This window comes from Urocampus carinirostris, chromosome 18, assembly GCF_059441175.1.
Source record: "Urocampus carinirostris isolate Australia breed hairy pipefish chromosome 18, RoL_Ucar_1.0, whole genome shotgun sequence".
Taxonomy (NCBI): Eukaryota; Metazoa; Chordata; class Actinopteri; order Syngnathiformes; family Syngnathidae; genus Urocampus; species Urocampus carinirostris.
In genome coordinates this window covers 7,807,524-7,879,612 of record NC_142366.1, presented here as the reverse complement: position 1 = coordinate 7,879,612, position 72,089 = coordinate 7,807,524, and the positions used below count along the sequence as shown (strand labels likewise).

General features: G+C 40.2%; 1 protein-coding gene and 1 long non-coding RNA gene across 3 annotated transcripts in view; one reads left to right on the top strand and one right to left on the bottom strand.

Moving 5' to 3' along the window:
* Positions 1–12,407: 12,407 nt before the first annotated feature.
* LOC148348261 (cadherin-10-like) lies at positions 12,408–60,732 on the top strand. Of its 2 annotated transcripts, none has more exons than XM_088321920.1 (12): positions 12,408–12,572; positions 26,102–26,411; positions 39,652–39,946; positions 45,542–45,661; positions 45,737–45,904; positions 47,282–47,463; positions 50,864–51,117; positions 51,192–51,328; positions 52,898–53,019; positions 54,096–54,204; positions 55,558–55,809; positions 58,003–60,732. In XM_088321920.1, exons 2-12 carry the CDS (start codon positions 26,214–26,216, stop codon positions 58,491–58,493), a joined length of 2,328 nt encoding a protein of 775 aa, XP_088178046.1. In that variant the 5' UTR covers positions 12,408–12,572; positions 26,102–26,213; the 3' UTR covers positions 58,494–60,732. The 2 variants fall into 2 exon arrangements, with proteins under 2 accessions (XP_088178046.1, XP_088178047.1); XM_088321921.1 differs by lacking the exon at positions 12,408–12,572 and adding an exon at positions 24,331–24,510.
* A 6,177-nt stretch (positions 60,733–66,909) lies between these two features.
* The window catches only part of LOC148348260 (uncharacterized), a 5,480-nt gene continuing 300 nt past the window's right edge, over positions 66,910–72,089 (bottom strand). The window contains exon 2 of the long non-coding RNA XR_015847766.1: positions 66,910–67,243. This is a non-coding gene — a long non-coding RNA (uncharacterized LOC148348260). The remainder of the gene's footprint in view (positions 67,244–72,089) is intronic.

Sequence of the window (72,089 nt, the reverse complement as noted above, 5' to 3'; positions counted from 1 at the left end):
GATGGTTGTACCGCTGAATGCTTGAAAAAAGGGGGCACGGCTATGATTAACTGGTTAGTATGCTTGTTGAATGTATGCTTTTTAAGTGGTATGGTTCCTGTTGATTGTTTTAGTGCATGTCTGGTGACATTGTATAAGGGTAAAGGGGATACGTATGTAGCAATTCGAGAGGTATCAGTTTGTTGTCTATGATCCCTTAGTCCAAACTCTAGGCTCATTCAAACTTACCTTGACTGTTGATAACTGGTTTGAAAATCCAACCTTTTTTAAAAACTATCCTTTGTAATATCCAGTCAGGTGTTCATAAAACCCTCCCCAAGTTTGTCACCTTACCCCCGAGCATAATTGAGTAGCTTGAAATCTTACTTGGTTCATAACGGGTTTGAAAACTTAAACCTTATTTGAACCATTCTAGTGTTCTTGATCTAAAATGTTCATTCTAGAACATTAACCCATGTTTAAAACCTCAATCTTATGTATAACACTGGATTTTACAAGATGACAGTTTTTGCCTTTTTTCTCCTTTTTTTCCCATTTAATTTGCACCGTTATATACTTCATGCATTTTTGTGCCATACTTTTAACCATGCAGTTTTTTTGTGGCTTACCTGTTTCATTGCAACTTTTTTATCCATTGTATGTGTTTTCAACATGCCTTTTATTTTTGCATTTTTTTTCTCATCTTGCCCATAAAACTCTACACCAGTGTTTTAGAAGCAATGAAAAACTGGTCCAGCTGAAAAGTATCTGGGAAGGAGCCTGCATTTGCATTCTAGCAACTCAGCGCTTCAGCGAGGTCGAAACGTTGCAAACGACGAAGGCGCTCTATCAAACGCTCGCCGCCATCATTAATTCACACAGACTCATTGGCTCACAATTCTTAGACCGAAGACCCGAGTCCCAGTGCTGCTTTCAGACAAATAAGACCCAAAATCCCAAACGAGAAAAACTGCTGCCTTGGCTTTTTGGATCAAAGTTTTCGTTTCTTTTTTCAGAGCTTGCCAAAAAACACATCAAAAGTCGGCCTTTCTTTGTCCAAAGAGGGTTTTTTTGTGATAGCAGTGCATGGATTTATTATTCATGTGAAAATCAAGTCAATCTTTGTCCTTGTTAACGTTATGCTAGAGGCCATTTCAAAAAGAGGCTTACTAAAAAATAAGTTAAAAAAAATAAGTAAGGCACAAAAACAAAAGTGAAGAATAAAACATGGGGAGATTAAAAAGAAAGTTACAAAATAATGACATAAATTGCGTTATAGAGAACAAAAAAGTTGCAACGAAATATGTAGTCCACAAAAAAAGCATGGTGAAAAGTAAAGCATAAAAAAATCCATGAAGTATACTAGGACCAAGAAAATGGAAAAATAGGGCAAAAGCTGGGTCATGTACAAACCTGCAAAAAAGAAGTTGAAAAAAAATAATTGGTTCTTGAAAATGGTGAAAAGAGCAAACACATGGAACAAAAGTGCAAGACAATCAGTAAAGCTGAAAAACAAAAAAACAAATGAAGGGCAAACGTGTAAAAATGTCCCCAAAAACTATTTTCTTGTTAATCTCTGCAATTAAGGCGCAAGAAAATAAATAAGGCCCATAAAACAATAAAAACGTCATGATGAAAATTCAAGCACAACAAAATGGCGTGACAAAAAGTAAGGCACGAAAAAATGAAAAAAAAAACGTTGTGATGAAAGGATAAAATAACCTGCAAAAACAATATAAATATAAGTAAACTACAGAAAAATGACATGATAAAAAAAATGATAGACAAAAAAAGAACATAAGGCACACAAAAAACACACACAAAAAACACACACAAAAAGACACAAAAAACACACACAAAAAACACACACAAAAAACACGCACAAAAAACACGCACAAAAAACACGCACAAAAAACACACACAAAAAGCACACACAAAAACACACAAAAAACACACACAAAAAACACACACAAAAAACCTGAAGAGAAACCAGAAGAAAGGCACAAAAACAAGGGCACAAAAAGCGAGAAAAAAAGGCAAGATGGAAGGCGAAAAAAATGCAAAAAAGCCGTAAAATATATATAACCCACAAAAAAATGCTGCGATAAAAAGTAAGGCGAAAAATGTGAGTATGATGACAAAAAAGGGCGAAAAGGCACCACAGGAAAGCACAACAAACAAGCCAAAAAAGAAACAACAAGAAAAAGAGTCAGGCACAAAACATAAAGTAAAGCACAAAAAGAGTAAAAAAAACAAAAAAACAACAAACAATATAACAGCATGACAAAAAGTAAGGCGCAAAAATCAGCTTGACAAAAAAATTAGACACAAAAAAAATGAAAAAAAAAAATGTCTTCATGAAAATAAAACAAAAATTGTCACGGTCGCCATGACGACCAGTATGCCACGCCCCCGAACTCAAGCTGAAGCAGATCAGCTGATTGCTGTTCTGCTATTTAAGGCTGGATTTTGGGTTTGGCGGGTGCTGGTTCATTACTCATTATACACAATCCCGGTCTGTTATGCCTTGTCCTGTTTTAGTCTGTTATGCCTTGTCCTGTTTTAGTCTGTTATGCCTTGTCCTGTTGAGTTCGTGCCGGAGGAACTCTGTATTGTTCTGTTTTGCCCCGGAGTATTGGGCGACTTTTATTTTATTAAATAAAACCTATGGATCGTCAACGCATTTGAGTTCTCCCTTCATGCCTCCTGCCTCCGTTCTGGTCCGGTCCCCTTCCACGCCACCACGCACTCGTGACAGAATGAACCCGCCAACAAATAGAACTCAGCGAACGATCCCAGCGCGACTTGGGGAGAGCTGGAAAGCGCAGTTCGGCAGGCGCCTACTGAGTTGGCCTTCCCTGCCCGTTCGAACCACGGCCCCGCCCGTCGTGGCCCTTGCTGTGCCTCGAATGGGGTCCCAGGAAGAATTGACGCCTGCCTGCCCGACTCCCGTGCCGATTGCCTGCTATTCCCTCTCCCCTGCGTGCAAGTCCGACTCCGCTGCCCGTCGGGCCAACTCCGACTCCGCTGCCCGTCGGGCCGACTCCGACTCCCAAGCCTGCCTGTTCGACTCCCAAGCCTGCCTGTTCGACTCCCATGCCTGCCTGTTCGACTCCCATGCCTGCCTGTTCGACTCCCATGCCTGCCTGTTCGACTCCCAAGCCTGCCTGTTCGACTCCCAAGCCTGCCTGTTCGACTCCCAAGCCTGCCTGTTCGACTCCCATGCCTGCCTGTTCGACTCCCATGCCTGCCTGTTCGACTCCCATGCCCGCCTGTTCGACTCCCATGCCTGCCTTGAGTCTCCCTGTACTGATTTTGTTCAGTCTTTCCTGTCCTGTCTTGTCTGTTCTGAATCTGATCCCCCCTGAGTCTGACTCTTCTGAACCTGATCCCCCCCCTGATTCTGACTCTTCTGAACCTGATCCCCCCCTGATTCTGACTCTTCTGAACCTGAACCCCCAGAGTGCGACTCTTCTGAACCTGAACCCCCAGAGTGCGACTCTTATGAACCTGAACCCCCAGAGTGCGACTCTTCTGAACCTGAACCCCCAGAGTGCGACTCTTCTGAACCTGAACCCCCAGAGTGCGACTCTTCTGAACCTGAACCCCCAGAGTGCGACTCTTCTGAACCTGAACCCCCAGAGTGCGACTCTTCTGCATCGGCCTGACCTGAGTGCGACTCTTCTGCATCGGCCTGACATGAGTGCGACTCTTCTGCATCGGCCTGACCTGAGTGCGACTCTTCGGTAGAGGCCTGTCCTGTTTACCTGTTCTGATTCTGCCCTGATTTTGCCTGTCCTGTTCTCGTCGGTTCTGCCTGTCTGTTATCCCCTGTCCAGCTTGCCCGCCGGACCCCCCCCTGCCGAGCGCCGATTCCGATCCGCCCGACGCAGATGGCGCCTGCCTCTCCCCGTTCCTGCGTGTTCGGAGGAGGGAGCGGGGTTGCCCCAATCGTGAGCGTCGAACCATTCCGGGGCGTGAGGTTGTAATTTTTTCTTTTTTGGGACCTCGGGAGCTGTCCCTTAAGAGGGGGGCTCTGTCACGGTCGCCTTGGTGACCAGTCTGCCCCGCCCCCTGGGCAACAGCTGAAAGCAGTTCCACTAATGGTGGGTCTGTATTTAAGGCTGCATGGTGGGCTCTGCGGTTGCGGGTTCATTAATACTCATTATTCACAATCCCGGTCTGTTATGCCTTGTCCTGTTTTAGTCTGTTATGCCTTGTCCTGTTGAGTTCGTGCCGGAGGAACTCTGTATTGTTCTGTTTTGCCCCGGAGTATTGGGCGACTTTTATTTTATTAAAAAAAACCTATGGATCGTCAACGCATTTGAGTTCTCCCTTCATGCCTCCTGCCTCCGTTCTGGTCCGGTCCCCTTCCACGCCACCACGCACTCGTGACAAAAATGACCAGAGGGAGAAGATAAAAACAGCAAATAAAAGCATCAAAATAAGTAAAATGCGAAAGAAATACACAATAGATAATAAGTAAGGCCAACATTCGGCTTAAGAACAATTTACGCACATAAAAATGGAATTTTAAAAAGCGTATAAAATGGCAAAAAAGTGCAAAAAAAAAAACTAATGTCCAAAAAACACCGTTTCCCTTAAAAAGCCGACTTGATAAAAAATAAGGCACGAAAAATTCAAAAACAGCAAGATGTATCACACAAAAATCACAGAAAATACCAATAGAAAAAAAAGCCCCGAAACAGAACAACAACAACAACAAAAAGGCCTTATAAAAGGCAGGGTGCAAAAAACTCCTTGAAGAGAAGTAGAGCACAAAAATGTCAAAAACAACATGTATCCCACAAAAATCGCAAAAGAACATAAAAATGAAAAAGGGAACCCAAAAACTGTAAATAACACCCCCTCCTAAAAATAAATAACTAAATAAAATGAATGCCTTAATAAAAGGTATGGTGCAAAAAAAAAAACTCATGACAAAAAATAAGGCACAAACAATGTCAAAAAGAGCAATTTATCTTCACCCGAAAAGCAAAAAAAGAAAAGAAAATAAGGACCCAAAGACAGCATTGTTATTGTGTTCATAGTTAATATTGTCAATAAAATCATACTTAATATCGCCACACGTATTCAACATTGCTTAGTTTAATCAGGAAAAAAATGAAATAACATTGTATACTGATTTTGAACCAAAAATTTGGAGTTTGTGTTATACAAGACTATATAAGAGACCTCATTCCCTGCCAATGACTTCTATCACCGTCATCCGCATCAACTCATCTGTTGCTTCAAGCCATCAATTGGCGTCTCTGGCATTGAAATGTTTGCTGACGGCACGTCTCCGCCGTTGTTTACTTTGTGATCATTCCCGATTGAGATTGTTGATTTCCCTGCCGAGAGTCAGACAAAAATTCAACGTGATCAATTATCTAGCAGCTGTTGTGCCGTCGATTGCTTCGTGATAGCGATGTCTCGTTCCAGAACGAAGCGGTTTTAGTAGTCAGCTTTAGAAACCGGCTCCTTTCAAGATAGTGTGTTGTTTGCAAACGTAAAGGCTCTCAGTGAACCTGCTTTGTGGAAGTAAGCGACAGGAGCCCGATCCACACCAATCTAGCTCCTGTCAAGACAGTGATGTGTTGTTAGCAAATTTCAAGGCTCTAAGAGCTTGCTCTTGGAAGAGGGAGACGGTTCCAATCCAATCGGGAGCTGGTTCCTTTTAAGATTGTACTATGTTGATTGTACAAGTAAAGTACTCAATGAGCCAGGCTTTACTTGTGCAAACGACAGGATATGGCTCCCTACCAATTCAAGATAATGATGTGTCATTCGGAAACGTAAACGGTCTTTGAGCCAACACATGGAAGTTGATGACAAGAGCCGGGTCCCCACCAATCGAGAGTCCGCTTCTTAAGATAGCGATGTGTAATTTCCAAACATAAAGGCTCTATGAGCCAATTCTTGGAAGTAAACAACGGGAGACGGCTCCACACCAATCAGGAGCCGGTTCCTTTCAAAATTGTAGTGTCTCGATTGCAAACGTACAGGGCTTTATGAGCAGACTTACGGTAGTAAACAACAGGATTTGGCTCCTGACCAATCGAGAACCGGCTCCTTTTAAGATAGTAGTGATGTGTCATTTTCAAACTGAAAGGTTTTATGAGCTCAATTCTTGGAAGCCACGACTGGAGCCAACTCTCCACCAATTGGGAGCCTGTTCCTTTCAAAATTGTCATGTGTCGTCTGCTAACGTAAAGGGCTATATGAGCCAACTCACAGTAGTAAACGACAGGAGATAGCTCCCCGCCAATTGTGAGCTGGCTGTTTTTAAGATAGTGTTGTGTCATTTGAAAATATAAAACCAACTCTTTTCAAGATAGTGATTTGTTATCTGCTAAGTTAAAGGCCCTATGAGCCAGCTCTGGGAAGTGAATGACAGGATCCAACCCCCCACTTATCTGGAGCCGGATTCTTTCAAGATAGTGATTTGTCGTTTGCAAACGTAAAGTCTCCATGAGCCAGTTTTTGGAAGTGACTGACGAGTGGCTATTCTCCACCAATTGGGAACGAGTTTTATTCAAGATTGTTGTTTGCAAATTTAAAGTGCTTCATGAGCTTAATCACTGTAGTAAACTGCAAGATATGGCTCCCCACTAATTGCAAGTATGCTCCTTTCAAGATTGTGGTTTGTCGTTTGCCAATATAAAGGCTCTACGAGCCAGCTTTTTGAAGAGAACGACAGAAGCCAACTCCACACCAACCAGGAGCCGATCCCTTTCAATAAAGTGATGTGTCTTTTGCAAACGTAATGGCTCTATGACCCAGCTCTTGGAAATAAACGATGATATCAAACTCCCTTCAAATCAGGCGCCGGTTTCATTCAAGATAGCAATTTGTGTTTTGCAACGGTAAAGGGCTCCTTCCCTTGTCTCATTTTGTTTTTCTCCTTTATCTATCCCCCTTTTAAAAATAATTTTGTGCATTCAGGTGAATGGTAATAAATTGATTCAAGCAACAAACACAATGTGAAGAGCCGTTTGGGAACCGACAGAGAAAGTTTTTTCCAGTGAGCCAAGTTGAAAGAGGCGCTTCTCAAAAAAGATGCGGAAAACCCATCACTCTTCAGTGACCATCTGCTTTCAAATATGCTCGTGTGACAACATGAATTTGTATACAGTATAACAAACTCATATGTAACAAACAGTAACTCGCACGTAACAAACAGTAACCCGTATGTAATACAGAGTGACGCCTATGTAACAAACAGTAACTTGTATGTAAAACTCAGACACTCATATGTAACAGAGTAAATTTAATCAAACAATAACTTGTTTGTAACAAACAGTAATCCATATGTAACAAAGTGTAATTCTTATGTAACAAACAGTAACTTGTATGCAATAAACAGTAACTTGTATTTAACTAACAAAAAGGCCTAGATAACAAACAAAACGTCTAGGTAACAAAAAACGATGTAACATGTGAATTACTGTACAAGCAGCGTATGTTACAAACAATACCTTGTATGTCAGAAATAGTAACTCGCACATAAGAACTCAAGTGTGTGTAAAGAACAGTAACTTATATGTAACAAATAGTAACTCATATGCAACGCACTAATTTGTGTGTAGAAATCAGTATTTCACATTAACCAAACAGTAACTGGTATGTGACATAGTCAAGTGTATGTAACAAACAGAAACATGTCTGTAACAAACAATAGTTCATTTGTAACAATTATTATATCATATGTAACAGTTACTAATATGTAACAAAAAGATAACTCATATGTAACAGAGTAACTCATATGTAACACATAGTAACTTGTTTGAGACAAACTAAATAATGCATATTAACAGTAACATAAGTAACTAACAGTAAGTGTTTTTTAACAAAGAGTATTGTGTTTGTAACAATCTGTAACTTATATGTAACAAAGGGTAGCTTGTATGTAACAAAGAGTAACTAGTGTGTAACAAACAGTAACAATTATGTAAGAAATAGTCATTTGTATGTAACAAAAACAAAGTCTATGTAACAAACAAAAATGTCTACGGAACAAACAGAAACTTATAAGTAACAAACAGAAACTTGTATGTAACAAACAATAACTCATATATAAAAGAAAAATCACTCATATATAACAAACAGTAACTTGTATGTAAACAAATGGAATTATATGTAAGAAAAATGACTTGTATGTAACAGCAACAAATAACAAAGAATAACTTTTATGTAAAAAAAATATATAAACTTGTATGTAATAAACAGTAACCTGCATGAAACAAACAAAAATCTCCATGTAACAAACTAACTGGTGTGTAACAAACAGCAATCCACATGTAACAAACAAACTCGTATGTAAAGCATAGTAACTCATATGTAAACAACAATCACCCCTGCGTGACAAACAGTAACTTGATTGTAACAAACTAGCTCAAATGTAAAAAAAAAATAATACATTAACTCGTATGCCACTGGCGACGCCGGTGCTTGGAGGAGATTGGGGAGCTAAAGCCGGTGACACTGATGAAAGCTGACGGGCGCAATTGGGAAAGGATGAAGAGACGATGGCGTGTTAGGAGGATGTTTCTTCAGTCTGGAAAACTTTCATTTGGGTTAATAGACTCCTTGTTACGGTGTAACGGGTGGGCGGAGCATGGCAGGGGAACCACATTTACCTGCAGACAAATCAAGGGAATTGAATTTAAGGGACACTATCCCAAACACGTCTTTAAAATTCATGTGACTTGGAAATCATATTTGAGACCCAAAAACCGAGACTCAAGACCCCATTGGGAAACCCAGTGAAACTCCAATGTGGTTTTAAGTCCAACTTTTGAAAGTTAGCTCGAGACCCTATCTGGTAGCGTCTTGAAACTCCAGGGCAGTTTAAAACCCAACATCTGGTTTTAGAGGTAAGATGGATAACCAAGGTGATTTAAAATCCAACTTTTTGGGGTATGCTTTAAAGTTTCTTAGTACAAAACGGATTAAGTATGAAGAATGATTGGGCAACCCCCCTACTCGGGCAGTTTAAAATATGGGTCCTGCTTTAAGACGTTGATTCGGGACCTAATATGGAACCCCTTGAAAATCCAAAGTGATTCTAAACCCAACTCCAGTTTTTGAAAGTTAAAAACAAATATTTTGCTTTCAGAAATTACCTCGAGACCTGAGTGGGTATCCACCTTGAAACTCCAGGGTCCTGGTTTTGGAGGTTGGTTTGAGACCTGGTTGTGAAACCGCTTAAAATAAGTCAGTTTAGATAGAAATCCTGCTTCTGGAAGAAAGATATACAGTGGAACCTCGGTTCTCGACCATAATCCGTTCCAGAACCCTGTTCGAAAACCGATTTGTTCAATCACCAAAATCATTTTTCCCATTAAAAATAATGTAAATCGTTTTAATCCGTTCCAACAGCCTGAATGTTTACCTTGAATGTTCAATTTAGACATAAAGCTAACCCAGGCTAATCGTACGTTCGCACTATCGTAATCTTCAGTACGAAAGATTACGCTAACATGAACGTGTGAAAATAAAAAAATCAGGTCGTTTACATGTCATATAGCACCCGGGTCTCCACAACAAGTGGTGAGCGGTTCATTGGAAAGGGGGCTGCGTCCCAACACCCTGAATGTTGGGCTCCGTTCCAACACCCTTAATGTTTTGAATGTTTAACGTAAACATGAAGCTAACCCAGGCTAATCGTATGTTCGCGTTATCGTAATCTTCAGTACGAAAGATTACGCTGACATGAACGTGTAAAAAAAAAAAGGATAAAGAAAAGAATTATGCATAGGATTTCTTACCTTTGTGGTGGTCAGCAGAAGGTGCAGGTCGATGGTGGGGTATTCCCTAGCAAGACCAGACACTCGCACACCTCCTTCTTAAATGCAATAGTTGTACGCACTACTTTTCTTTTTTCACCCAACTTTGCTGCTTGCACTGACTTTCTTCGAAGGCATAATTAGGGGCTAAAACACTTGGTACACCTATATTAAAAGCGAAAGCAAAACGAAGCACGTCCGCACGCGATAACAGTTGGTCATGAAAAGAGCGATCTACACCCGTACGCCGCTTAGCGTCACACCCTAAAGTACGCACTAACGCATTACCGGCATTCGAACTCCGTTTTTTTGACCGAACAGCGAAGCAAGAATTTCTGGAAATTTTTGGTCGGACTCCGATTTGTTCGAACTGAGAGGCGTTCGAAAACCGAGGTTCCACTGTATATCTTATTCAGTAACCGTTGAAACGTCAAGGTGCTTTGAAACCTGAGTTCTGCTTTTCGGGGTAAATTGGAGACTTGTTTGGGCAACCCCTTGAAACTCCAGGGCAGGTTATGCCTAAATACTGCTTTTAGAATTTAGCTCGAGGAACCTTTGACTTGTTGGTTTTTGAGGGACAACAGAGACCTGATTAGGCAATCCCTTGAAATCTCTAGCGGGTTTAAAACTAAAAACCTGCTTTTGGAGGTACTATGGATACCAAGTGGGGTTACAAATCTGCGTCCTAGTTTTGGAGGTAAGATAGTGACCCAGTTGAGCAACCCTATGAATCTCTGAGGTTGTATTTAACCGTCTTATGGACGTTTTCGGGGTTTCAGCTTGCCTGGAAACTATACATGTTTGATATGTGTATGTGTTTCCCCAAACCAAATGCCGTAGTATGTTCTTGCCAGCATAAAGAACTTCCTGCGGCTATGAATTAAGGGGAAATGAAACCTAATTCTGCACAAGATCCCCGAAACATGGAGGATGGAGGTAAGCACATGGCGCACACCCGCTAAGAAGCCGCTTGATTTTGCCCCGCCTTGCTAATCTGTAAAAAATGATGAAGGCTCGCTATCAGATGATGCTCTCTCTCACATGTTAATTACTTTGGCCTGTTTGCATTTTCCATGTATCTGTTACGGCTGATAATTGCCACCAAAAACCCGACTTAGCTGGATTAGTGACGTGGTAGCCCCAACCCTTCCTGCCCAGGTGCTGAAATTCTCATTTCCTGACCTAAAAGTTTTAGCAGGGCAATTTGAATTTCTCTTTCCTTGAATGCCTTAAACTTAACCGTGGATTTTTAAACCATTTAAATTCGAATTTAAAACCTGAATTCTGGTTTAAAGCCACCACTAGAAACTCTAACCCGGCCTTATTAGAGACCTTTTTGGCAGATACATATACGAACTCAGGGTTAATTCTACTGGTATTAAGGTAACGTCAGGTCCAGGGCTAATCCACGGTGAGAGTAAGGGAGCAAGAAAACATATGTCAGGGTACAGTGAGCCACTTGTCCCAGGTATGTGCCCTTTAGAGGGAGATATTAAAACCATATCAATATATTTCAATTAGGGTAACTCCAGGAGCCAAGAAGCAAACACCAGAGCAAAATTGTGCATATTAGACACAAGTGTGCACAGTTCAGCCACTCCCCCCATGTTGCCCTTTGCTTCGTGGAGAAGGAGTGCCAAGGCCTGACAATGTTTCAGGATTTGGTTTTTATAAGGTTTATCAGATTTGAGAAGTTCCTGGAACTCAAGAAGCCAGAAAACAAGCGCCGGGGCTAAACAATGCAGATTAGATGCTGGTGTGCCCTATTTAGCCACTCCCCGTAGGTTGGCTCCCACCCGAAAGTGTGCCAGGTCATGACAATATACCAGGATTGGGCTTCAACTAAATATATTTACTTTGATAAGTTTCTGAAACTCCAGGAGCAGGAAGGCAACTCCCAGGGCAAAACATTGCAGAATAGATGCAGTTGTGAACAGTTTGATTTTATCACTAAATCAGAATTTAGTTGCAATTTGGGCAATTCCTTATGAGAAGTATAAGTAACTCCAGGATCCAGAAAGCAAGTGCCAGGGCAAAACAGTACTGATTTGATGCAGGTTTTAACAGCTTGGCCAATCCCAGTTTGGCACACTGGAGCTGGGTTCCCTGATCCTGACATTGAATTTAGAAATTCGACTTCCAGGACTAGATTTCTACGATATTTCAATTTGAAGAACCAATGATTGGTCTGTGGAACACAATTTCACTCCTACTCGTATCTCAGCCGACAAGAAGCAGCGACTTGGATGTCGTCAAGGATTTGGGGCCCAAGTGGTTATCAGGGGCCGAGGTTTATCACATTGCGGTGGAGGATGCGCCGGCAGTGACAGAAACGGCCAATTCCACAAAATCAGTTTGCCGCAGAAGGGGCCGATGAGGACCTTAACGCCATCCATGGCATGTAGGGCACTTGAATGGCCTCCTCCGGCCCCCTCCCCATTTTTGCTTTTCTTTATCGCCGACTTGTGAATGGCAGCCAATCAAGAGCGGTCTCCTGGGTGACATACAGAGCCCAAAGTGATGCGCAGTTCGTTATACACAAAGACGAAAGGAGGGGGCAAGAAAAGAAAGCGAGGGGAGGGAGATGAAGGAGGCACAAGGAGCTCTCTCTCCCTCTCCCTGTCGGTTGCACACGAACGCAATAGCCAGCGCGCGAACGCGCTAGCGCACTCACTTGCAGCAGCTGAGCCGTTGTCAGTCTCGGAATTTCGCCGCTGCCGGCGGGAGTCGGATGCTAGGCTGTTAAGCTGCACTGGCGAGTAGGACCAGCAGGACCAGCATCGCATCCGCTCGCAGGCACAAGTAAGGCTTGTACTTTGTGCTGCTGGTCCCAAGTCCTTCTTTTTTGTTGTTGTTTTTACAGCAATGCAACTTGGAAAGAGCAGTGTTGCAAGAAAACCAGATATTTTGACTATTCTTGTTCACTTCTCATTAGGCATCTTCATCTTGTCAGTGAACACTGACCAGTCAGTGGGAATCTTCCATTTGTCCCTGTCCAGCTGTTGGCTCCTTGAGATTAAAACTAAAACATTTGGTGACCTGGGACTGAATATCTGGATATGCAGGTCGCAGGTCAGGTGCTGCTGGTTCCAGCCCCTCGAGATTTAGACTTTAATATACCAAGATCTAGGACTGGATCCCTGAAATGGTTCTGGTGCACTTTACTAACTATGGTGAGGAAAGAATGGGCTGACTGTGAATTTTCGTCCATACAGATTGTAGTACAGTGTGTCCCCAAGTCATCGGGATTTGCTCCAGTAAGGCAGCATTGACTTAATGTCCAGGGGTTATTTTTTTCATATTGTTGTATAGTATGTACCTATGTAATCAAGGACCGGCTACAGCTACGGAGTATGGATTGGGTGTCCAAGGCTGTCTGTCCAATTTGTTGCACAGTCTGTACCTGAGTCGTTGAAGATTTGCATCTGTAAGGGAGCAACGTCAAAGTATCCCAGCCTGTCTCCGAGTAATTGGTTATTTGCTACAGTAAGAGAGCATGGGTTCAGTGTTGAGGTCCAAGTCTTCAGGATGCATTTGTTCTGTGTCAAGCGTTGTTTGTCCTGACTGTAGTCCAGTCCGAGCCCAAGTCGTCAGGGATCTGGTATATAAAAAAGGATTGATTCAATGTCCATGATTGTCTGTCCAATATGTAGCACTGTGGGGATGTGCTCCAGCAGGGGAGCAAGAACTCAGTGTTCCAATTTGTCCCCAGCTTTTCAGAGATCTCCTTCAGTAAGGAAGCATGGACTCAGTGTGAAGCGTCATTTGTCCATGTCATGGTCCAGTGTCCCCCCAAGTCGTCGGAAATCTGATCCAGTAAGTCACTCGTCCAGATTCTAACACAGAGTGTCCCCAAGTTATTGGCAATTTGCTCCAGTAAGGGAGCAAGGACTTAGTGTTCCAGTCCGTTCATAGTTCATTGGGGATCTCATGTAAGGAAGCATTGACTCAGTGTAAAGACTCATTTGTACAGGTGACAGTCCAGTGTGTCACCAAGCTTAAGGGAGTATGAACTAAGTCTCAAGGATCATCTGTCCAGACTGTAGTCGAGTCAGTCTCCACGTAGTCAGGGATCTGCTACAGTGAAGAGCATGGACACAGTTTTAAGAGTTATACGTCCAGATTGTAGTCTAGTGTGTCCCCAAGTTGTCAGGTAGCATAGTCTCAGATTCAAGGTGTCATCCATCCAGATCTTAGTCAAATGTGTCACCAAATGGTCGGGAATCTGCTTCAGCAGGTTAAAAACAATTGCAAATGAGAGTTGACTAACTTTGAATACTGCTCTAGTTCTGCACAGTTGTTTATCTGCGATAGTGTGATTGTAGCCCCACAAGGACTACGCTCCCTCCAACCTCCTCCAAAGTGTCCACAGATAAGACGGTGAACACAGCGTTGCGCATGTTAATATCCCGGCACCGGGCTGCCATTCATCTTGACTGAGAAAATCCTGCTCCTCGCGGATGAAAAGGGATAATAGCTCATTGCACGTGGCGCTAGCTCGGTGCACTAGGCTTTTCTCTTGTAATAAGCGCAGTGGATTTGTGTGTGTATGTCTCAACAAGCGAGCGTGCTCAGTGTCACAATATCGCTTTGGAAACGGCGGCACGGCTCAGCAAGCTCCGTCGGCACTCGGCCAATCCGCCGGTGAGGCCCGCTTCCAAGAGGCGGGGGGTTGTTGGGACCGATGCAGAAGGTCTAGGGCTCCACCAAGTGGAGGAAACGGGACGTGTCCTGCCTCTGGAATGCTTGGGTGGTCTCTAACTCACTGTACACATATTTTGCTACATTGCATGTATGCAATTACCAATGGACAGGAAGGGGTGTCCTATGACCCAGATGTTTAAGGGATCCGTGAACCGTGATATATTATGGAGGTTACATCTGTTTCCTGTGTGATAATTGACTTGATCGGTCTTACCCAAACAATACATACACTTTTAGTACCCAGTATATTATTTGTTTTTATTGTTTTCTGTTTCGTATACACAACTACCAAACAAAGAATACAGATGTAATGGCATTAAGAGAGCGTATATATATATATATATATATATATATATATATATATATATATATATATATATATATATATATATATCTCATCTCATCTCATCTCATTAGCCGTACCGCTTCTCCTCATTAGGGTCGCGGGTGGGGCTGGAGCCCATCCCAGCCATCTCCGGGCAGTGGGCAGGGGACACCCTGAACTGGTTGCCAGCCAGTCGCAGGGCACACAGGGACAGACAGCTCATTCGCTCATTCACACCTAGGGACAATTTGGACCGGCCAATTCACCTGAAATGCATGTTTTTGGAATGTGGGAGGAAACCGGAGTGCCCGGAGGAATATATATATATATATATATATATATATATATATATATATATATATATATATATATATATATGTGTGTGTGTGTGTGTGTGTGTTATCCTGGTGTGATTAATTGGCTTGATTGTTCTTCACTGAATGGGATGTATACTGACTGAGACAACCATTACATTGCTATGCTGCATATGTTGAGTTACCAAAACAAGAATGTATGCATATAAAATTTGCAACAGAGTGGGTTATATAATATATGTATATCAATTTACCAAACCAGTTATACATATATAAAGTGGCACTGTGGTATCTTAGTACATGTATTGAAATTGCAATCAGGACTAAGCTACTTTATGTGATGAACAATTAGGTTCTTAGTTTCTCTGTATCTTAGTGTGATAAACATGCTAGCGGATAACACAATATATATGTACATATACACACGAAATATACATAATCTGTTTTTGGCTACGTTGCTTGTATACAATTACCAAACAAATAATGTATATTAATTGATCTTTAAGTCATATATGTTATCCTGATGTGATTAATTGGCTTTATTGGTCTTCACTGAACTGGCTGTACAATAACTGTACACAATATTTTTTGTTTTGTTTTTTTTGCCACGTTGCATGTATACGATTACCAAACCAAGAACATATATAAAATGGTGGAAAAAGGTTGTATGAGTTGTATGGTGTGATTTATAAACTAGTTTGGTTTTCACTGAAACTGACTGTACCTACTGTGCTACGTTAGAATTTAAATTATTTAACTTTTAATTTTATTTTTTATTTCTTTGCGTTTTTGCACCTATAGAATTACCTAACCACGGACATACGCACTGCATGGTGCAGTTTTATATGTGCCATCACAATGTGATTTTTGGCTCGGTTGCTCTTAACCATGACCTGCGCTAAACTGTCACATGTTTCGACAAGGATGAGCTTTTTCCTAGATTGTTGTTTTATTAACATGCTAGTGGATGACACGCTATACATTTTTTTGTAATTTTATATTTCAACTTTTTACAGCTCCTTAGAATTATACGTAACGGAAAACAGGTGATGTCTTTTTGCCGTTTTATGATCGTACAAAGTATTTTTGTGACCGTTGTGGAGGTCAGCTACTTGCCGTTGAGCGCATGCAACATTTAGCAAGATGCACTTCAAGATTCTCGTTAAATTATTTAGCTTTCACGTACAGCGTTCAGATTTACGTGTCCTTTTTGTCTCCTGAACGCAAAATTCAACGGGTAACACGTCCACTGGCGCGCTAACACACTGCGGACGATTTATTAGCATTCATAAAGCATATAGCGCCTACTTAGCTTTCATGGCTTAATCAATTAAATAGTGCGTTAGAAGCCTGTAAAGCCCGTCTGACTTCCATGTCCATAATTCGGAATATTTAAGGCTCTGTGCTAATAATTGCGATGCTGTTTTTTAGGGCAAATTATTGCTTAATGAGGCCGTCCTTCTCTATGATAGCTAATTATACTCGATGTTTAAGCGTTTATTAAGAAAGTTATAAGCTTCTACCGAGGAGATAGTAGTGTTACTAATGTTTCATAGTCCGTGTATGTGCAATTTCTTTACAACGGGTTAGAAAGAGTTAACAGTCCAGATTTTTTTCTAAAAAATTTTTTTTAATGAGTCAAAAATAAGAGAGAAAAATGAGAACAACAAAATTATAGTGAGCCAGGGAGAAAAGAAAATTGAATAAAAAGGAGAAAAGAGAAAATGGGGAAATAAAAAAGAAAAATAAATATGAAAAAAACAAAAGGGAAATAGAGCAAAGGGAGAAATTAATTGGAAAGTAAAACGAGAGAAAAATGGTATTTGAAGAAATAAAAAGGGTAGAAGAAAGAAAAGGTTGACAAGAGAAAAAGGTGAACAAGGAAAACGGAAGAAAAAATACATGTAAAATGAGAAGAAAAACAGAAGAGGGGAAAAGAAAAAAGAGAAAAGGGAGGAAAGAAGAAAAAAAATCAAGGAAAAAAGGGACAAAAGGAATAAATGAAAAATGGGAAAAAAACAGGAGAAAAGAGAAAAAGAAAACATTAGAAAAGGGGACATGGTAAAAGAAAAGCAGAAAAAGATATAAAAGGAAAGACAAAGGCTTAATAAGAGAAGAATGAACAAGGAAAACAAAGAAAATGAAAAATGGAGAAAAAAAAGAAAAGGGGAAAATGATGAAAAGAAAAAGAAAAGAAAATATCAGAAAAAAAGAAAAATACAAAATGGTAAAATAGAACTTACCCTCCCTAAGCCTGTGGAGTAGATTTGGTGGCGATAGAAAGCATCTTCCTCTGCCTTGTTTGTTTAAGAGGAACTGAAAATTGAAAAAGATTGGTGGGTAAGTAATGGAGGTTCTTTAAGCTGGTTGGGTACATTTTAGACCGCAACGTTATTGATGCAGAGGCAGAAAAGGGGGCCAGTTTCGCCCAGGGGTTCTCAACGTCAGATTTTGGAGAGGGGGGACCGCTGGAGCTAGGGCGAGGTTGGGCCAAATCGGATTTTTCACACAAAAAAAAGTGCTGATAAAAACATCCTACTGCTCTTAAATTTTGAAAAAATTCTATACAAAATGAGATCTATAAATATAATTAAGAAGTAAAATGAAAATCAATAAATAATTAAATAATTCGATATTCGTGGACATTGTATTATTTAGTGCCTCCTATCTGTAAGAGAAAAAAAAAACATTATTGATTTATATAATAGTCAACGATACATGACTCATCAGTTTCAAGGTGACAGGCCCTGAGTTAGCGAGTCAATGGTGACCATTTTCTTAAATCAGCTTTAAAATATACTAAAAACAATAAACATCATCCTATGTATTCCCCACGTGTCTTATTTACCTTGTTGGGCTTTCTTATAGATGAAATTGGTTTTTTTTTCTTCTATTTTTGATGTGCGTCTCTGGGCCTCTCTCCTGCCTGTATCGCCCTCAATATCCATTTTGGAAAATGGCAAGATGAACTTCAAAATCTAAATTAACATTTTCGAACCTGAGCAGTCATTAGCATGAAGCGAAATTAGCATGACGCGCGTCACTAGCTGAGTAATGCTGAAAAAAAAAACGCTTAGCACGGAGGTCTTAAACTCAAATTGGGCAAAGTTGGGCCAAATATGATTTTTCATAAAAACAGCACTGATAAAAAATACATTCTCCTCATCTTAAAGGGACAGTGTTTCATATTTGTCCACTAGTTGTTGCTGTAATGTGTAGTGCAACCAAAAATGAGTGTAATGAAGACTACAATCTACGGAGACTGAAAATGAGCATAAAACGCCATTTTTAAACTATTGTTCGAAAAAGGAAATCGGGAAGAAATTAGAAAAAGAGGCAAAAAAGGAAAACGGGAATACAAAAGAAAAGTAGGGGGAAAAGAAAGCAAAAAAGAAAATTCAGAAACGGAAATAAAAGAGAAAAGACATAGAGGAAAGTAATTAATGACAAACGAGACAGAAAAATGCAATACTATTTTTTTTCATTTTCTTTTCTTTTTTTTTCTTGAGTTTTATTTTGTGTCTTTTTTTTGTTTCTCTTTTCTCTTGTTTTATTTTACTGTCTTTATTTTCCTTTTTTTATTTCTTTTTTTACTCTTTTTTAATTTCTCCTATTTTCAAAAATAACTATTTTGTATTCCCCTATTGTGCTTTTCGCACTTGTATTTGAGGTCACATTAAAATAAAGCGACATCTAGAGGTAAACTAACACACACTGTCCCTTTAACTTAAATATGAAGGTTGGGGCCCCAAACTATCATCCCTGGGGCCGCGCGTTTGAGACCCCCGGCTTAGCGTCTTTGAGCTAGCATGTTCAATTACGTGCAAATGGCGGCCAGCTAGCGCGGCCATCGAAGAGTTTCTTATTCAGCAAAAGAAGAATGAATAATTTGGCAGATTACACAAATGGAGCGGAGCCCGCTCGGCCGTTTTAGCGCCAGATTAAGGGTAAGGAGCGCCGGGACGGCTCTCATTTACTGGCCACTTTTTCGATAAAAATAGTGCCACGGCTCTCATTTGTTTACTGGCGAGTTTTTCCGTTCCAGCCGCTGACTTAATCTAGTCATAAACAAGTTTAGAATGCTCATTTGAATGTGTTAATGCGGCTTGAGTCGAGAAAATCTGGCAGGGCTTCTTCACGCCAGCTTAGCCCTTAATAAGAAAATCCCCAAGTGCATAGCTGACAAATATTGAACATTTGATTTCAGAATAGATAGAAATAATTTTGGAATACTAAGAAAATAGTTTCAAGTCGCATTTAAGAGCGTCCAAACTTTCTCTTTCAGTTATAAAAAAAAATGTGGGTATGGGGAATAAAAGAAGGAGAACAAAATAAACATAAAAAATAATGAAAATAAAAAAAGAAAATTGAAAGAGGAAAAAAGAGAGAAAATAAATAAAATGGGAGAGAAAATAGAAAAGAATAAGGAAAACAGAAATAAGGAAAAGAAAAGTAAAAAGCGAAAACAAGTAATGAATGGTGAAAAGACAGATGAAAGAGAAAAGGGGAAAGCGAGTATTCAGGAAAAATAACTGGAGAAAAAGAAAAAACAAAAGGAAATGGGACATATAAAAAAGAAGAGAAATACAGAAAGAAAAAGGGTTGAAAAGAATAAGGGAAAACAGGGAAAGGGAGAAACAAGATAAAGGAGAAAAGGGAAAAGGAAAAGAATGGAAAAAGAGGAACAAATAAGAAAATTAGGCAAAATGGGAACACAGACAAAAAATAAAAAGGAAAATAAAGGAAAATATAAACAAGAGAAACTAATGGAAAAAGAGACAGAAAAGAAAAAGGGCAGAAAAGAAAAAGAGAAAAAAGAACAGGAGCAGAAAAAAATAAATACATAAAAAAGAGAAAACCAGTGAAAAAGGGAAAAGAAAAAATAAGTAAAAAGAACACAAAAAAAAGGAGGGGAAAGCAAAAAGTGGAGGAATAGGGAAAATTGAAAAATATATAAAAATAATATAAAAGGAAAAAAAGGGGAAAATAGAAGAGAACAAAACAGAAAAAAGGAAAAAGGTGGAGAAAAGCTTTAAAAAGGAAAAATAATAAAAAACTGTTTCATAATTAAAACTTCAGACATCATTTGACAAGCAGGATTCTTCCTGGATTATTATCAAAAAAACATTCTTAGGGACCAGTTGCACTAGTCCTCAGTTTGAGCGTGGTTACAAAAGTAATCTCTCAGTGATTGCGGTTAATGGGTACCAGAACTCCCCGTGAAAAGTCAAAATCCGGAAAGTAGTGTCGCACCTTCAAAAAATCCCCTCTATCGAGATAACGTCTTTACTGCCTGAGAGTATGACTCTGTAACAAAAAAAAAATAAAATAAAAAAAAAAAAATATATATATATATATATATATATATATATATATATATATATATATATATGTGTGTGTATACAAAGCACAGAACAGCATGCAGTTGACTGGATACTCTTTATTGTTATTATACAAAAGTACACCATAATTTGGATGCTGTTTCTTTTCAGTGTAAGAGAAAGCCATTTAGAGAGTGGCTGGCTGGCTGCACCCAATATCAGGTATCTTTGCAATGATCCACGTACCCACGATGATTAAAACACAACTGTCCCAAAGCAGATGTTGTCCACAAGTTGTAGCTCCAGGTAAGCAGTTGTATGGGTCATGGATATGATAATGGTGAGATACAGGCTCGGCAGGGGTGGCTTGCGAGAGTTTTTGTGTATCCGCATCTGTAGGCTGGACATGCGCCCCCGTTTTTGCTTGATTTTCCGACGTCGCCTCAGTCTCTTCCCGGACCTGATAACAATCCACAGGGCTCCCACTGGTAATCAGCATGCCTTGCCTTCTGACTTCCTTCGGGGTCCGATTTAAATTTCAATGTAATGAGCCACTAAAATACTAGCTGTCGACATGCGTCGCGGTTTGTTTTGGTTCGGTGGACACATTGACTTGTGCGTCTGTCCATCTGTTTGACGGACATACACCAGCCTACCACAGTCGCACACACAAACAATCAAGGCAGCCCAACGCACAGCCCTCCACAACCTGCTCTGTGATAGCATTTGCTGTTTGTTGTCTGCTGCGGAACCAAATGCATCAAGAAAATCCACCAAGTGTGGAAACCGTACTACAGCAACTTGCGGTATTCAAAATGAGGGCCATCGGTTCTAATAGGCCAGTTGACTTTTGATCTCTTTCTAAAGAACTGAATTCAGGGACTAGTCGACCTTCTTTGAGTACTGAAAGCTGAGGTGAAAGGGGGACATCCTTAATGGTCCCTTTAAGAAAGAGATTTATTACAATTAACTTCCTTAAAAGACCATCAATTTTTCAAGTGCGGCCAAATGACCTATCAGGTCCAAGTCCTGGTGGGGCTTCAATATCAGGAAATACTTTTCATAAGTCGGACAGGGTGATTTGTCTCCGATTGCTTCTAGACGTCCGAAAGGAATCGAAGGGATTGACTGAAAGTAATGAAGGCGAGACCGAATTAGCTCTCGGAAATTCCGAGGCCATTAATCTGGGAGTTGCTGACAGATACTTTGAGGACCGAACTTGAGCTGCCGACGAATGAATTAGGCCCGTCGCTCCGCCGGGCTGCCGCCGGGCCAGCTTGGCACCTGGGGAGACGTTAGCGTAGCGCGCTAAGTAAATACGGAAAAAAGAATCGGCTTGATTAATGTATCCTCGCGGTTGCTTTCGACTTATCGAAGGGACGATTTGGATCGAGTTGCGGTCCGCCAGCCGTGACCATAATTAGCCTCGTTGATAAATTTACACAGGGCGGGAAATTGCAGCATTAATACGATGTCATTTCACGCGGAAATTAGTTTTTCTGTCGTGCTCGATGATATTTGCAATTCAAAAACAACAAGGCGAGCTCATTAACTGCAGGTAGCTCCCAAAGTGTTAGCAACACGATTCTCATCAACTCGATATCTTCCTAGATGAATATCACCGTTGAACAAAAAAAAGACAATTAAGAGAAGGCGGTATTTATTAGCAGAAAGCTAATATATACAAGCTCTTGTTGTGGAACAGTTTCGTCATCTGGAAAATTCCAATACCGTCAACAACACTAAATTTGGATAGTCAAGGTGTCAAGACTTCCATTGGTCAGAGAATTTTTTTCAGCACAGCATCCTTTTCCAGATGTTCCTTGCAAAGTCAGTGCATAGCTGTCTCAGTCTCTTCGCATTGCTCCCTCTCTTTGGTTGTAGTACAGTTTTGCGACGAGGAAATTCCAATCTCATCAATAAGACCACATAGGACTAATCAGGTTATGGAAAACTCAATTACAGAGCAAAGTAAATGGAAGGTGATCAAGAGGAAGGCCGCGATTGACGTGGATGGATGGTGTTATGCAGGAAAGAGGTCTAAATATAGTGAAAGCCAGAGCTCTTGTTGGTGATAGGAATGAGTGGAGAGGTGTTGTAAATGGATAGTGGGATTTTTGGACGCGTTCTAAGGGATGGGCAGGGCGCCTGTGTGATGCGGCAGGGGTAAACCAGTGAAAGCTGTCGGGCCCTGCTGTTGAACAAAATAGTGTGTTGTGTCACCCTGACCCGAGTGACATGGCCGCTTTCTTGTGTCCCGTTTCATCTGGAGGAACGAAAGCATGACCAACTTGGGTGCCGAGGTGCTTAACTTGTTTGAGTGTTTGGGCATTTGGGTTGGCCATGGTCCAAAAAAAAAAGTGTTTATGTTTTTAGCTACTTTTAGTTCTTTGTTATTGTATGTGTTTGGCTTGCTGTCAGTCACCCGTCATGAGAGATATGACCAAGGTAGATAGATGGATAGAAAACCTCAATTGGTTACACAATTTTTTAGGTTCAGTTATATAACACAACATCCCTACCAGATGTTTCTTGAAAATGTGCTAAGTTGGTTCAGTTTTTCCACTATATTCCCCCCTTTCTTGTAGTTTCATGGTTTGGCTACAAGGAATTTCAAATCTTGTCAACAACACCAAAGTTGGATAATCAGGGCTTTCATTGGGTACTCATTTTTTAAGGTCATTAATCACAGAATCTTTTCCATATAATTCCTTCGAAGGTTTCTGCATTGTTGACCATATTTCGCTACAAAATTCCCCCCTTAGTGGTTGTGCAGGTAAGTCATTAAGAGATTCCAATCATATAACTGAAAACAGATTTAGACTCTCGGGGCATATATATATGTATATATATATACATATATATATATATATATCTCATCTCATCTCATCTCATCAGCCGTACCGCTTATCCTCATTAGGGTCGCGGGGGGGCTGGAGCCCATCCCAGCCATCTCCGGGCAGTGGGCAGGGGACACCCTGAACTGGTTGCCAGCCAATCGCAGGGCACAGAGGGACAGACAACTCATTCGCTCATTCACACCTAGGGACAATTTGGACCGGCCAATTCACCTGAAATGCATGTTTTTGGAACGTGGGAGGAAACCGGAGTGCCCGGAGGAAACCCACGCAAGCACGGGGAGAACATACAAACTCCGCACAGGAAGTCTGGAGCTGGATTTGAACCCACGACAGGTTCCCATGACATGAACTGTGCCGCACAAGCGCTAACCACTGCGCCGCCGTGCTGCCCATATATATATATATATATATATATATATATATATATATAGATCTCATCTCATCTCATCTCATCAGCTGCACCGCTTATCCTCAGAAGGGTCGTGGGGGTGCTGGAGCCCATCCCAGCAATCATCAGGCAGTGGGCAGGGGACACCCTGAACTGGTTGCCAGCCAATCGCAGGGTACACGGGGACAGACAACTTACTCGCTCAGTCACACGTAGGGACAATTTGGACCGGCCAATTCACCTGAAATGCATGTCTTTGGAATGTGGGAGGAAACCGGAGTGCCCGGAGGAAACCCACGCAAGCACGGGGAGAACATACAAACTCCGCACAGTAAGGCCGGTAGCTGGATTTGAACCCACGCAGGAGGTTCCCAAGACCTCAGAACTGTGCCGCACACGCGCGTGCGCAATTGCGCACTGCCCGCCCATGCTCGGCGCACAAGAAACTCTATCTGGGGCATAAACAACATCAACATAACGTAGTAATTAATATCTAATATTAGACTTAATCTAATTAATTCGCCCAACAATATTGTATTTTTTTTGTGTTTCTCACTCAGTGAGTGACAGTGGTGTCTAGCCAATGATACGATACAGTTCACTTACCGTACAAAGCCAATGATGGCCTTGACGGTGCATGCGTCTGCGCCCCGCCTATATGCGCTGTGCAGGTTAGCTAGCGGGTTAATAAATGCTAATACAAACCCCGCATCATGGCGAAACGAACATGTAGCGACACACCCACTCACCAAGCCACAGTAAAAAATAAATGCAGTTCTTTTAAGTTGGAATGGTTGTGCAAATGGAAGAAAAAGCCGTGAAATTGGGTGAGATTTTTTCTTTTTCAAGTGAGAAAGGTCTACTCTGCAAAATATTGTATTTCGGTTTTCATATTTCCATAGCAATATTACTGCAGTATTTTAGCAGTATTTCCGTAGTAGTATTTTCGTGGGGGAATTGATGTGGTATTTTTATAGTTGTATTTTGGTCGTAATATTGTAGTTGTATTTCTGTAGTGTTACAGTAGTATTTCCATTGAAGTATTTCTGTCGTATTTTTTTAAGTATTTCTTTAGTGATTTTTCTGTCATATTTTTTTAGTGTTATTTGTGTAGTATTCTTGTAGTATTATTTCTGTAGTGTTTTGTAATGTTTCCATAGTAGTCTTTCTGTAGTATTTTTGGTAGTATTGCTTGCACAAATCATTGTGCAAAATGTGAATGTTTTAATGTGAGCAAAATGTTATGTCTGAAAGGTGCATATCTTCCAGAACAGTACCCTAGGCCAGGCCAAAGCAGGACTCTTTCCGTGGCCAAAGCAGGACTCTCACATACTGTATAACATCTACACATCCCATTTTTCAGATTTTTGTGTTTTTTTTTTAAGTGGACCAAATTAATTATTTAATAATAAAGCCTGCATTTCTGATGTTGCTCACGGTAGTCCTCAGTTTGCTCAGGGAGCTTGTGTGTTTTCTCAGATATATGAAAAATTAGAGGGAACATAGGTCTCCTGTAAAACTTCATACCAACTTAACTGTTTTTTACCACAACATATCCTCCTTTCTGTTTAACGGTTTCATTACAAAGAAATTCCAACCTCGCCAACAACACCAAATTAGGATTTTTAGGGCATCAAGTTCTCTATTGGTCACACACGTTATTCAGATCGGTTGTATGACATGGCATCCTTTTCAGATGTGTCATGCAAAAGTTCCTACCAAGTTGAGTGTTTGCTCCGAATTAAGTATGATGGTATCCTGTTTGCAGTATTTTGTGACATTTTTACAAAAAACTTTGCCCGCACCTTGTTTTGAAACCATTAGTTTTGACAAAATAAGCATCAATACTCTTAAGTAATTGCAGGAAGTTGTATGTTTATTTGGATATGGGACACAGGTGGGACATAGATTTGATTAGAACCATCAAATGTCACACAGTGAAATAAAATGTGCTGAAGAGTTAGCTTTTGTATGAAAAAGCGGGTTTGGCAGTTTTGTTAAATTTTGTCTTAAAATATATGGTATGACATTCTTTAAAAAAAAAATCTAAATATTTTTATTTATGGCTCTTTGTGTCAAAAAATGTTCCAGACCAATCATTTATTCGCAATCATCTTCCCTGGTGTCTCTTTTTCACCAACATTTAAGATAAGATATTCCGGGCGAGTTTACCATTTTCCGAAGCATGTTTTTATCTAACTACGATCAGATGCTGATGTCTATCTTGGTGAAAAACTCGGGGCTGCAAATACAAAACAATTGGGTGTCCGATTACGGCACAATCTCGGCAAGAATCTCGCGTCGAGCTGCGTAACCTTGATCAAAGTCCTTGTACAGCGAAAGCTTGATCGTGTATTCTCTTTGACTCGATAACATCGACACTTCCTTGCAACTAAATCTCCTCCCCCCCCCCCGCAGGATTCCGGTGTCCGGGACCGCCGCCAGGAATACCATGCGCCTTGTCGTCATCAAGTCAATCCGTTAGCCCGTAATCCTGATTCGTTTTCCGGAAACCGCTGCCTGGAATACCATGCTGGTCAACCAGGTGGTCCTGATTCTTTGTGCCACCTGGCCTGTGAGCGCCCTACCCTTAGGGCCCGGAAATAGCCTTTTTGGAATCCAAGAGAGCGACGGTCGGGTTCTTCACCGCTCCAAACGAGGATGGATGTGGAATCAGTTCTTTCTGATGGAGGAATACACCGGGAATGACCATCAGTATGTCGGCAAGGTAAATGAAACCGGTGGATCGGGTCGGGGCTCGGACTTGCTTAATTGGTTCTGAGAGGAATGGTTTTCAACCAGTTGCAGAATTTATATGGGTGCTTGAAATGTTTGAAAATGTTTCAATGGTATTTTTTGCTGTCAAGGATTGCAAACTACTTGAGATTTGGTTGAAGTGCTTGTGATTTCTTGAATTTTTTTCCAACAAGCCTGTTTAAAAATGACACTGCTTTCTGCTGGCTTCATCTTAACATTGCATTTCTTTTCCCTCATGATTAACGGCAGCTGGCATGAGTTTAGATGGCATTTTTCTTAATAGGGCAGGTGCATGCTACAGCTAAACGAGGCACTATGAAATGTGTCTTGGTGTAAAGATTACATAACATTTTTGGACAATTATGATGGGCCATCATAAAAATAAACGTAGCAAACTGAAATGGGAAGAACTGAAAATATTCGCTAGACAATACCTCTATTTTACACAACACCACCAGTATGTCACAAAAGTGAGAACACCTCTCGCATCTCTGAAAAGATTTCATGGTAATGTTTAATAGAACGACACTGACGAGTAATTGCTTCAACACAATGAAAAGACGTCTGTGTAAAGCTTACAGTATACAGCAGAGTGAATGTAATTTTCTCACCAAGTTCCTTTGGAGAGTGTCCTTTACTTTTAAGTTTCTGAGGAACTTGAGCCATACTTTTATGCATGAGATTTTAAAGGATTTAGTCATCCACTTCAGATCTACCCAATCCAAACCCAGTATTGAGATAAAAATCTGGAGTGCAGGTTGTTCCATTGTCTGGACTGAGCTATGGCTGTCTTAAAGAGGGGTCGCCAAACCATGGCATGTAGGCCATTTCCAGCTGACTAGACAATGCAGAGAGAAGCATGAGAAAAAAAAATGAGCTGCTTCTTGTCAAACAATGACCTGCAGTCTCAAATATGTCCGTTGTCACCCAAGACAGACAACACTCGCAAAGCACCCACTGTAACCATAATTGCTGGATATTAATCAGAGACAATAATTTTTCTGTACTTCTATCCATCCATCCAACATTTGCGCCGCTTATCCTCAGTATGGTCGCAGAGGTGTTAGAGCCCATCCCAGCTGTCTTCGGGGAGTGGGCAGGGGACACCCTAAACTGGTTGCCAGCCAGTCGCAGGGTAGACAGAGACAGACAACTCACTCGCTCATTCACACTCAGGGACAATTAAGACCAGCCAATTAAACTGACATGCATGTTTTGGGAATCCAGGGAGAACATGCAAACTCCGCATAGGAAGGCTAATTTGATCCAATGACCCCAGAACCCTGCCACAAATGCACTAATGACCGAGCCATGCAATAACACACTTCTAAAGTAGCCCTATTGCTGTCAGGTTTCCAATGCATATAGTCAAATGTACTGTAATTAGCATTTTTTTTAACCCCCACTATACGGCAAATTCCCTTTGTTATCCTTACCTCAGAATGAGTCCATGTCGCATCCCGGGAGTACTGTTTTTCCAAAACATGGTATTTATCCTTTACAAGATTGTTTACATTCTGTTGGTGGATTTGAATTATTGACGGGCAGCTTTAAGCTAATTAAAGACTTGAAAGTTGGAAGGAAGAGCAACAACGAACAAGCTCATTAATCACTTGCATCCCATCGATTTTTCCTTTTTGGGAAATAAGACTTTGTCCGGAATAAAACCCTGAAAGGCAGCTCAGGTTCAATTCACGATTCATTCGGAAATATTGTAAATCCCTGTTTATTGCTGATAAAGAACCAGAACCACCCGTAATATGCGAAAATCCAAGAAAGAGATGCGCTGTTTATTTTTAGGTGGGCAGAACATGAGAAAAGAGCCGCCAGACATGACAAAGATGTGCTTTGCCAATTCATGCTCACACAAATATGCTTGAAGACAATTGATTACAGCTGCATGAGTTCAGTTCATTTTTAGGTGGGCACGACATCAAAAAATGAGACTCCAAGCCTGACAAAAGATCATGACTGAATGAGTAGTTTTTTTAAAGGCGGAAATAACAGCAAAAACAAGCTGCAAAGCCTAACAAAAGTGTGCAGTTCAGGCCCATGCTCACAGCAGTAATCGACGGAAGTAGTGGACTGTGTCTGTACAAGTGCAGTTCATTTTACTCGGTGAAGAAAACAGCAACAAAGAGCCATCAGGCCAGAAAAAGTGTGCTCCGCTGGACTCCGCTCACAGACTTATGCATTTGGGGATAATGGATCACAACTGCACGATTGCAGGTAGTTAAAGCCAAAAATAATGGCAAAAAAGAAATGTTAAACCTGAAGTGTTCTATTCCGGCCCTAGCTCGCAGTGACACATGATTGCAGATAATAGCTCATGGCTGCACGAGTATAATTTATTTTGGTGGAAAATTATAGAGAATGAAAAAAATTTGGCAGGCCTGACAAAAGTGTGCTCTGCCGACCAACGCTTGCAGCAATATACAATCAGAGATACTGTATGAGTGCAGTTCATATTTTGGTGAACAAAGTGACAAAAAAGAGCCGCCACGCAAAAATGTGCTCTGCTGGCTCATGCTTGAAGCTCATGAGATCTGGGATAATGGATAACGGAATACTTTTCAACACGAGAATCAGTGACGCGGTGAAGTATGAAGTAGCGTAGGATTATAGTATGAGGAAGAAACACAGCTCCCGCGTTTCCTAAAAAAAATGATGATGAGCTCTGGGACGTAGCAGCTCCCGGCAGTTCAGAGAGCGAGCGCCTGTTGAGGCCGGCACAGTAAAGACAGGTGTGATGAGGAAGGGAACGCTACACTTATCAAGCGGGGCGAGGCAAATGCGGCCAAGGCCGACAGCCAATTTTCTCGGAGGAGCTCGCCTTTCATCAGGCGCCGGTAAACAAGTGCGGCGGGGGAGGTGCTCGCTCGGCGTTTCTGACAACTTCTTCTTTGCTATCGCGCCGCCAACACGCGCCCAAAGGAAAGAAAAAGAAGAAAGCGTATCAATCAGGCAGGCGGATGAAATGTGGCTGCTCGTGTTATGCGCCGGCAAAGTAAATGGCAAGAGCGAGGCAGGTTATCGTAAAATGCGGCGGCCGCCTTCATGTTCCCTGCCGTGCCGTGACAGCGCCGGATTCTTGTCCGATATCCTTCTTTAATGAGACGTCGGAGAAGAACGCGGGCCTGTAATGAGATGCTGTGGAAGGGGGGAATGACGCAAGTACTGCTAGTTCTGTCTTGAGGGTAGTCCCAGCCAAAGGGGGGCATGTTCAAAAAATATCGGATTTTTCAGACTATGAACCAAGAACATAACAAGACTGTTTTCAACCAAAGCACTAGCAGAATTATAACATTTTGAAAACTCTTTTCCCTAATAAAGGACAAGATTGGCTAAAATATGATAAAAATCACTATCTATCTGGGTGGGTGGGTCTATCCCTTAACCACTAGGATCGTAGGGGCACTATTTTCTGTGGTGTGTCTTGGGCAAGTCAAGTCAAAGTCAAGTCAAATTTATTTATATAGCCCTTAATCATAAAAAATGTCTCAAAGGACTGCACAGGATTACTTCCGAGCGCAGACTCCGTGCAGGAACATGGGGGAAATCAAATCAGAGGGATAAGAGGGTGCAAGTCCATGCACAGTACAGCATGTTGGCGCACATCCCTCTCCGGACAAATAGGCCAGTATCAAACTACCAAAGCCATACCCCCCCAGTGGGAGGTGGCCAAGAACACACTAACACACGGGGCGGGATTAGTTCGGGAGGTAGAGCACTCGTCTTGGGATCAAGATATCGCAGGTTCGATTCTCCGTGTTATATGTCGAAGTGTCCTTGGGCAAGACACGTCAAGTCAAGTCAAGTCATCTTTATTTGTATAGCCCTAAATCACGAAGAGTCTCAAAGGGCTTCACAGATTATTACACTATATTACACAGACTATTGTTCAGCCGACGAGAAGAGTAGGTTATTCATATGCTATCGAGTAGAAGTGAGTTTTAAGTTTAGATTTAAACATTTCCACTGAGGTTGCAGACCGAATCCCTAACGCCCCCAATATGCAGGTCGACAGCCTCGCATGGCTGCATGGTCGCCATTGGTGTGTGAGTGTGCGTGTGAATGGGTAAGTGTGAAGCACATTGTAAAGCGCTTTGGGATCATTGACTTGAAAAGCGCTATATAAATGCAGACCATTTACCATTTACTAACATTCACCGAAAAATAATCCCTCTTTGCTCTTCCCAACCTGACACCAAACATTAAACCCACACACAACAAGGGGTGGGTTTTTGTGCCAGGGACTGAGAGATACAATGGTTTACTCCCTCCCCATCACATGTATCGATATCAATCATTCTTAACTAGATAGATAGATAGATAGATATATACTTTATTCATCCCCGTAGGGAAATTCACACTTCCAGCAGTCTACCCCGTTGTTTATTAACAGATGAACATGATGCCCTAGGGGTGCTTGTAGCGAAGTGGATGACGTCACGCCAGTCCAAAAATTCGACATCCCTGCGGCAGATGGAAAACTTTTCTTTGTGAAAATCCAGGGATACACCACCTCGTGTTAGCAAGTCCGCCTCCTCTCCGATTCCCCCCGGCTTTCGTGTCTCTGTTTAGCGGCGTTGGAGCCGGATTGCTCCGGGTAGCTCCGGGTGGCTACACGTTAGCGTCCGGAATACTAAACGTGAGCCACGTTTCCGCAAAACACAGCAACTGCGCTCCCTGTGCGCTTAGATGTTTTCCACCAGCACTCGATGATCTTATTTGGTCGTGAGTTCGCATTTACCATGATTACGGATGGTACCGAAGACTTATAACGCCGCTAGCCGCTTCGCTAGCTCCGGCTGTTCCTCCACGATAGGCCCCTTCATCACGCCGGCACGAGAATTCTTCAGGGCAAGGAGTTGAAATTCCTTGAATACACGCATTTCTTGTGCATTAAAACCCATGTCCATAGGATAGAAGTAATCCATAGTGTAGTTGTCAAAACGGGAAGAAAAAACACCGAAGATAGGAGCAGACAATAAAACAATAGGGCAGCTGCTGGAAAAGGCAGCCGCTAGTGGCAGCGCCGCTTTGATCTATGAACTATCCTTTGCCATTCACATCGATCCCTGGCACACACTCTTGCATCCGTTAAATTTACCAAACTTATCCAGAGCATGTTTAACCCTACCCATCCACCCAAATTCAGGCCTTCCTCTCATTCTATTTCTCATCACTTCTGCACTACATACTATTTTAATCAAACGACCTTCATCCATTCGTTCTATAGGTCCAAACCATTTGAAAACCTTTTTTCATCAACCCTGTCAGCAAGGTCTCTCACCACAACAGTTTATCTCGTTACTTCCCCATTATTTAACATATCCAGTCATTCACCAAACGTTTACAACACAAACATCTCATTCCATTTAACCTATTATGCTCTTTTACTCTTAAACCCCACGCCTCTGAGTCATATATTGCTATTGGTACCTCCACACCCTCATACATTCCTTGCTTTGCAGCCTTTAGAAAATATCTACATTTGAACAATCCATTCAGCACACCCATTGCCTTGCACCCTTTACCCCCGTCATAAATCCTCAACACTTGCCACAATGCCTCCTGTTCTATCATGTCATATGCTTTCTCTAAATCCATAAATGCCCGATACACATCTGATCTTTTCACTACAAAGTTCTGATCTGAACATTCCCTTCCTCTTCTTAACCCAAACTGTTCCTCCCCAAGTACTCTTTCTGTCTTATCACTTATTTTTCCAATCAAAATCCTGCCATAAAGCTTTCCCACCACACTCAACAAACATATACCTGTTTAATTACTACACGGGAGCCTGTCACCTTTCCCTTTGTTCGATGGAACCACACATGCTCTATGCCAGACCTCTCATACCACTCCAACCACGAAACATATTCAACAACCTTAAATCGCTAGATACTGTATATATTTTCTCTTTTAAATACGTAAAACAAAACAAAAATATGAACAAAACAGCATCGGAAATACCCCGCTGCCTTAAAATAGTTCAGTCCATTTGATTCCAAGCACCGCTCTTGCCCTCCTTCCCGGTCCTCTTCCATTTGGATGGTGTCACTTGCGGCATAGCGGCAGAGTCTGTGGATGCTCAAGTGTATTACAGAAAGAAGATATTATACAGTGGTTATGTTGAACAACTATTTTACCTCCAAATACAACAACAGATATAACTCCATATTTTAGCTGAATTAAATCAAATGCAATTTGCATTCTACACTTTGAACCTAAAATTGCCACGCCCACGAGCCCCTACTTTTTATATACACACTCACACCTGGTGCTTGCTGCTTCATTCTCTGTTACTTTCTACAGGAATTGATCGGTATCACATCTTAAGATCGGGTTCTTTGGAGGAGAAAAACACGATCATAGCCGCTTGTTAACTATCCTCTGTTGGCATCTACAGGCATTTATTGGTATTGCAACAGAAAAATGGGTTAGTTAGGAAAAAATATTTATATTTGTTTGCTTGCCACGACTAGGGGATTCTACTTCATCTTTTGTTGCCATATAGAGAAAAGTACTGGAATTGCAACATAAAAAAAAGATTTGTTCATGGACAAAACATACTTGTAGCCGGTTGCTAGCCGCTACTAATCCCTGAACTTCTGAGCTGTTTAAATTTAGGCTTAAAACACACTTATACCTTAATTCAATATTCTATACTAACCATACCAGCTGCTGAACAATATTATACAGAAATAAAAGTGCCGATATTCAATAATACATCTAAAGCCTTGAGCGACCGTAAAATTAGCATTTGCTAATTTAGTGATTTGGTTGACTTATTCCTAGCCGACTTCTATTCATGACTAGTGCCTGAAGCTTGACCCCCCTCTGCTGCCATCTACGGGTATTGCAACAGAAAAATGGCTTTGTAAGTGGAGAAAAAAACATAATTACAGCAGCTTGCTAGCAGCTGGCAACGCCTGCCTCTTCATTCCCGGTTGCCATCTACAGGAATTTATTGATATTGCAATGGGTTAACTAGAGGAGAGAAACATTTATAGCTACTTGCTAGCTACTATTTGTGCCTTTTTCTTTATCTTGTGTTGTTATTTACAGGAATTTATTGGTATTGCAACAGAAAAATGGGTTTGTTACAGGAGAAAAACATGTTTATAGCCGCTTGCTAGCTGCTGCTACTAGCGCCTGGCACTTTCCCTAGCAGTGCTAGAAAAGGTAATAGCCACCCAATCCCGTTTGAAGTGACGGCTAATAAAGAAATACTTCTCAAGTCGGCAATCGCAATACAAACTTGATGCTAGCGGGTGGGGGGCGGTTAGGGGGCGCCGTGTAGCAAAATCCCATTAAGACGCTGGCACCTTCCATTGTGCCCCGCCAAATAAAACCTTCGCCTCAGAAGAATTACCACTATTTCATTTTCCATGTTTTTTTTCTATCCCACTTGGCACTTGAAAGAAAATAAAGAAAGCGGCCCACGGCGCCACCCGGCGAGGTCCGAGTTGTAATTATTGCGTTTCCATTCTGTCGGCGCTATCTACACACCGCAGCATGCGGCGACAAGCGGCGGACGAATACCGACAATTGGCCAACTGTTTGCTCTCTTTGCCGACCATTCTCTCCTGTTTGCGTGAAATTTTGTTCTTTTTGACGTACACCAATTCGCCACTGGCAGGCTCACGTTTGATTTACTCGAAGACATTCGTGTAAACATTCAAACATGTTTTTTTGGTCTTTTATGCAACTGAACCTGGCCTGTTTTTTCTCGTTACTTTGACATTTTCCATGGCCACTAGTGGTAGCTACACTCAGTAAATATCATATTATATAGACCAGGTATTTCAAAAATAGGTCCCACAGGCTGGATCCAAGCCGTCAAAAAGAGGAGCAAGTCTCTTTGGTCATTTCTATCAAAAACATTTTAAACAAATACTCTCTCCTGCCACTGCAGGGATGTGTTTAGTTTGTATAGAATGTTAAATTGGTTCAGGTGTAAAACCGTATTTGCTCAACTGTATGAATAAATTAGTTGACACGGTTATTTTTCAACCCATTAAATTAGTTAGCTTTGCCGACAATTTTTTAGTGTTTGTCTGAAGCCGTCAAGGATTGTTTTGTTTGTTGACGTACACCGATTGGCCACTGCCGTACTAGTGTTTATGTACTCTGCGATGCTTCATGTAAACTTTCAACGATGTTTATTTTCATACAACTGAACATGGCATCTTGTTTCTTCTTACTTTTACAATTTTCACGGCCACCAGTGGAGGCTACACTTAGTAAATATCATATTTTCTAGACCAGGTATGTCAAAAATACAAATTCCGGCTTGATTTATTATCTAATCCAGCCCATTATATACTTTCAAGTATGTCAAAAAGAGAAGCAAGTCTCTTAGGTCATTTCTATCACAATATTATGTTTTAAAAAAGGGTAAACCTAATAATTTCTCTGGCCACTAAAGGGCCGAGGTTAATTTGAATAGTGTGGTGAGTAGGTTCTGGTGTAAAACTTCATTCAATCAACTCTTAATATAAACCAGTTAACGTTTCTATCTTTAACCAAGCAAATTTGTTCACTTTTCAACAATTCTTAAGTGTTCGAGTAAGGCCATAAAGGTTTTTTTTTATGTTTTGACGTATGCCGATTAGCCACTACTGTGCTAATGTTTGCTATTTTTTTTCTTTTTTTCTCTTACAATCGAGCATTGCATTTCTCTTTCTCAATTTCTATTCCTTAGTTTGACCATTTTTACGACCACAAGAGGTGCCTGCGTTCAGTATTTTCTAGACGAGCTCTGTCAAGATTTAATCCATCCCACTTTACATTTCTGAGTATGCCAAGATGAGAAGCAAGTCTCTCGGCAATTGCTTTCCAAAGTTATGGTTTTATAAATAAACCCAAACCAAATACTCTCTCTGACTGATGAGGGCAGTGTTGAGTTTGTGTAGTGAGCTGAGTTTGTTGAAAGTATGAAATCTCATTCACTCAACTGTTAAAATAGGCTGGTTAACACATTTATTTATTTATTTAATTCAATTTGATTATGCAAGTAAGCCTGGCATCGTTTTTCTCAATTTCTTATCCTTGGTTCTACTACTTTAAAAGCCAACAGGGGGGTGGTAGATTCAGTATACCTAGTATTTTCCAAATGTTAAGCTTCTACTATTTTCCTGCATTTAAAGCATGGAATTTCGGGATTAAATTACTTTATTTTCGGATCCTTTCGATTTTTTTCCAGCAAAATTTCTCGCTATGCTGACAATTCGTCTGTGTTTGTGTGACGCCATCAAGGGTTTTTGATATGGTTTTAATCTACACCACTAAGATGTTAAAGAAATGATTTACATTCAAAGCATGTTTTTTGTGCAACTGAGCCCTGTTTTTTTTTTCTCAATTTCTAGTCCTTTGTTCGATGATTTTCATTTTCATAAGTTCCGGACGACCGTTCTTAAGTTGAATTTGTTCGAAAGTTGTTCAGTGCTATTTTTTGTATGCGTAAGGTTTATATAAGTACGTTTAAGACTTGAATAAGTAACCTGTATTGTTTTGGACTAAAAATTGAACAATTCAAAAAATAATATGCTCTATAAAAATAAATAAAGTGACCTTTAACTTACTTTTGGGAGATGCGCTTCAAGAGGTCCTCCTCCATGGTAAAAAGTGGCCCAAAAAAGGCATTCCGACCATTTTCTCAACCCCATCAAGCTTTCTCATTCCACTTTCGTTATAAAAGAAACTGCTCGCCTCTTTTTTAAACTTCACACCGACCAAATTGAATTTAAGCACGAGATATTAATAAAAAAAATAATATTAGGTGAAGATTGTGTTTTCTGGACTAGAAGCTGGAACTTTTTCTATATGATTTAATCCTTGTAGCTGTATAAGAACGTGATTTTTAGACACCACACTACTTTTTCTTACGTCAATAAAACAACTGGCTTATTTTTCTTCAAATTATCAGACAGGTATTTTAGCACAAAGTACAATGTAATGTTTTTGCCAGGTGAAATAACATGTTGTGGATGTGGTATAATGAGGCGAATTCCCCAAAGAGGACCCAAAAAAAGCCCATCCTATTCCACAGTGTAAACTAAAACCGGATGTACTATACATATATATTTGAGGTTTTGTTGTTGATGGTGGGGAAAATCTGCAAAGAGGAACTGAAAAACACATAGTTTTCTACACTGTGATGTAAAAATGTCACAAGATGGCGATGCCCTATTACGCGCACATATTTTTAAATATAAATGATTTTTTTGTTGATGTGGTATTGTGGGGAGGGGTCAAGCACATTATATTCCACTTTAGGTCTGAATATAAGATTTTTGAACTTATTCAGTCAGGGCTAATCACTCTACTGAGACAGCCCTCGTTAAGGTAACCAGCAATACCCTGGCAAGGGACTTCGGCGAATCATTGCGGCTGCTGATTGGCCTGAAAAATTCATTGGTCTCTCATGGTTCAGATCCTACTTCTCAGATGGGACATTGTTTAACATATGGTGACATGGCTATATGACCTCTGAGCCCTTTGTTGTTACTTGTGGAGTTCCGCAAGGCTCTTTACTTGGTCCCCTTCTTTTATGCATGTAAATCCTCCCGTTAGGTGATATTATTCACAAGTATAATATCAATTTTTAATGCTATGCAGATGACACTCAACTGAATCTTCCAACAGAGGAAGCTGCCCTACTAAATTGAAATTTGGAAGCCAGCCTCACTGAGACAAACATATGGACGTCACTTTGCATCTCAACATTGAAAAGACTGAAATGTTAATTATTGGTCCATCTAAATGCCATGACTTTTAAATATTGCTCTGAACATAGACACATGCAATATCACCTAGGGTGACTCAGTCAAAAATGTAAGTGTCACGTTTGACCCTAACCTATCCTTCCAGTTACACGTTAAGAATATAACTAGAACAGCTTTTTTTTCATCCTCGCAATATTTCAAAAATCGGCCATACGCTATCCCAGTCTGATGTTAAGATTCTATTTCATGTTTGTTGCCACACGTCTCGGTTACTTTAAAGTACTAGGCTCCGGTCTCCAAAGTTTAGAATCAAGAGCCTGCAGCTGGTACATAATGCTGCAGCAAGGCTTTTAACTAAGACAAGAAAATATGTCCACATTACCCCGATTTGAGCTAACCTGCATTGGCTCCCCCGTTTAAGATGTGATAATGAGGTTATTTTTGCCAATCAATCCATTGTCTGCACTGCTTATCCTCAGTTGGGTCACAGGGGGTGCTGGAGCGCACCCCCTCTATATTTGGGGCAAGGGACACACTGGACCTGTTGCCAGCCGGTCACAGTTGGTATTATAAGAATGGACTTGCCCCATCATAGCTTTCAGATTTTATTTCCTCCTGGGTTCCTGCTCTGAGCCTTCGCTTGGAAAATGATGGTCTACTGGTGATCTCAAAAGCCCAGAAGAGACCCGCAGGATCGAGAGCGTTCTCTATTTGGGCCTTACTGCTGTGAAATGCTCTGCACCCTGACATTCAATCTTCAACCTAAATGGAACTGTTTAAATTTAGGCTTAAAACACACGTATACAGTATTCAATAGCTTATAAATGACCTATATTTCATCTTGACTATATCTGTGCATTGCAATATCCATTTTCGCCTTGTCATCCTAGAAAAGGGGATTACCTCACGTGCTCAAGTTTTCTTTATTTTCGTAATGTTGAGGTTTTGAGTTAGTCCTTACCTTAATGTAGTTTGTAGATCAGGGGATGGTATTGTACTAGTCTGTAGTATGTAATAGTCTGTAGTCTGTACAGCCCTTTGAGACTTCTTACAAATAAACGCGACTTGACTTAAAGTGCAAACGTCATAAAGTGGAGACATTGTATCCCGTAGTTGTACTATACATATTCTGATAATCTGTTGTTGATACGGGATAGTGGGGGAAATGCTGTAAGTAGTGACCAACAAAAATATTTTATCACAGGCCGTAAAGTGAAATTTTCATAAGGTGGGGATGTCCTATTGCGGGGGTCTACCATACATTTATATTCAGAGGATTTGTTGTTGATGTTTTATAGTGGGAAACATGTCCTAGAGAGTGCCAAAAAAAAACTTGTATTCCAAACTTTGACATGGCAATGTCATGAGCAGGGTTGGGTAGGGTTACTTTAACTTGATTTCTTTCAATTACTTTTGCATTACTCCAATACTAAATATGCTAATAAAAACAAAAGAAATTAAATATGAATAAAATTACTAAATTTTGTGCAGGCTTGGGGAGTAACAGAATACATGGAACGCCAAAAATGAAGTTGGCAAGCTGTTTGGATTTATTTTCATTTTGTTTTTGTCGCATTTTATGTTAGTTTTGCCAGAGATCAAAGAGATCAAGGCCATGAGAGAAAGCTTACCACGTGTTGTGAGTCATAATTTTTTTCATATTTAGTTTCTTTTGTCTTTTGTTAGCATATTTGGTATTGCTGTAATCCAAAAGTAATCGAAAGTAATCAAGTTAAAGTAACCCTACCCAACCCTGGGTCATGAGGCGGTGTGGACGTATTCCTGGGGTCTACTGTATCCCCGTCTTAAGTCGCAGAGAAGCACAGAGAAGAAAGGCGCCCTCTTGAGTGACAAAACGAGTCACATTTGTGGCTGAAAGAAGAAAGGAAAGAAAATCTCTTTCTGTCTTTGATGGCACCTAATGTGCTCTTAAAGTGGCGGCGCTGGCAAATGGCCGCCACATCGATGAATGACTCGATGAATGTGTCGGAGTGCTCTTGAAATCAGCCCGACCCAATTTGCTTCAAAAGGTTCCGAGATCTTCTCAGCGGTGTCTCAATTTCCATTTACCTGGGGGCCGCCCGCCAAAATTTGGGGGCCTAGTAAGGGTTATCTTTTGGGTTGTTCATAAGATAAAAACATTACAGTGTTCTCAAATGTCTTTTTTTCCCACACACAATGAATATAATAATCAATCTCATTCTTTCTCTATTCCTTTCTCATTATCATCTCTCACTCCCTTGTTTGTCTTTGTCTGTCTCTGTCTTTCTCGTTCTTTGTCTTCGTCTGTCCCTATGGCTCTCTTTTTCTGTCATTAATTCTCTCTTCTTCTCACTTTTATTCTCTCTCTCTCAATTTACCTCTCTCTCTTTTGATTTCCAACCCTGCCTCACTAAATTAGCTCGGTGCGAAGAGTATAAGACCACTACTGGGATTACAATCTTCCTAAAATCCTTTTGGCGGTTGTCCTTTCAGCTCCACTCCAACATGGACAAAGACGACGGGACAGTGAAGTACGTGTTAACGGGTGAAGGCGCCGGAACTCTTTTCCTGATCGATGAGAAATCCGGCGACATTCATGCTACCAAGCGACTGGACCGCGAGGAAAAGGCCATGTACACGCTTCACGCCAAAGTTTTGGACCGGGTTAGCGAGCGCGAACTCGAACCCGACACCGAGTTCAACATTAAGATCCACGATATCAATGACAACGCACCCAAGTTCCAGCGGCAGCTATACTTCGCTAGTGTGCCGGAAATGGCTGACGTCGGTTAGTATGAGTGCCAATGGGCACGACATGAATGAAAGTACACCAAAAGTCCAAAACAACGATTGTCTTGGACTTATATGACATCAGTCTCGCTCTTACCATTTTGCAATTGATCTCCTGGAAGCTGTTCAATAAAAAATATATTAATTAAAAATAAAATGAATTAATTAATATGTTATATAACACAAACAATAAAATACATATAATAAAAAGTATTAAAATTATTAAAAAATATTCTAAAAAAAGAAAAAAAAAGGAAAAAAGTATACATAAATACTTGCAGATAATGGATGGACATATATATATATATATATATATATATATATATATATATATATATATATCCATTATCTGCACCTCTTATCCTCAATAGGGTCGCAGGTGTGCTGGAGCCCATTGCAGCTATCTTCGGGCAGTGGGCAGGGGACACCTTGAACTGGTTTCCAGCCAGTCATAGGGCACACAGAGACATACAACACACTAGATCAATTGCACCTAGGGACAATTTGACCGGCCAATTAACCTGACATACATATTTTTGGAATGTGGGAGGATACCGTAGTCCCCGGAGGAAACCCACGCAAGCACGGGGAGAACATGCAAACTCCACACAGGAAGGTTCGATCTCATGACCTCAAAACTGTGCTGCGGACGCGCTAACCACTGTGCCGCCGTGCTGCCCTGGATTATATTGTAATATGGTAAATATATTAAAAAAAAATGTACAAAAATGTATTTTTATATATTAAACATATTAAAAAAAAGTTTAAAACTAAAAATAAATAACCCAAACTATATTTAAAATACATATTGTATTGAAAAATCAAATTTGTGTTTATTGTTTTTTAATCTAAAATTTAAAAAAACTATACATGAAATGCTGCATCATTGCAAAAGCTGCAATGTTCAAAACTTAGGAAATAGGTAGCGACATTTATTCTGCAAAATACAATACATTTTTAAAATGTACTTGCTTTAACTGTTACTATGGCTCCCTACATTAGTTCATTTTTTGTTGCGGTCCTTCTGTATTAGCAAATACTTTGCAAGTACAATTGAAAATAAATAATTGAAACAGGACCGTCCTACGCTCTTGCAAGCATCTTTTTAGCCATTTAGACAATGTAAATCACAAGCTTTCTAGTCAGGAACTCGCCCAAATTTTTTCAGAACGCATTTGTTATGACCTTTTGCTGTCTTTTTTTCCTCATATATTAAAATATTTTAGGTAAATTTATTGCAGTCATTTTCTGAAAGGACCATAAATATTTCAGGCAAATTAATATGCGATCATTCCTCAGATGTTATTTGTGTTTGGTCAACCTCATTAAACATTCCTAGCAGACTTCGTCATTTCGCATCCTTTTAATAACCGCCTGCTTTATGTTCCCATAGTCCCTCTTTCCAATTACGAATTTCCTCGCTTCTTCTATTCGTCCGTCAAAATAAAGCAAATGTAAGCGGCGTAAAAAAAAAAACATTCTCAATTACTCGGCCACAAATGAATACAATCACGCAATCAGAGGCTCCATCAAAAGCCAATTATGCTAGCGGCGAATAACAAAACGGCCTTCTGTAGCGCCGGGTGACGACGGATCGTGCTCGATGGAGGTTTGATAAAGCATCGGGGTCGATGGGCGCGCTCCATCAAGCGTGCAGAAGAGGCGGCTGTCGCTTTTGCCGCTAAGTGGGACAGATGTTTCGTTATCAAGCGCTGGGACCAGCCCGAAACTGTGCCAAGGACGGCGTTAGTTGTGCCGGCCTTAGAGTGGACTGGTTCTTCGCTGATCTGACATCAGGACGGTTCCACCCGAATGATAAGCTGCAACCGGAATCAAAAAATACATTTCCACTTGTGCAGTTTCAAGCAAAGATGTACGGATATATTCACCTTTTTCTAAAAACAAAATTACGACTGAACGACTTCGAGTACCGTACATACTCAAATACTCAAGAATAAGCCTAAATCACGTTTAAACGACCTCCTTAAACTGCTTTCAATCAGCCACATACTAAAGGAAAATCTGAATATGTATAAAGCGTATACCTTAACAATCATTATTCATTTATATAGTTAACGACTAATATACTAATAAAAAAAAAAAAAATACAACACTTACTGTACCTTCCAGCAGCATTTCAATTGCAGACAACTGACATTGTTTTGTACTGTAGTTTGCAATTGTTCCGTCCTTTGACTTATCACCATTTCCCACTTTTTCTTCCTCTTATTACTAACTTTCTTGGGAATCGTTTTTATGGACGCATAATGGAAAACAAAAAAAACAAAATCACAATAAAATGTGATGTGGTCCCTCTTGGAAGCACCGATTGATTAAACAGGAAGAAGACTTGGGTGGCCAATTTGATTACCAATTTGGATCACCTGTGCCCGCTCATTTGGTGCCAGCATCTGCAGGCTATCTGAGGCTCCCTGTCCCTTTTTAAACCCAGTCCTGTCACTCTCCGGTTGTCAGTCCGTCTGCGAAACTCTGTTGATACAAGGCAAGCCTTTTTGACCCTGACTCCCGCCTGTCCCGTTTTGCTTCCGTTTTTTCACCTGTCTGGTCCTGATCTCACCGTCTGTCTCCGGCTACGACCTGTTTTCTTTTTATTACGACCACGTCTGCTCTCCCTTCCCGGCTTACGACCCGTTCCTGATCCCCACCACGTCTGCTCTCCTGTCCCGGCTTACGACCCGTTTCCGACCCTGAACACAATCTGATTGCGAGAGCGTCTTGCTTACCGCGTCCAGCGAGCACCGGAGCCCTTCCTCTTTCTTTCAATAAAAACTTGTGGTAAACGTGACGCAATTGGGTCCTGATTCCATCCTGGTCGTGACAGGTCATCGAGAGCCGCATGTCCTTCATGTTTTGGAGGTTTCTCTGCTTCAACAACTCGCTTTTCATTTTTGTTGTACTTGGGCTCTTTCATTTCTTCAAAATAATTCTCTAAAAATGTTGTTATTACAACCACACCATTGGTAATGTTCAGCTATATCCTAGCAGTGGTCCACAGCATATCCCTGACAATATAATAATATTAATAATACGCCTAAATCCACTGCGTATTCCCTAGATCAATACAGATCTAGGTGACATAAGAAAGGAAATTCGATATTATCTTATCCTCACACTCTTTTTGCTCAAGGTATCACGTTGTACAACATTGATTTGGCTGAAGTCTTTTATATAATGCTCCATTATAACAGTGTACAACGTGGCACCTAGAGTAAACATAGTGTGAAGAGATAAAATCTAATGACTCATCTACATTTCTAGTGGTCCAGGGCAGTTGTTGGCAATTCAAAATATTGAAAGAGCCACACTGGACAAAAAGTAAAGATGTTTGGCGCTACAAAAAAATAAATAAACCTTATGAGGAAGGCCACACAAACTGTAAATATACTGTATATACGTTGAAAATGTATATACACACTACATTCATTGGAAAACATTTTGAATGATTGTGTCATGTATGTCATTCTACAGAAACCATATAATTTCCCATTATTGTCATGAACCAGAACAGGATCAGGACCCAAACGCGTGACGTTCTCACACAAGCCTTTTATTTTACGGGAAATGGGGAGTCATGCACGTTAGGCAGCAGTCTGCCGTGAAATGATAGGAAGCCAGAGGCCGACGAGATTGATACCAATTGCCCGAGTAGATATCGGACAGATGGGGACGATACCGGACAGGACGCACGGACAGGATTGATAATGAAACAGGATATCGAAAATAAACAGGACAAACTAGACGGGAACAAAAACTGGAGAGAATAATACACAGGACAAAACTAGATGGGAACCAAACTGGAAACCGATATTAAACAGGACAAGAATAAACTGGAACAATACCGGACAGGGAATACCAACAGAAGACAGGACTGAGTCAAAACCCTCGTCTTGCGGGGCAGAGGTTCGTTGACGGACTGACAAAGGAAGAAAGAGAGCACTGATCTTAAATAGACGGAAAGCCAATCTGTCAATGGGGCCGCAGCTGGCGCCACATGGGCGGGGCCAACTGGGCGCCATGGCAACCGTGACAATTATAAAACATTTTTTTTAAAGCCCCAGGGTGCAACCAAGGAGCGCCAAAAGCTCTCATTCATCTCCAGAACAGCTTGTTGCCGACCACCAGCCTAGTTATTTAGATTTGGCGCACTCACTGCCTTAATCTGAGTTTCATTTCTGTTGCATCCAATACCGAGCAAATATTGGGCGGATCAATGATTGCACCAGTACGGAAATAAATGACCATAAAACATTGTGTATAACGCTCAACCAAACCCCAAAAGCTTTTTGGGGTGTGAAAAAAAACCATTGTGTTCAGACAAATAAAAACATGGGATAAGCCCGGGGGGTCGGGAACCCGCGGCTAAGGAGATGCACGCGGCGCTTTAGCGCTGCTCAGCGGCTCCCTGGAGATTTTCCCAATATGTTTACACATTGAAAAATAATGGAGTAGTACAACGTTTTTATTTTAACATGCTTCCTGTGAGACAAATATGACACAAAATATCATTTTCCGATGCTGTAAAACTGTTTAAAATAAATAATACATTTCTACTTGTTCTGTGCATCTCCTTTCTGCTCGTCTCCCTCTCTCCTGTCTTTTTTGTGTTGGAGTCGAGCAGAGCGCAAACTTTGCTCCTTTAAAGGGTCACACTTTAACTCAAGCTTGCTACAGCCCTAGTTTCAACACAGTCACATTAAAACAAAAATGGCATCAAAAATTGTATTTCTTTGTTGCATTTCTTTATTTTATGGAAGCAATATACTCGGGGCGGCAGTCGCTCAGGAGGTAGAGCGCTCGTCTTTGGATCAAAGGATCCCAGTTTGAATCCCAGCTTGTCCGTGTTACATGTCGAAGTGTCCTTGGGTAAGACACTGAACCCTTAATACCCCCAATAAGCAGGTTAGTGTCTTACATGGCTGCAATACAAGGCCGCTATTGGGAAATGTGAAGCACACTGTAAAGCGCTTTGGGAAGTCATTGACTTGAAAAGCGTTATATAAATGCAGATCATTTCATTTCATTTCATAATTAATCAATATTACAATGAAGTTAAAGTTGCGATGCTATCCTTAAAACAGAGTTCTTGTCGGGATATTCTGCAATCCGACTTAATCATTTTGACGTGTGCTAAATATAGCTAATACTTATGTGTTGCATTCAAGGCTGACTTAAGTTTTTTTTTTTTTGTTTTTTTTTTATCGTGTTTTTTGCAGCTCCATACATTGTTTTGTCCAATGTTGTTTTTTAACATTTTGGGTTTACAACCTTTGGTATGAGCATAAAACAAGGCTTTTTTAAATATTATTTTTGTGCAGCCTGATACCAAACAAACCAGAGCCCCATTTCAAAATCAATTCATAAATAATTTGAATATTAATACAAATGTATACAAATTGCAAAGTATTTTACCAGACAAAAAGCATGAAATAGGTCACAAAAGCAAAGGTCACTACTAAAACCTGGTGCATAATGCCTCCTAAATGTTGAGTTATTTATTTAGGTTAAAAAATGTGATTTATACACAAATAAAAATAGTATTTCTAAGTATTTAATTGCAATCCCAACCCCACAGGGACATCTGTTGTCACGGTGACGGCTACCGACGCGGACGACGCCACGTATGGCAATAGCGCTAAGCTAGTCTACAGCATCCTGCAGGGACAGCCATACTTCTCTGTCGACTCAGAGAATGGTACCCTCTTGAACGGCTCTTAAATACACTAACCTAATTAAGGGAAAGACCATTCCGACTTTTTTTTTTTTTTAGGTACCATTAAGACGGCGCTACCCGGCATGGACCGGGAGCTCAAGGAAAACTACCAGGTTGTGATCCAGGCAAAGGACATGGCAGGACAGATGGGTGGCCTCTCAGGGACTACAACCGTTAGCATTAGCCTCTCTGACGTCAATGACAGTCCACCTCGCTTTGCTAACCGTGAGTAGCCATTTTTTCCATGTAAATATTGTGAAACAATGAACTATAGCATGGTATAATCAGTTGTTTTGCAATTTTACCCTTGTCCTGTTAAAAGTATATACATTAGACCTGCAGAATACAACATAAATCAGTTTTAAAGGTGGGGGTTGTGAAGTGAAATAGCCATATAAGGAGGTAATGAAACCAATGCTAATTAGCCAGCGCTGTCCGATCCCCATTTGTATGCCTTATTTGTATGCCTTAATCATTTTAAGCTTTGTTTCCATGGTTATCAACTTCTTGCTTATCCCTTTATCATCACTGCAGGTCTCAGGACCCGTAGCTAAGCATATTTAGGATAATTCCTGCTAATTTAATCTTTCTTTAGCATTACTGCTATCAAAACAAATCCCAATTTGTCTTTATATATTTGATATGCCTTTTTTTCTGCAACATATTCAGGGGAAATTGTGGGAGGTCCGATAGCCAAGAACAAGTGTGCCCGTTCCTTTAGCATCTCTGCATATCTGAAGACCTTCAGCTAACCAAACTCAAGTTGCTAGATTATTTTTAGTACTTGCGTGTTGGTATGGACTTAAGCCTTTGTTCTAGCAAAACAAAGCACATTTTGTCTTATACATCAGACATTTGTCATTTCATAAGCCAATTAATTAATTATTTTAAGAGAAAGGGAACATTGTGGGTGATGCAATATAAATATAATAGCACTTTTGCTTCTTTCTTTAGCATCACTGCAATAGCGAGAAAATCAAAATCAAGCCTGTTACATGTAATTTCAAAAAACGGTGATTGTATCCTTTGTCTGGCAATCACTGCGTTTGCTTCGTCCCTTATCACTGTGTCTCACGGCCAACAGCTAAACAAAATCAAGCTTACTACATTGTAAAACACAAAACAAAAACAAAAAGACATGGCAGAGTGTAAAGACAGAATAAACAATGATCCAATTTAAATGAATATTGGTATTTTTTTCTGCCAATTCTTTTTTTTATAGAGCAATCGAGAGAAAAAGATAATTTCGGGGGATATGCGAGACAATAGCATTTTTGCTTTTACCTTTAGCATCACTGAAAGTTTTGCGACCCATAGTGAATAATTACAGTATTTTTGCTTAAAAACGTAACTGGGTTTGAATTTTATGCTTTTGAGAAGTCCAAATAATTTATTGTTGATGTGGTTTGCTGGGCAAATTGTCATAATGAGGGGCCACACGGTATAGGGTAAATGTGGTAGGATGTGATTGCTGAATCCCGGGGGTCTACTGTCTTCTGTTTTCTCGAGGTCACGTAAAAATACCAGAAACTTCCTTTTACTTCTTTCCTTTTCATTACCAAGCTCAATGTTTTTCAGATTTTGATGGTGACTCTGTTTCAGATTCGTTCCGCATCAGCGCGTCGGAATCGAGCCAGCTGGGCGAGGCGTTAGGCCGTATTAAAGCCGAAGACCCCGACTTGGGACGCAACGCCCAGATGGAGTATAGCGTTGTGGGGGGCCACGAACAATTTGCAATCGTCACCGATAAGGAAACCCAGGAGGGCGTCGTTGTCATCAAAAAGGTACATTACACGTGGGAAATCTCTCGAAACATTAATAATTAAAGAAGCTGGATAGAATTTGGAGCATTGTTACTCTTTGCTGCCATCTCCTGGCTTATGTAATCATTGAAGCCTTAGTCAGTTCATTCATGATGTGCGTGCAAGTGCGTGCATTTCTTAGAGTGTTTGAATAAACTCTTCTTTTATCATTATTGTTTGGGTTGGTTTTTACACCGTATTCGAAACAGGTCTTTTCATACGTTTAACATTTTCATGCTACACTAACAAATGCAAACAAAACTACTCTCCAGCACTCTTCCCCAGCCCCTATTCCTCGAAACCTAGTGAGTTCCGCCCCAAACAGCTCGGCTTAAAGTAAATTGCCCATTTTACGCAATGTTGCTTTAGCCCTTGTCAAAGTAATCTATCTTTTTTTTCCCAAGTAGAAGCAGCACCAGTTAATGTCAGTCTCCATGACTCAACTATAAGAAAGACACAAAACATGGCATCCATGGGAGATTTTCAAGGCCAAAAACACAGCTGTCACAAAATAACACATAGTCGTCTCACATCTGCCAAAAAGCATCTTGATTATCCTCAGGACTAATAAAAAATATTCTGTTGACTGATGAGTTATAAATTGAACATTTTGGAAGGCGTGCAGCCCATTACATCTGGCGTAAAGAGGCACAGCATTTGAAGAAAAGAACATGATGCCAACAGTAAAACATGGCGGTGGCAGTTTGATTATCTGGGCCTACTTTGCTGCCTCAGGACCAGGACAACTTGCTGTGGTTGACGGATTAATGCATTCCGGTGTTTACCAGGAGAGCCCGAAGAAAAACGTCCGGCCATCAGTTCGTGCCCTCAATCTCAAGCGCTCTTTGATCATGCAGCAGGACAACAATCTGAAAGCGACCAGCAAGTCCATCTCTGAATCGCTCCCAAAAAATAAAAATAAATGAAGGTTCTGGGGTGGCCAAGTCAAAATCTGGATTTAAGTCCAATGGAGATTTAGTGGTTGTGACCTTAAATGGGCAGTCCGTGTTAGAAAACTGTTAGGAATTAAATATACTAAAATGTATTGTTTACTTAATTGTTCGAATTAGTTATCTGACTCCATTAACCAAACACCACCTAACAATGCATGCTTGTTTCTTTTTGTGAAAAGACGGACAAGAGACCGGCATTTCCACACGGGGCAGATTTATTTTCTTAAAGTATTTAACTAAGTGTACTCCATTGAATTAGAGGAATTAGTGTCGCTCTTCGTCGAGCCTCCTTTCTCGTTCTCCCTCGGTCTTCTCCCTTTCTCGATCTTCTGAAGTCCTTCTCTCGACCCACGTCTCTCCCAAGCTGCCGTGCCGGCTCCTCCCATGGGCGGGCCATGTGGGCTCCACCTCGTCGCCTCGATGTCCGGACCCTTGCATCACGAAGGCCCCTCTTGCGCCCGGAAGCGCTGATTATCATATCAGCCCTTGTCTCAGTTCCCGTTGTTTCTGTAAACATCATTCTTCACATTTGTATTTGATCGTACTAAATCCCTTGTAGTCAAATATATAAAATCCTTCAAAACCCTCCAATATGGTAGAATTTAAACAATTTTGCAAAGTAGAGTGGGTCAAAATTCCTCTACAGCATTGTGAAAGACTCATTGCCAATTATCAAAAGGATTTATTTCTATTCTCTCTGCCAAAAGTGGCCTAGCTCGGTCAGGGGGCAATTACTTTTTCACATAGTGCAAGATCGGTTTTGATTTTTCGTGCATTAATATTTGGTAGCTAAACTGGATTATATTTTATAATGTGAGCCATCTATAGAAACAGATGCTAATAAGATTGAAACACAACTTTTTTATTATTATTTTTTTTTTTTGCAACCGAATATAGACGTTAGCTGTAATAGCAACTCTAAAAGAGAAAGAAGAAAATAACGTTATTTCCCGTGACGACATGACTTTTACCGCTTGTTTACTGTCGTTTGAGTATCCTGGCACAACGCGATCTGTAACCGTAGGTGATTAGACGCGTTAAACCCCACAAACCGATCTCCTATATTCATGTTTTTCACGAATCCCCAAGCACTGCCCGACTTTTCTGCTTTTTGAATTCCTGGATGGATGAAAGCGAGCGTGTGGAGAGTTTTTCATTGAACCCAATTTTGATCGCGTTTCACGGGAAGTCTGAAAAAAACGATCCCGCTGGATTGGATTAGAGCGCCGTCTGATGACATTCATTCATAACAGAAAGAGGATTCAAACTACGCTACGCTAGTTCTAGAGTCTTTGAAATAAGGCTACAAAAGCAATTTTGCCTGAAAACCTGACCCAGGCACTGGATTATGAAAGCAAGCGGGACTACGAATGATCATCACAAGCTTTGTTCCCATGGTTATCATGTTTTTGCATCTCCCTTTAGCATCACTTCAAGTCAATAGTGAATTCAAACAGTACAACAAAACATGGTATTGCAACGGCGATTATTCCTGAAGCACATGAGATTCCTGACTAAATGAAGCGGGAGAAAGGAATTGTGGGAGCTAATTCTGCCGATAGCATATGGGCATTGTCATGAAGCTATGACTAAACCAAGGACTAAAACCAGCTAAAAAGTAATTTTGACCCAAAACATGACCCAAGTTTTTACCCAAGATCTTCTCAAACCCTTTGGTCCTCAGGAGATGGAGTACAAACGCAAACACTATTAAGAGTTCTGAGTAGAAGTGATCATCAGAGCTTTGTTTCTATGGTCATCGTGTTTTTGCTTCTCCCTTAAGCATTACCTCAAGCCTTGTAGATCAAGTACAGGTTAAAAGATGCACTATTGTATTGAAAACTTGCAAATTTTGAATTTCATTAGTTTTTGGACATGCACAATTGTTTGTTGGTGATGTCTTGTGGTGGACAAAATGCCAGAAAGAGGGGGAGTGATTACTAGAACTGGCTACAAAAAAAATGATCCAAAACCTGAAGATCTTACGGTCCTCGGGCTCTGGATTACTAAAGTGAGCGGGACCACAAGTGATCATCGCAAGCTTCCTCTCCATGGTTATCTTGTTTTACTTTTCCCTTTAGCATTTCTGAAATACTTAGGAGCCATAACCAATACATACAGGACAAACAAATACTTAATATGTTTTTTGAGATGTAGGAAATACTTTGCCATTGATCCATTTTGTAAGAAAAATGCCACAAGGATGGGGAGCGACAACTAAAACCGGCTCGAAAACTGATCTTGCCCCAAAACCCAAGATCCTCAGGTTGGTCCTCAGGTTCTGGATCATGACTACAAGTTCTCGGTAAAAGTGATCATCACAGCTTTGTTTCCATGGTTATCATGTTTTTCCTTTTACCTTTAGCATGACAGTAACTGGCTGAAAAATCTTGAACCCAAACTTGACCCAAGATCTTCTTGATCCTCAGGCTCTGGATTTCGAGAGCAAACGTGACTATGAGTTCCGTGTGGAGGTGAGGAACACCTTCTTGGATGCCAGGTACATCCAAGGTCTGCACTTCAAGGACTTCGCCACAGTCAAGGTATCAGTGGAGGATGTTGACGAACCCCCGGTCTTTGGCCGGGAACCTTACGTCATCGAAGTCCACGAAGACACGGCCGCCGGCAGTTTGGTGGGCGTAGTCTCGGCCCGGGATCCAGATGCCGAAAACAAGATGGTCAAGTAAGGAGTGTGGTCTCGAAATCAAGTACAGGTCTTCAAGTTTTTGCAGTCCTGATGCGATTTTTGTGGTGCAGATACTCCATAGATCGTCACACAGACCTGGAGAGACTCTTCAATATTGATTCGTCCAACGGGACCATCACCACCAGGAAAGCTCTAGACAGAGAAATGTCCAAATGGCACAACATCTCCGTCATGGCTTCCGAAATAAGTACGGCATTCGATCGTGTGCAACACGCACACCCTATTTTAGTCTCCTATTTTTCTTAAAAAAAAAGGTTAATTTTAATTTATGCCTCTGACATTATGTGGATCCTCCTTGTGAGCATGCTGTGGCCACTGGGGGGCTGTACACTGAAAAGACTGTATTCATTTATGTGTAAGGTGCACTTGTGCAAAATGCACACCCATTTTTAGTCCCTCATTTGATATAAGAAAATTGCTTTCCCTTTTATTCACTATTATGCTCCCTCTGGCAATCAAGCTGTAACCACTGGGGGGAAGTATACTTATAACCCTCAAATTGAACAATTTTCGAATGAAATAACAGAAAAATAAATACTGTATTTTTATGTGTTTAACACACAATCATGTATAAAGCATACCCTATTTAATCTCCCATTCTACTTTAAAAACGCTTTCCCTGTTAAGCAAAGTTTAGGAAATTGTGCTTCCCACCACCCCTTGGCTCCCACTGAAAATACTCAAGCTAAAAAAAATGGAGAAAAAAAAATCCAGATAAACAAAAACACTATATTATTGTGTATAACACACACTCGTGTATAACGTGAACCCCATTTTAGTAACCCATTTTTCGGGGTGCCGTACAATAAGAACCCTGAGGTGGAAAATGTTGATAAGAAAGAAAAATGAGTACCATATGTATTTGTATATACAAGGTACTTGTGTATAATGTACACCCCATTTTAGTCCTTTATTTAGAAAATGCTTTCCTTTTTTATCAATTTCAAGGCATTTTCCTGCTCCTCTTGGTAAGCAGGCTGTAGCCACTGGGGCGGCGGTGCACTGCATCCACCCGTTACTTCCATTGACCAAATGTTTTCCTTGACACTTAAATTTATAATCTTATTCAATCATACACAACACATAAGGAGTTTTTGCTATGCACTTCTCTAATTATTTATATCTATTGGGCACTGGCGTTTCTTTTTATTTTTTCGGATTAAAAATAAGTATAAAATGTCGTTTCAATTCTTCACAGATAAAACGAAGCATATAAGTGAAGAACGTTAACTAAGTGGGGTCATGATAAAAATAATGTTTTGACAACAGAAACTGTTAACACAATACCAACAAAAAAATTACAATTTATTTTTTTAATGTCCTTTAAATTCATGTTCATCATGAAATGCACCAAAGCGTTGTAACCCTCATTGTACTTTGTGGTGTTTATTTAAATATTTCAACACAACTTTCTGTTTTCTCCATTCCATAACATTGTCTCTGGTACAGGGAGTAAAAATGTTTTTGATAATATAACATAAAATGCCTTTTCATATCTATATTATCATCTGTATTACTTATGGTCAAGTGGTCAGGTTTCGGGACTCTAACCACTGCGACCCAGGTTCGATTACCATTGCATCCAATGTTTTGTAATTGTGGCCAGTGATATTTTCCGACTGATTAATCATTGCATGAATACAATAATATACTACCGTAAAACGTGCACCCAAACTGAGTTCTGTTTTAGATTTTTTTTAAATGTGCGTTACACATGTACTTCAAATCCTGACTAGAGTTCTGGTTCTGTCTCTAGACAACCCCCGTCAAGTGTCCCGTGTCCCGGTTTTCATCAAGGTCCTGGACGTCAACGACAACGCCCCGGAGTTCGCAATGTCCTACGACACTTTTGTTTGTGAGAACGTCAAAGCTGGTCAGGTATGTAAAATTGTAGAAAACTTCAGAAATTCTACCCCTCAATACAGTAGACCCCAGGATAAGGCATGAATCAATTCTAAGGTGGGAATTTTAAGCGCAAGCAAAACTAAGCTCATTTTGTCATTACTCTTGCCACATATTCATTTATAAAGCAAGAAAACGACTAGAGAAAAAGAGAGCATTGACGAGGTAGTTGAACCAAAAACCTTCTTTATAATAGCAAGCTTTATGTCCATGGTTATTATTATTTGTTTTTGGTTTAGATCTTAGCATCACTGCATGTCTATGGACCGGTAGTTAAACAAATTATACTTTGTTACATAAAAAAGTACTTTGGAAAAAAAAAAGGAAAACATTACTATGTCTTAAGCAAGACAAATCCTGCTAATTCCTCGCTAATTATCACGTGCAATATAGATGACATTTAGCTTTATATTTGTCATTTTTCTTGCCTCTTTCTCATTAATAAAACACCTGAATGACAAAAGACACAGGTAACATTTTGAAAGGTAGTGAGCCAATAGCATATCGGCACTTGATTAGTATTTTTTTAATAATGGCATCGTGTCCATGGTTATCATGTTTTTGATTTTTCCTTTAGCATCAATGCAAACTGTTTGACCCATTGCGTATAAATACAGAACAAAAATATTCAGCATCATATTGCTGATAACTGAATGAAGAATAAGGCATGGTGGAAAGGAGTTTGGCCATTAGCATTTTGGCATTTTCGTGATGCTGTGACGCAAACCAAAAGAAGACCAGCATTTGATATGCTGTCGACCAATAGCAGACAGGCATCTTAATTAAGTTAGAGTTGTATACGTCTTAGGGCGCGCAAAATTATTTGTCGCTGACATTGTATAGTGGGGAAAATACCATGAAGAGGGGAATGCATGGATGGGATAACTGCAGCTTGCGTCCTATATGCGGTCCGTTAGGCTTTTCTCATCTGGCCCACCAAACAAAAGTGATACAAATATCAAAAAAGTAAAAAAAGTATACTAATTAAAATGTTGTAAAACTATTGTCCCTGGTGTCCCTCATTTATTTTTCTTAATCTTTTTGGTGCCCAGTTAATCCAGACCATCAGCGCGGTGGACACGGACGAGCCGCTAGTCGGACACAAATTCGTCTTCAATATCAAGACGGACAATCCAAACTTCACAATTGTTGACCAGCAAGGTCAGTTTAACGTTTGAGTTTATCCTCCAGGAAAGAAAAACATGAGAAGGTCTTGGATACGATTGTTCTGCTTTTTCACATTAAAAAGTGTTCTCTTTTTACCATAGGACACATGCACAAAATATTGCATAGGATGCCAGGGTTGTTGTTTTTTATCATTATGCACTGTTTACAACATGGTCACAATTGGCCAATCAGGTTGTGGTTCTTTGATTTTCACACTCTTTAGCGCTAATCTGCCTTTTGTAACGTTAGATATTTAATAAAGAGAAAGGCCTCAGGGAAGAACCGGTTAATTTGTTTGCATCCTGAAGATTTTTTTGTACTGTCCTCTCCTTGCGAGCTCAAAATTAATTAATGTCTACTAACATTATTTTAAGTGTATGTTAAACTATTAACTTAACAATTGGTCCTTCAAGCGGGATTTTGTACATCTTAGTGTCACGGGTGCCCATGGCGCCCAATTGGCCCCGCCTGTGTGGCTGCAGCTGCAGCTCGTTGACAGATTGGCTTCCCTTTAGTGCTCTCACTCACCCTTTGTCAGTCTGTCAGCGAACCTCTGCACCCACATGACGTTGGTTTTGACTCTGTCCGGTCTCTTGCTTGTGTTTCCGGTCCGGTATCGTTCCGTGTGTTTTGTCCTGTTTAATATCGATCTCCAGTTTCAATCCCAGCTTGTTCGGTTTGTTATCGATCTCCAGTGTCTGGTATTGATCCCGTCTATCTTGTCCTGCCTGTTAATGGACTCCAGTCTCCAATGCCTGATATCTATCTCGTCTGTCCCATCCTGTCCGGTATCGACCCCATCTGTCCGATATCTGCTCGTGCAATTGCTATCGATCTCGTCGGCCTCTGGCTTCCTGTCATTCCATTCCTCTAGCTTCCTGTCATTAGACTGCTGCCTTACGTCTTCTGCCCAACGATCGGCTAATCACCGGCGTTTTGGGTTAACGCATTTGGGTCATCATCCTGTTCCGGTTCTTGACACTCAAAGGTTATTTGTAAAAACCTCTCTTGTACTCCTTGCAAGTTCAACATTCATTGATGTCTTCTCTCCTTATTTTAAGTATTTGTAAATGTACTTCCTAAATAATTTTGCATAATCCTCTCATGTTCTCTTTGCAGGCTTAAAGTTCATTAATGTTTCCGTTTAACTATAAACTCAACAATTCCTTTCTAGCTCAAAGTTAATTGATGTATTCTCTCGTAATTTTAAGTGTTAAACTATAAACTTAACAACTAATCGTACGAGCTGAATATTGTAAATTGCCATAGTTTTGTACAGTTCTTTTCTGTTCATCTATTTTAAGATTCTACTAAAGTCTAAACTTACTAGTTGTCTTCTTCACGCAGACAACACGGCAAACATTTTGACGAGACGCGGTGGATTCAGCCGTCGGCAGATGAGCGTCTACTTTGTTCCTGTTGTGATCTCTGACAACGACTACCCGGTCCAGAGCAGCACCAGCACCCTTCTTGTTCGGGTCTGTGCCTGCGACCGACGAGGGAACATGCAGTCCTGCAACCCTGAAGTTCTCCCCTTCTCAGATGGTCTCACCACAGGAGCTCTGGTGGCCATCTTGCTCTGCGTCCTCATCCTGCTCAGTGAGTTAATTTGTCGTCACCGCCAACACCGCTGATGGGTAACACCTCACGGTTCAATGACCTGAAACTTGCTTTTCTGATCTTTGCTGCTCAAGGGGTCTAAGATCACCTTGAACTGTTTTGTTTTAAGTGTCCCATTGTTGCCTCAAAGAGGTTTTGGCGTGCCCACGATTGAATTAAATTGTTGGAGCATCGATCTTCTCACCCAGGAAAATAATCCTTGTGTCCATATTGTGTCACTTCTGTCACGTCCCATATCGGCGGGAAAAGATCACAAGGCACCACTCAAACATCCACCTCGCAGGACCTGCCACTACCCACATTGTAATTAGCAGCCAGACGGGAGGTTAGCTAGCAGCCGCGCCGCCCGCAGTCAGTACAGAAAAGGTGAAGGACTTATACACCCTCAACATTCAGTGTTTTTTTTCCGCTAACTGTTGTCAAAATACTGAAGAGGATTTAAGTGTGTGTGTGCCGGCTAGCACGACAAAAAAGTCTGTGTGGCGTATGAGTCATTGGAGGGGAAAGAAAGAAAGGAAAAAGCTCTCTTGCGGATTCTTTAGTAAAAGGAAGAGAAAGCCTGAAGGAAAGCTGAGTGGCAGTTAATGCATTTTGGCTGATGGCTAGCTTGCGTCATGTTAGCATGTATTTCACCTTTACTTCCAAGCACACGGTGGAGTACCAACTATTATGAGGGTCTTTTTACTACAAATATGTATCAAATATAAATAAAATATACTAAGAAAATCCATGACTAGTTCTATCATAAAACCAACTGACGAGTTTATTTTAAAAAAAGCATTATCAATAAACTGATTACATATTGAGTCATGTATGCTTGTCGTAAGACTGAAAAAAAATATTTTAAAATAATAGAAATACATATTAAAACATATGTAACTATTTAAAATGAATGTGAGCCCTATTTTTACTGAAATACCGGTTAACTGCATTAGCAAATAGTATCACTTTTGTGGCGAGCTTGGCTCTAGTCGCTGCTATCACTTAAGTGGTTAATCAGTAATAATTTTGCAGATAAAGCATTAACATAAGACTAACTTTTTTTTTCTGTAGCATCTTTTTCCGTTTTGTATTTCTTGTGTTAGCATGTGAACATTAGCTCAAAGTAAGCTAGCACAGGGGTCAGAAATACAAAGGTTTAATTTTAAACTATTTCCCAAATTTACCCTACAAACTCTTGTCTCTTATTGTGCAATGCCCTGAAAAATAAATCAAATTTTTAAAGAAACATAAAAAAGTGAAGTGTCTTTTTGGTTTTAGCATGTCAACATCAGCTTAAATTAAGCTAGCACCCGACAGTGTCACACATGAGCCTTAAAATTAAATGACTTATTTTTGCAGATTTTTGGGGGGAATTTGGGTTGATTAGACAAGCTACGAGGTCGCAACTCTAATGGCCGAGCACTGAAAACATTTTATGGAGGGCGACTTCACTAAAGGCTGTTCAAAGAATGCCAGGCTGAATACTCGGCCCTCAAATATTTTCAGCATACCAAATCTGGCCTACTTTATGAAAAGGTTGGAAACCCCTTACCTACTAGGTACAATACTGTACTTCGATATGACGTCACTACCGACTGAGAGTATACGACTCTAACAAAATTACAACTATTAATCTCCAGAAGAAAAAAAAAATAGAATACATAGTTGTAGTTGAATAAATTGTCTATTTTGTCATGGAAGGGATTCTCCTTTCAGAGTGGGAAAGCGATTTAGAGAGCAGCTGGCTTGCTACCCACTAGCATCAGGTAACAGGTAGCGTGCTGCTTGCAATCTTTGCCTCACCTTTATTTGTTAGTGCTGTTAAAACTTGCCTGTGATTGGCTGGCACCCTTAAAATGTGAATTATGTCTATTCTAGTACACCTAACGATCAATTAAAAAAAGGGGCAGAAAACACAACCATGGAACCATGAATCCTTTAAAAAATGGCAGCGTCTTGCAAGTACACAATTGCATTAATTCACATCATAATACCAATTTGATTTCAATAACTGACCTGAGCTTGAATCTTTCTTGGCACCGACAATTTTTCAGCTTAAAATGAACAAACCATGACATTTTTTGTTTGGTCTGCAAATTATTTGGCAAACATTTTCTGCTTTAGAAACTTCAAAAATTGAGGCGCTTGCTGCCCTTGGTCTATACAATTACCTATGTGTTTTTTTTACAGTGATCGTGGTCCTGTTCGGTGCCCTCAAGAGGCAGCGTAAAAAAGAGCCTCTGATCATATCCAAAGACGACATTCGGGACAATGTGGTGAGCTACAACGACGAAGGAGGCGGTGAGGAGGACACGCAAGCTTTCGACATCGGTACACTACGCAATCCTGAAGTCATTGAGGCCAACAACTTCCGACGGGACATTGTCCCAGAGACGCTCTTTTCCTTCCGGAGGACATCCCCTGTCAAGGACAACGCCGACGTCCGAGACTTCATCAATGGCCGCTTGCGTGAAAACGACGCTGACCCGACGGCGCCCCCTTACGACTCGCTCGCTACATACGCTTACGAGGGCGGCGCATCGCCGGCGCAGTCGCTCAGTTCGATCGGCTCGGCCGCTACCGAAGGCGACCAGGAGTACGATTACCTCAGCGGATGGGGGCCGGCCTTCCAAAAGCTGGCCGACATGTATGTGGGGAGGGGCCCCGACCGAGAGGCTTAGACGGCCTGTTGTAATAGCGCTCCTAAAATTTGGCAAAATCGAATCTTTCCCCATTGGCGGACAGTTTAGGTATCGTTTTTCTTGTGCTTTATCGGCTATGATCGCCTCTGCAACCTAGCTAGAATGGCTATTTGATGTGTCTAGCTGTCTACGCTATGGTAGATACGCTAAAATCAACCATTGACATCCATAGAAGTCCTTGACAGCATGGCTAGAACGAACCTCAGACTTGCAGCCCAGCTCAAATGAATCATTGACATCTATAGCCGTCTATAGTATCCTTTCTAAAATCAAACATTGACAGCCTATAGATGTCTCTGATTGCCTAACTATGATGGATCTTTGACATTACAGTCACTAAAATAACACTTTGAAATGTATAGCCGTCTTTGGCAGCATAACCAGAATAAATCTCTGATGTGTATAGCAGTCTATGGCAGCCTGGCTCAAACTAATGGATGTCTATAGACGTCTCTGACAGCCAAGCTAGAAAGGATCCTTTACTTATACAACCAGGGGGACTACTACTCTGCATACAATCAAATCTTTCCCTATTAGTAGACAATTTGGGTATCGCTTTTCTTGTGCTTTGACGGCTATGATTTTGTCTGGCTGCCGAGCTAGAATTGATCTTTGACTTTTTAGCTGTCTATGGTAGCCTCGCTAATATAAACCTTTGATATCTGAAGATGTCTGTGGCTTTGATATTAGTTATGGCAGCCTGGCTCTAATACATAATTGACGTCGAATGATTTCTATAGCTGTTCCTGGCATATTAGCCCGAATGGATTCTTCGCATGTATAGTTGTCACTGGCAGCCTAGCTATAATGGATATTTGTCGTCTATAGCTATATCTGGCAGTCTACTTACAAATGATTTTTGACTTATATAGCTCTTTATAGTAGCCTCACTAAAATCTACTGTTGTTACTGATGGAACTTTGATTTGTACATCATTCTATGGCTGCCTAGCTCAAATCAATCATAGACCTGTATAGCCGTCTCTGGCAACTTGATTAGAATGGCTCATTGATATGTATAGTCTTCCCTGATATAATAGCTATAACGGATCGTTGATGTCTATAGCTGTCTTCAGCAGCCTAGCCAGAATGGATCTTTGATTCTTATCACCATCTATGGTAGCCTTGCTAAATCAACCTTTGATGTATATAGCCGTCTCTAACAGCCTAGCTCTAAAGGATCTTTGACGTGTATAGCCGTCTCAGACAGCCTTGCTCGAACGGATCTTTGAGGTGTAAAGTTTTCACTGGCAGCCTAGCTCGAACAAATTATTGACCATTATAGCCTTTTCCGGCAGCCTAGATCAAGTGGGACCCTGGCATAGTCATCTTTGGCAGCCCAGCTAGTCTGAATCGTCATGTATAGTCATCATTAGAGGCTGCCTAAAATAAATAATTGACTTATAGAGCCGTCTCTGACAGTCTAGCTATAAAGGATCGCAAAATAAAATACTTTCGACGTTTAAACTCATCTGTGGCATTCTAGCTAGAATGGATTATTAGCGTATCTAGCCGTCTATGGCAGGCTGGTAATAATAAATCTATGACATGTAGAGTCAGCCATGTTGCTAAAATCAACCTTTGACGTATGTATCGGTCTTTAACAGCCAAGGTAAAATCAATCTTAGATGTTGATTGAAATCTTTGGCAGCAAATGAGTGAAGTCCTTTTTTTGCAAGAAAAATTAGCCAGATTTTCCGCCAACGGGAAACGATTTCATTCTTTGCAGCGTGCAAATTAGCAAAATATCAGCCTACCTTCAGTATGTATCAAGCTAATTCCACGATGTATTTCTGCGTGAGGCGCAAGCTAGGGCGCTGGTCCACTACCCGTCCTTTCGACTCTCAAAGTTGCACACAAACGAAGGCCAACAGGGATCCCAAGACCAGTTTTTGGTGATACTGGAAAAATATGCCTTCTGACTTTTTTGTGAACGTGGAAATGTGTTTTGTAAACGAGCACTAGCAGTATTGTATAACTTCAATGTTTAACGATTGTGTCGCTCCGCGAAAAAAGAACAAAAAACAAAAATGTACGTGTTTTTCAACGTGGGATATAATCTTATTTGTGTGACGAGTGGTTTTGTCATTTCATCACGTAGGCGTCACGTGTACCGCGTAGGAAAGTTCACGCTGCCGGAATTGCCGACTCGTATTGTTTTATATTTATATTTTTATATTTATTTTTGGAATAAAAGATTGAAAAAAAGGTGCGTTTTGAGGCTTCTTGGCAATAAAAGATGTTCCCTCAAAACTTGTTAGTGTCATGAACCAAAATGGAATCTCGGAACCAATTGCGTTCGTTTTAAAGGAATCTTTATTGGATTGAGATGACAGAGCTTGCTTTGGAAGCCGATGGTTGTCGATCGCTAGCAGCGTTGGACGGAATGGCAACTCAGTGACAGGTAGGCAGAATTGATACAGCTTAGCTGGCAGGTCGGTGGCTAGGGCAGGAGAGTGGATTGTAAACGTGGGACAGAAACAGGTCGAAACAGGAGGCAGGCAGGAATCAAGCAGGAGAAGTCTTGTTGTACTGGTAATCTGGCGATACGCACAGAGAGACACAAGTACAGTCCGACACCCCCCTCTGGGTGCTTAAGAGGGGGAGTACCAGCCAATCAGAGAGTGCGCTCCTTAGCGCCAGACGATTGCCCCAGGTGTCTTGAGTTTGGCAATCATGACAGTTAGTTTTTCTATTTAGCTCACATTTTTGCTAATTAAGCCGTTACGTTAGCCTCTAGCTGCATTAGTGGGTGGCATGACTTTGGTGGCTAGCTTTTCTTTTGCAGTCAATGATAATTCATTTAGCAGCTAATGCCACTTTCATGGAAGTGAACTACTATTTCTGATACTAGCATTGTGCTAGTCTGTAATGCTAGACTTTGCATTCATGTTCAAAGCAAAACTATGCACATTTTGATGACAATTTTATTCAAACACTCTCTAGAATTTAAAAAACATCTCCTAAAAAGTCAAATTGCTTCGTTTTCCTAAAACATGAAAGAAACATTGACAAAAAGGTAGGGGCATATAATTGGTAATTTGTTCGTATTATGTACATTTAATAATACATCATGGTCCAAATGTGCAAATTTTTCACAATTGTTTTTTCAGATTAAAACATTTCCAAAATGTTGTCATTGAAAAACATTAAATAATGATCTAGTCACAAAAAGTGTTTTAGTAAAATATCTTTCAATATGTAAGAAATGTGCTAATTGTTTGCACATTTTCATTTGTAAAACATGAAATAATTCTGAAAACTGTTAATTAGGCAAAAAAAAAAATGGTAAAAAATGTGCTTATTAGTCACAGTATTTCTCTTTTAATTAAACATGAATAGAAAAATGCAAATCTCATCCTTTTACAGAGGGTACATTTATTAAAGACTGTTCAAAGAATGCCAAAATCATCCGTGTTTGATTCATTTAATGAAACATTGAGGGAATAATGAAAAATCTGCTAATCAGGTGGAAAAAAATATTGATTTAAATATTGAGGAAAATTGTGAAAAATGTGCTGATTAAATGCAAAAAAGATAAAAAAATAAGCATGTTCTTATTTCCTAATATGAAAAAAATAAAGACATTTGCTACTTAAGTGCAAAACATGTTAATTCAAAAAGTGGGTAAATGGTGAGAAATGTGTTAATGATGCACAAAAAAACTTAACAATATAAATTGTTAAAAAAATGTGCGAATTAAATGGTCATAAATGAACTCATTAAGCACAAAAAAACATTAAAAGGTGCTGATTTGTTTAACATTTTTAACATGAAAGAAAGAAAATATACATAAAAGCAAAAAAATAGTCATTGATTATATTTTAAGGAAAATGGACAGAAATGTGCTAATTAAGCACAATAAATAAAAGAAAATAAATCATAAAACTGGTAAAAAATAAAGTGCGAATGGTCAGAAATGTGCTGGTTAAGCACAAAAACATAAAAAATACAACTTTAAAAATTGCTTATTTGTTTACATTTTTAACATAAAGTGAAGAAAAATGTGATACTTACGTCAAGTAGAGTCATTTTTATTTATACAACCTTTTATCATAAGAAGTCTCGAAGGGCTGTTCAGACTTAAGAATACTATTATACCACATCATGTACATGTAATAACATAATGTCCGGTTTGCAGCTCCCTGAGGGCAACATTATTCATTCAGTTCTGGAAAAAAAATGTTTTTTAAGCCTAGATCGAAACAGTTCCACTGAGGTTACAGATCAAATCTCATGGGCATAGCATTCTTTAGCACCGGGGTCTAAAGGAGAAAGCTATCAAACCTGCAGATTTCTTCTTGGCTCTCGGTATAATTACTAGACCAGCATTTTCAAAGTGAAGAATCCAAGAGGTGATAAACACATTGATTAAAATCTCAGCATTAGACTGGGACAGAATGGGGAGAATTTTTACAATGTAGCGAAAATGGGGGGAAAAAATGGGGTATGTTTTAGTAATATTTTTATTTTGTAACTGAAACAACAGATTAGCGTCAAATATGACACCTAATTATTTGACCGTGTCACTGGGTGATTTTACATTAGTCAGGGTTCAGAGAAATGTTTGGGAACAAGTCACAGCAGACGAGAGACCAATCCATTTTTCCAGAGATGGACTGATAATTAACATTTCAACTTTTTTCAGGGTTGAGGCAAAAGGAGCTAAGTAAAATGCATCTTTTTATCTCAGTGAGGCTGGCCTCCAAATTTTCACAATTTAATGGAGCAGAATCCTCCATTGGAAGTTACAGTTGACTGTCCTATGCATGGTAGTGGAAACTACTAATGTACTAATATATCATTAACGGAAGCATATAAATGCATAAAAGAAGGAGACCAAGTACTAAGCCTTGTGGAACTTCATAGGTAACACTAAAGTGCTCAGAGGTCATATTACTGTATCTAAAATGATACCTCCTATTTGAGAGGTAGGGTCTTAATCATGACTCATGGTCCATGAGAGGACACATAAGTAAATAATTATTCATGTGCTAATTTGTTGCAAAAACATCTACACAAAACAAAAAATATTGCAAGGAAAGGTAAAAAAAATGCTAATAAAGAGCAACATATCAAATAAAAATGGAAAAAAAATGGTCAGACATTTTTTTAAACCATAAAAATGTTTTAAGAATATGCTAAATAGTTGTCAAACATCAAAGTAAAAGTCAAAAAGAGTTAAGTTATAAAAATAAATGCCAGAAATATGTTAATTTGTTGCCAAAATCTAATCAAACATAAAAGGGAAATGCTCAGAAATGCACTAATTAGTCACTCAAAAAATCCTTAAAGAATCGTGATAAAACCAAGATCATAACCTTGTTTTGCTGCTCATTTCTACCAGTACAGGAAATCAAACGTGGATCCTCTGAGTTCGTTAATAAAGTCCAGGAAACTAATGTGACTAATTGGTCCTTGGTGGCCAAATTCTGGCTTTCAAAAAAAGCCGTTCTCCTCCTTGGGATTCGTCGGGTAGTGCTAGCTTGTAATTAAACTGAGCGTGTTGCGTTTGAAGTGCATTGGCTATTTGCATGTCACTTGGAATTAAACATGACACGAAGCGGCTGGGGGACGCTGGCCCACATTAGCCGTCGGTCCACTCCATCAGATCAAGAAGCTTTCGAGGTCTCTTCGACCGCTTCGAGGTCCTCCGAGTTCATGGCGAGCAAACATTTCCGTTTCAAATGGAAAATGTTTATTTTGCCCCCCGCTGAGCCGCTTCACCGGAAACGAGCCTTGGTTTTTTCTTAGGCACTGGTAAAATATGCAAAGTAAAACGTGGCCGGGCGGCCCACCTGCCGTGCCGGCTCGTGTCTCGTTTCTGGGCTATTTTCAAAGCGCACCGCGACGTTTTCTGGGATATTTCATCCCGAGCGTTGCGAGTGTGTCCCGTGTTGAGCTTTGCATATGAAAGGGTGAGAATTTAGAAAACCCTGCCTATATTCTTAAAATCGAGACCCTATCTCTAACCACCTAACTCTAACCCTAAAACAGATTTCTAAACCCCAACTCTGATCCTAACCCCATTACTCTGACTTTAAATCGTAACTCTCAAACTCTAATCTTAAAACATTAACTCTAACCCAACTCTAAAACAGTTAACCTAACTTTAACCCAAGACCCTGAAACACTTTTCCCCTAACCTTAAAAGCCTAAAACCTAAACCCTGTCTCTAACCCTTAAACCCTATCCATAAACCTAAACCTTAACCCTAAAACCCTAACCCTATCTTCAATCCTAAACCCTAACTCAACCCCTAGAACCCTGAACCCGATACCAAAGATTCAAGAGATTAAATATTGCCTTTATTGTCAATTACATATGTAACCGCGGTGTACCTGTCCCACCAAAGATCCACATTCACGCTGGACTGGATGATGAGGTTTTTATTGCAGTTGCTGCAAATAAATGAGTCACAACACGTGGTAAGCTTCTCTGCTGGCTTTGATCTCTTTGGAAGCTCGTTGTAGACTGTCAAAACCCCCCACTTCCGGTCACGTGTCCTAAGACTTAAAAAGTGGTCGGCGGCGCCCTCTGTTGGCTGCGGCTGCATCGGCTCGCTACAACGGGTCAGGTGCAATCGACATTTCGTTCTGTGTACATTGTTACACAGAATGACAATACAAGGAAATTATTATTATTATTATTATTATTATAAAACCAAACTTTACCCCATACCAGCAGGTGGCACTGTTGGACTCATTGCAGGATACTTATACAGAAACTATACAACATATTTCAGCAGGAATTTCAGTAAAACAAAGGTTATTATTGCAGCCGTTACACATACATGCAAATGAAGTTTTTTTTGCAACCCCAGTGTACAGTGTTTATAAAAGACAGACATGGGACCAAGTCACACATGTGCAAGTCTCAAGTAAGTCTCAAGTCTTCACCTTCAAGTCCCAAGTAAGTCCCAAGTATTTTTTTCTTGGGCAAGTCAAGTCACAAGTCAAGTCCCGAGTCTTAGATTGCCAATTCCAAGTCAAGTCACAAGTCATAAAAACAGCGACTCGAGTCGACTCGAGTCCAAGTCACTAAGTCTCAAGTCCCCATGTCTGATAAAAGAAGTTAAAAGCAGGAATGTCACCCTATTCCTAACCCTGGGTCGTATTCCGAAACCATTGCTCTAACATTAAACTGCGTACTCTAACCTTGAACTGTCACCACAAAACATTATTCTTGAAACCTAACTTTAAACCGAAAACCCATATCTCACCTTCAAACATTGAATCTAACTCTAGCCCAATACCCTAAAACCCTAACCTCCCACAAAACCCAAAACCTTGACCCTTTCTAACTCTGAAATGCATCTACAACCCTAAACCATAATCCCTAACCCTAAAACATTACAACTCTAAACCGTAACTCTAAGCCCTGAAAGACTAACTCTAACCAAAACCCTACCTGTTACCCTCAACCTTATCCCCAATACCCTAACCCTAAATCTAACTATTAAACCCTAAATCTCACCGTACACCCTAACCTTAAAACCTTGTCTCCACCTCTAAAAATTTAAACTTACCCCTAACCCTTTAATACTAAATTCAACACCCTCAAGTCTTAACAATAAAACTCTACCCATTAACACTAATACTAAAACCTTAATCCAACCCTCAACCCTAATTCCAAAACACTATCCCTAACACCCTAACTCAAACCCTAGACCCTAACCTTAAAACTTTAACCTTAACTCTAACTCTAAAACATTAACTAATAATGTTAACCTGAAAACCCTTCACCTCTAACTCTAAACCTAAATCCCCAACTCTAACCCCTAACGTAAAAATCCTCTAACACTAAACTCTTATTCCAACCCATAAAAATAAAATGTAAACCCAAACTCTAATTCTAGATCCCAATGCTAAACCAATAACTCTAACCCTAAAACACTAAACCTAACCCTGAAACCCTAATTCTAACAATAAAACACTAAACCTAACTCTAACCCTAAAACTACAACTCTTAGCCCTCAACCCCCAAACTCTAACCCTAAATCTTACCCTAAAACCTTTATTGTTACAATAAAACACTAAACCTAACTCTAACCCTAAAACCATAACTCTAACCCTTGACTCAAAAACCCTAAACCCTGACAATAACCCATATCAATACAATTATACTTTTAACAAATACCCTAACCCCAATACTCTGACCTTTAAACAATAAACTTAACCATCACCCTATTCCCTATCTCTAACCCTACACCTTATCCATTAGCCCTAACCCTGAACAGTAATTCCATGATCTAACCCTTAACACAGATCCAAAATTGTAACTCTAACCCTAAACCTTTACAAGCTTTCTCTATCCAGGAGTTTGGACTTTTTGAGAGGAAGGAAAGTTGGTACTCAGATCTAAAAACTATCAAACAAGATCTTACGAAATAGAACTTAACTTCAGTCTTTTTATTGAGGTTTAGGTCTTTTCGAATGGAGGACATCTGCTCCATCAGCGGACATCTCGACACCTTCGGACCGCAAGCGGAGTAAGGTTTTTAAGCGTCAGGGTTTTAAGGAGTCTGACAGAAGGTGTTTGCTTTCGCGTCTTGAGAGTTCCCGCCAAGTTGGAAGACTTCCTGCCATTTCCCGACGACTTCCTGCCGCTTCCTAATGAGTGGAACAAGCCAAACACAGACGTATTTGTCGACTTCACCTGCGGGATCTCCAGCAAGCTAACGCTTAGCGGGCGGCCATCTTGGAGCAACTGTTGCCGTGACGACCCAGTCTGGGAATGTCAAAGTGGAATGTGGATTTCAAAAAAATGAAAAAAGGAGAAATAAACTAAACACGTTTCACTTTTTTCACTTGAATGTAATGTTGTAAGGAAGATTATTCATTTATTTTACCTTAGCCCCGAGTACACTGCAAAATTTCAATCAAAAACAATATAAATAAATCAAACATTTAAAAAAAAAAATAATCACATTTCCATGTTCAATTTTGATGTTTTATGTCAGTTTTGTTTTTCTTATTTTACAAGAAATTAGAGTAACTTGTTTTTTTTCTATTAAAAATCTCGATTTATGTGTGTGTGTGTGTGTGTGTGTGTGTGTGTGTGTGTGTGTGTGTGTGTGTGTGTGTGTGTGTTTGTGTGTGTGTGTGTGTGTGTGTGTGTGTGTGTGTGTTCGTGTGTGGTGTATAGGCTCCAATATGGCTAAAAAGTTTTGTGAAAATTGACACGGTCGTACTTAAGGCCCCTTTGAGTGTTTTAGCTAGGTTTGGTGTCAAGATACTCCCAGTAAATACCGTTTTGGCACTCCCTAGTGGCTCACTGGCACTTTTTCAACAAACCACAGCACCAACAATCTCGCCGAGTATAATTTTGCTTGTGTTCATTAAAATGTAAGGAAATAGGTTATACATATGCTATTTAGGTGCAAAAACATAATAGAAATTGTAAAATAGATATCTTAATTAGTTGCAAAAAATATTAAGTGAAACATCAAAGTAGTCAGACATGTTAAATTGCTTGCAAAACAATCTTAAAGAATCATGATTAACTTGAGATAGTCATTTCAAAATTTTAAAAAATCTAATGTTAAATCTTGCTGTTTCATATAAGTTTTCCTTATTAAAAAAAATAATAATAATCATAGGACTGGTAAAAATGTGGTAATTGGTTGCAAATTAAAAATAATATGAAAGGAAAAGTAAAAAGTCAGCTGTTTAAGTGCAAAATAAGAATTTTTACCCATAAGAAAAATGGTCAGAAGTGTGCTGTTAACTGCAAAAAATTTATTCATTTTTTTATTTGCTACCTCGTTGCAAAAATAAATCATTAGAAATGAAAAGAAAATAGTCAGACATGTGCAAAGTAGTTGCAAAGACATGTGATGAACTCAAAATGCTAATTTTCCAAAACATTTAAAAGGTAAAATAATCACATCTCCAAGTAAAATCTTAGTGTCCCATGTAAGTTTTGCTTTTCCTTTTCTGAAAGAAAATTAAAAAACATATTCTAAATATGTAAAAAAAAAAATGTGATAAACCGTCTTGAACTTAAGAAAAAAAAAAGGAAAGTGAAAAATGTGCTAACAACAACAACAACAAAAAATAAATTGTTCAGTAAAAATAGCAGAATCAGCTGTTAAGATAAAACCCATGTAACTACAGTAGTGGCGTGCAGTAGAGGTAGGGAAGTTGCGGAAATATGAAAACTTAAAATATTTACTTCCACAAGAGACCAGTGAATCCAACTATTTAAAATATTTGCTCCAAAACACTCGATAATGCGATTGAAAAACAAATCCGCCTAAAAGCATTTCTGCATCGTTGGACGTTCCTTGTACAATCCATCTGTTTTGCCCCATAATTCTCTTTTATAAGTTAACAGACTTGAAAAAACATTTTCAATATGGCCGTTAGCCTCTGTGGCTTCTGTTGACACTGCTCTCAGCCAAAAGTAGGCTTTTTTTTATCACGTTCCACAGTCCACATTAGCCTATGGGGGGCAGTATTGATAAAACAAACGTTTCCTCCTTTAGCTTCCTATATTTGTAGCCAGTAGTGGTACTTTCATTGGTATTTTTTTCTTTTTTGCTCTATTTCCCCCCTTCCTGTATAATTTCATATAATATGTGGTCATGTAGGGATTAAAGAAGCAAAAATAACCTGTAGAGCTGTTTGGAACCCGAAAGAGCAGGTTCTTTTTAGTGAGCCGAGCCGAAGAAGCCGGTTCTCGAAAAATTCTACTGACTTTACTCAACTTCGTTCTACTTCGACCTTGACTTAAAAATTCCACATTTAGAACTCAGCGTCAGGGGAACCTGTGTATTTTTACCTCCATGCACTGTAACTTTGACTTAATTCGCTTCTTAATTAGCAATTTCGAGCCCTGGTTTTTGTGAGCTGGCTAGATTTTCTTGTGCGCGGAAAAACTCTGGGCGGTGCGCAATTGCGCACACACAGCCTTTCACGGGCGTATCGAGGCTGAATCACGGCCAGAAATGTCTGCCCGTGAAGCAGACGCGGTGGAAAATGTGCAAAATTGGCTAAACCCGCTGTTTACCCGTGGTATGCCCGCAAAACAGACGCCGGCAACTGTTCCGCGTCCTTATCGCGGGTAACCGTGGCTGCATAGCATTTGACCGTGCTTACACGCGGTACACACGCTAATGCACGTGATAACACCGCGATACAGGCGCAGAACAAACGTGCTATGACCCTGCTCCACCTGCGCTTACCCGCTAAAATTTCGCGTCCTACCCGCGTGTAACCACGTCTTGGCCGCGGCCGTAGCACGTCTTAGCACGTTCGTACCGCGTCTTTACCTCGTGTGTACCACGTGTGCCGCCCGCGGTTACCCATGGTCTAAAGTTTTGAGCAGCGCAAAACTTTTTCGCGCGGCCAACCGCGCGTGAATTTCTTACCGCGTGTAAAGCACGGCTGTATTTCGTCTGTATCGCGATCTCAAAGCGTCCAACAGCGTCTGCTTCACGGGCAGAAATTTCTGTCCGTGATTCAGCCTCTATACGCCCGTGAAAGGCTGTGTGACCGGACCTTTAGGGGGAACATTGCTCAGGTTCCAGTTTTCCGTGCGATTATCACACTCAAGTGTTCACAATCAGTGATTGACTTCTCGAAAGAGAAGTCAAACATGTACCACTCAATCACATGTCTACAAATAGCCCAAGGTCAAATACACAGTTGTAGAAGTATTAGAGCTGTGCACTGCACAAAGGTTTTAGTGTAGCAAACTGTCCAAATGGTCACTTTTGTAAGCGTCTAAACATTCTTTTCAGATTCAGATCATATTCGACCATGGACCATATAAGGCGTGATGCAGGTATTTGATTGAAAAAAAAGAAAGAATAAAAATCGGGCAAGAATAAAAACCTTTTATCTATTTTTTGCGAGATATCGAGCTGACATTTTATCTTTCTTTGTTTGTTATCAAGCTCAATTTTGGCCTCCTTTCTAGCTAGCCATCTAGTTTGGGGTGGCTATTTAGTTGGCTTTTAGTCCTTTAGCTAGCTGACTACCTCCTTTTTAGTTTTTTATCTGAGTGTGAACATTACATTACAATAATATTATCACTGATATAATCATATTTGGAATTTGGATTCTAAACCAAGTTATATATTTACTTTCTCCAGATTTTGTTTAAAATATCCCCGTTCCTACACAAATACGTCACGGTTGCCATGGCGCCCGTGTGGCGCCCGTGTGGCGCCAGCTGCGGCTTATTGATAGTTTGGCTTTCCGTCTTTTTAAGCTCAGTGCTCTCATTTTCCCCTTGTCAGTCTGTCAATGAACTTCTGCCCCGCAAGACGTGGGTTTTGACTCGGTCCTGTTCTTGTTGGTATATCCTGCTCGGTATTGTTCCCGTTTATTTGTCCCTTTTAATTTCGGTTTCCTGTTTTGTTTTCGTCTAGTTTTGTCCTGTTTATTATTTTCTCCAGTTTTCGTTCTGGTCTATTTTGTCCTGTTTATTTTTTATATCCTGTTTCTTTATCCATCCTGTCTGTCCCGTCCTGTCCAGTATCGACCCCATATGTCCGATATCAACTCCGGCAATTGGTATCGATCTCGTCAGCCTCTGGCTTCCCATCATTTCACGCCAGACTGCTGCCTAACGTGCATGACTCCCCATTTCCTGTAAATTAAAAGGCTTGTGTGAGAAGGTCACGCGTTTGGGTCCTGATCCTTTTCCGGCTCTTGACAAAATATGTAACACAGCTGATGTTATATTTGACTAGTTATTTTGTTCTTGTTGTTGTTGTTGTGCTCTGTACAGCCCTTTGAGACTTTTTGTGATAAAGGGCTGTACAAATAAATATGACTTGACTTGACATGTGTGTTCCAACATAGATAACTCAATGTTAGGAGCACTTGCAGTGAATAATTCATTTGGCAACAAATTGCTTTGTGCTATCTTTCAAAAGTGACCAAAAACGTCCATATTCCAAGGTTCCAAAAGAACATTCAATTTACTTTGAGTTCGTATTGGATTGGGATTTTATGCACATTTTATACGATTGTTAAAAATGTTAAAAGTCGAAAATAAATCAAGGAGGACTTTTACAAGCAAGTGTTGGATGAAACTGTCCACAATCGTCAGTCAGAAGTAAAGGTAAGACTTTATCAAATATATTATTGTTTTCTATGCTACTGTTTTTATGTTGTGGTTGCCGATCAAATGATGATTAAAATACAATTTCCGAAGCGTACCCAAACCCTTATTTTATGTTAACACGCTTTTTTGTTTTCTATTTGTTCTTCATTAAGACGAGCAGCAGGCGGCCACACATGTCAAGAAAATTAAAACAAAAAAGAGAAAGGGAAAAACAATAGAGCTCCGAGTCACGTCATGACTGTTAAACGTGATTTATAAATAAAAAAATTGAGATCCAGTTTCGACTCAGGTAACATTGAATACTTTATTTGGGACTTCAATTGCATCCCCTTTGAATTCATAAAGTATACGTATCGTTATATTTAGAATGTCTAATTTGGATATAGGAATATCACTGACAGGCTCTACTCGCTTCTCTGCCGATTATCTGGCTCTATCTAGCGGCGAAGTAAAGCACAATATGTCCGACTTGCTTTTTCCAAAAAGAGAAAAAACA

What these genes read in the sequence shown, in the direction of transcription:
- LOC148348261 (XM_088321920.1), top strand. Translation starts at nt 26,214, where the DNA reads ATGCTGGTCAACCAGGTGGTCCTGATTCTTTGTGCCACCTGGCCTGTG. An exon ending in GCGTCGTTGTCATCAAAAAG is followed by an intron (nt 47,464 to 50,863) that starts GTACATTACACG and finishes CTTGATCCTCAG; the next exon opens with GCTCTGGATTTCGAGAGCAA. An exon ending in AGAACGTCAAAGCTGGTCAG is followed by an intron (nt 53,020 to 54,095) that starts GTATGTAAAATT and finishes TTTGGTGCCCAG; the next exon opens with TTAATCCAGACCATCAGCGC.